At 41.1% G+C, this 72,089-nt stretch overlaps 2 protein-coding genes and 2 non-coding genes across 4 annotated transcripts; 2 read left to right on the top strand and 2 right to left on the bottom strand.

The window, feature by feature from the left end:
- The first annotated feature begins 19,532 nt into the window (after positions 1–19,532).
- On the top strand, positions 19,533–19,955 carry LOC141628166 (putative mitochondrial protein AtMg00860). The gene has a single exon (XM_074441340.1). The coding sequence runs from the start codon at positions 19,533–19,535 to the stop codon at positions 19,953–19,955; it is 423 nt and encodes a 140-aa protein (XP_074297441.1).
- An 18,202-nt stretch (positions 19,956–38,157) lies between these two features.
- LOC141636847 (small nucleolar RNA R71) lies at positions 38,158–38,264 on the bottom strand. The gene has a single exon (XR_012541427.1). It is a non-coding gene; the product is annotated as a small nucleolar RNA R71 (small nucleolar RNA).
- A 20,929-nt stretch (positions 38,265–59,193) lies between these two features.
- Positions 59,194–60,288, bottom strand: LOC141628164 (uncharacterized). Its single transcript, XM_074441339.1, has 2 exons — positions 59,451–60,288; positions 59,194–59,309 (listed from the first exon to the last, which is right to left on the bottom strand). The coding sequence occupies exons 1-2, from the start codon at positions 60,286–60,288 to the stop codon at positions 59,194–59,196; spliced, it is 954 nt and encodes a 317-aa protein (XP_074297440.1).
- A 4,547-nt stretch (positions 60,289–64,835) lies between these two features.
- On the top strand, positions 64,836–64,942 carry LOC141634935 (small nucleolar RNA R71). Its single transcript, XR_012539649.1, has one exon. It is a non-coding gene; the product is annotated as a small nucleolar RNA R71 (small nucleolar RNA).
- Positions 64,943–72,089: the final 7,147 nt, after the last annotated feature.

The raw sequence follows: 72,089 nt of genomic DNA, 5'->3' as shown, positions 1-72,089 counted from the left end.
TTGATAGAGAAGGGATACATTAGACCAAGTGTATCGCCGTGGGGAGCACCAGTTCTTTTCGTGAAGAAGATAGATGGGAGTCTGAGGTTGTGCATAGATTACAGGGAGCTGAACCGAGTGACGGTGTAGAACAAGTATCCTTTGCCAAGGATAGATGACCTGTTTGATCAGTTGAGTGGTGCATCAGTCTTTTCTAAGATTAATTTGAGGTCGGGGTACCATCAGGTGAAGATTAGAGAGGTGGACATACCAAAGACAGCTTTCACGTCGAGGTATGGCCATTATGAGTATGTGGTAATGCCGTTTGGGTTGTCTAATGCACCGGTAGTGTTTATGGATTTGATGAATAGAATCTTCAGACAGTTCTTGGACCAGTTTGTAGTGGTATTTATCGATGATATCTTAGTCTATTCTAAGACTAAGGAGGAGCATGAGGAGCATCTAAGGATCGTGTTGTAAACGTTGAGGGAGCATGAGTTGTATACTAAGCTGTCCAAGTGTGAGTTCTGGTTAGAGAAAGTTGCTTTTCTGGGGCATGTGATCTCTAAGGAGGGAGTGGCCGTGGATCCGGTGAAGATTGAGGCAGTGACAAAGTGGGAAGCACCAAAGAATGTTGCTGAGATCATGAGTTTTCTGGGTTTAGCTGGATACTACAGACGGTTCGTGAAAGATTTCTCCAAGATAGCTAGACCTATGACAGCGTTGATGATAAAAGAGAACAGGTTTCGTTGGGATGAGAGTTGTGAGACGGCGTTCCAAACATTAAAGGAGCGTTTGACCACAGCTCCTGTCTTAGCATAGCCTGAAGGGAGCGAGAACTTTGAGGTTTATACAGATGCCTCAAAGAATGGGTTGGGATGTGTGTTGATGCAGAATGGTAAAGTGATTGCCTATGCTTCTAGGCAACTGAAGCCTTATGAGGAGAACTACCCTACTCATGATCTGGAGTTGGGTGCAGTGGTGTTTGCTCTCAAGATTTGGAGACATTACCTTTATGGAGCAATCTTTAAGGTATTTTCTGATCACAAGAGTCTCAAGTACATCTTCACTCAAAAGGAGTTGAACATGAGAAAGAGGAGGTGGATGGAGCTGATTGGCGATTATGACATGGAAATCATCTACCATGAAGGGAAGGCCAATGTTGTTGCTGATGCTTTGAGTAGGAAGAGTGTAATTCTCTGTGTACAACTCTATCTTTGATGAGGCTGAGAGATGAGGTAGCGAGGTTTGGGATACATATGATGCAGAAAGGAGATGCCATGGGTGATATGACAAAGATGACTTGAGTTTTATGATGACATTCGAGGTAAGCGGGCGTTGGATCCTAAGATAGTGGAGTGGAGAGCTGGAGTAGAGAAAGGGACAGTGTCCCGATTTTCTATTCATACAGATGGTAGTTTGAGGTTTGATGGTAGGTGGTGTGTTCCTAATGATGAGGAGTTGAAAAAGACAATCATGACAGAGGTGCATTGTACACCATACTCAGTACATCCGGGTGGTGACAAACTATACAAGGATTTGAAGAAAACGTTTTGGTGGCCTGGGATGAAGAAAGAGACAGCTGAGTTTGTGTCCCGTTGTTTGACATGCCAGAGAGTTAAAGGGGAACAACGACGACCACAGGGTAAGATTCAGTCTTTAGAGGTACCTGAGTGGTAGTGGGAATCCATTTCCATGGATTTTATCGTGGGTTTGCCAAAGAGTCAACAAGGTAACAACATGATTTGGGTAATAGTGGATCGACTGACCAAGTCAGCTCACTTTGTTCCAATGAAAGATACATGGACTAAAGCACAATTGGCTATGGCTTATCGAAAGAACGTGCTTAAGTTACATGGAGTCCCTAAGGACATAGTGTCTGACAGAGATGCGAGATTTATATCAAGGTTTTGGAAGGAGTTGCAGGAATCGTTGGAAACAACTTTAAAGATGAGTACAAAGACATTTCATCCCTGCGATGACGGACAGATCGAGAGAACAATCAAGACTCTTGAGGATATGTTGTGAGCTTGTGTGATGGACTTTGGTGGTAGCTGGGAACAGAGGTTGGACTTGATAGAATTTTCTTATAATAACAGCTACCACACTAGTATTGGTATGGCATCGTTTGAGGCTTTGTATGGGAGGAGATGTAGGATTCCAATTTGTTGGGACGATAGTGCTGAGGCAGTGGTTTTAGGACCAGAGATGGTGCATGAGATGGTGGAACAGATTAAGATGATCAGGGAACGGATGAGAGCAGTTCAAGATAGGCAAAAGAGTTATGCAGATCTACATCGCAGGGACATAGAGTTTCAAGTGGGGGACAAGGTTCTTTTGAAAGTGTCTCCTATGCGTGGGGTTATGAGATTTGGGAAGAAAGGCAAGTTAAGTCAGAAGTTTATCGGGCCTTATGAGATCTTAGAGCGAGTTGGGGAAGTTGCATATCGTCTGGCTTTACCAGCTGCGTTAGAGAGAGTGCATAATGTGTTTCATGTATCGCAGCTGCGGAAGTTGAAGGAAAGTAGATCTATATACTCAACATATTCATATATGCTTTAATTTAATTTGTCACAAAATTAACAAGTGATCTTATGCATGCAAACAATATAAAATATAGAGAAGAAACCATCATCTTACATTGTGATTTTCGGATTTATGGGCACAAGTGAGTTCACCTACTCACTTGTTCTTGAGCTCTCCAAATGGAAGAACAAGGATTCAAGTATAGAATCCCTCCCAAAAGCATATACCCAAGGAAATCTCTTAATAACTAATATTATTTAGATCTAGTAATAATATTAGTTTTACTATAAAATTGACACAAATAAATTGCATTTTACTCTTGAAAATCTCGGTCAAGAGGGAGTATATGGGAGTTTATTTCTCTAGAATTATCATAAATTGTAGAGAGTTTTTATTGCATTTTCTTACTCTAGAAAATTAGATGGGAAGAATGAATAATAATGTAAAAGAGAAAAGCTCTTCTCTCTTTCTTGTGGGTGGCCGAAAAAGAGCATTGGGTAGTATGCCCAATGCCTTTTGTTTTTGCTCTTCTCAAAAGCTTAGGCTTGCAAGGCTAGTAGGTAGTCTTTAATAATTATGTTTTCCACTAATATGAAAACGCAATATTAACCCAACACTCCCCTCTAATTTCTAAGACTTTCATAATAAAATGGATGGTCCATTTTATTTTGTCATTTGTCAATTTTGTCACATGTAACATGTTACATGACATGTCACAATGTAATGTATTTTTAATATATTAAAAATCAACATACTCATAAAATATGTCATCTACAAAATTGACTAGTAATTCGTAATTACTCGTGCCAAAATGTTTCCAAATTATAAATTACAACATTCTGTATTTATAATAATTTATTCATTCCGTTTCAATTGTTTCTGTAAACAATGATTTCATCTAAGTAATAAAACAATTCGATTACTTAGACCGTGTCTCATTTAATCATATTTACAATAAGATACGTAAATTATACTCACAAAATCATCCGTCAATTTTAAGCAATTTAATTAACTCGTATCGGTATACGATTAATTAAATAATCAATTAAGAGTATTTCCCTATAGGTATGACCTAAGGGGATCAACTGATCACCACCGTCGCACGACAGTAATGTCAAACTCTAGTCAGCCAATCATTACCGATATGTGTGGACCAGTTGACTGTAAAATATTACATCCCACATGTATTCTTAAAATGAGATTTAATAATGATATTTAAATCATGTAATGGCACTATTGTTGAGGACACATTTCCCAACAATCTCCCACTTGTCCTCGACAAGTGTGCGTCACCAATTCTCTTGTCCTATTACTATCTCCCACTCAATGCAAGGTGTCTTTCAGGTCGTACTTGCAAGTGATCATATCGAGAGTGGTTTCCTCGATCTGGAGAATAACTGATTGACCGGATTTATCTATCATAGATACCTTCCGAGCGTGGCCACGCATTTCCAGTTCATTACTCCTCGAGTGGCCCTGAGATATTGTTATAACCCTGACAAGGGGGTGGACAATTCCTATCGCACTTATTCCCTTCGACTAGCCACAACCATCATAATCCAAAATATGCCCATTTGACCCCATTTACGAAGGTCGTAGTAACACAAATCAAAGTTAATCAAATCGTGCCATCTTAGGCGAACAGTCTTTAGTCAAAAGAATCGACTCATTAGAATACTATAGCAGCTCTCGCCACGACCAGGCTATATAAATTTGCCAGAACTCTATAAGCGGTCATAAGGCCCGACAAAGTGTTCCTACGATGCCTATGTGATCGACTAGTCATCTCACATGACTGTATGGCACTTGAACTTGCCATCAATCGCATCACACTCTAGTCACTTCGAGACGTCACCTCATACAAGTGACTATGGGCGAATACAATGCTAATCCGTGTTCACTTTAACGGGGTTCAATTGTCTTTACAACCCGTTTGGATGTAACAAAGTATAATAAAAGAGTTTTAAAGTAAAACTCGAACGACAAATGCGATTATCACATATGAATAGTCAATGCCTGATTACTATTTCATGTTCTATAATCTAATTTGATCTTGTACGTAGTTGTTCATTTCAATTCAATTGAAATGACATGACTCATCATGTTTAGCCTTTGAGAAGGCTTTGGTTAGTAGGTTTTATCAATTTCTTGTACCTTACTCAACCTTACTACATACTCGTTTTCCTTTGTAATGTATACATTTGCATCACAAAACTTTCTGAGTACGTGTCGAGATCCAATCAAGACATAGGTCCTCTAGCCTAAGAATAGCTCCCACTGTTTTCACAGTGTGCGGGACCCATCCCTCTTGCACATCTCATGATCGCAAGTGTGCTCAATTTCCGTTATAAATATCTCTCATTGTTCTTTATTTCCTAGAACGATTCTAGAAAATCTACTTCTTAATTAACATAGCCACAATGGTATCTTAACCATCTTAATGTGTTTTTATTATGGTTTTGTCGGAAACTATGCGCAATCTCAATTGTCAATTGTCACTTGTGTAACACCCTTACACAATATTGCATCATAAACACTTTGCTTTATAGCCTTAATGCTTCTGTAAGCACTTAAGGGTAATCTTTATGGCTTACTTGGTAAAGATTACTTAAATTCGATTTTGAAAACAATTCATCATACTCAAAGTATATGAAGTGTTATACATCTTTACTCATTTAATTGATCCGGAAGCAAATGGAATCAATCAAATATGTTCAATTAATTGAACTAGTCATGAATCTTATCAACGTAAGACTTCTTATTGATGCTAATATCATGTGGATTTATCTTCATAAAATCGGATATTCAAGATGTATTATAATACTCCAAAAGTCTTAAATCATTCTCAATGATCAATATGTCATCCACATATCGGACTAATTAAAATTTCGTAACTCCCACTAAACTCTATGTATAAACACAACTTCTCGACTTATCGAGAAATATTTTACCACATGATCAAAATGTTGATTCTATCTCATTGATGTCCTACTTAAGACCCTCTCTTAAGTTGCACATTATCTTAGGATTGCAAGAATCTATAAAACTCAAGACATGTATTGAATACATTCCTTCTAATTGAAGAAGTGGGTTTTAGATTCACTCGCTATGTATTTCATAATAATGAAACACAATCCCTAAGAAGATCCAAATAGACTTAAGCATTTCAACTGGTGCAAAACCCTTTGCAACCAATCTTGCTTTGAAATATCTCTTTATTAGTGCAAAACCCTTTGTCACTAATCAAGCCCTTTTGTTTCGGATTTTCATGGCTCTAAGCCTTGTATTGAGTTGTGACTTAAACACTCTTATGTAAGTCATATGTTCATTACTTTCTAGAAGTAATCAACTTGAATCAAACAATTTCTTTTGTAAGTTATAAGCTCTTTACTTTCGTAAAAGTAGCATGAATTCATCATTTTTAACAAGTGACGAATTTAACCTCCTAGGTTTTGAAGAAACAATGTCTTACACAAAACGTCTCATGTAGCCAAGAAAGACCAGTTTCTTGTGACATAACATTCTCTGTGGCTCTTGAATAATTTCTCCCACTCTGTCTTCTAGAAATAAACTTGTATTTTAGAAAGACAACTTCATGAGCCGCAAACCCGTCGTGCTCGTGATAATTGAAAAGGGAAAAATGAGCATTTGTTTCTTGTGAAAACTTACAAACATGGTACCCTTACCATTTCATATCTCATATGATTTGATTTAGTGAAAAAATAATTTAGACAAAAATAATAAATTCCCCAAAAGGATCAAGTAACTCAAAGTAACTTGATTGAAGTCCAAACCATATCGAATAGCGTTTGAATTCTTATCCAACCATACATTATTCCATAATGCGTGCTAAGAGAGATTAATTTGTGATACTATATCACAATTCATTTGGCTTATATCAAAGTCTTCACTTTGATAATCCCATAACGACTAAATCGTAATTCCTTGAACTCTTTGAAATTCTTCAAAGATTTCTCTATTTACCTTATTAAGTGAACATTTAGTGTCAACTTAAATCGTTGGTAAAAGATAATGATCAACCTATTTTGGATCGATGATTTACAACCTCGATCTCCTTTTCAACCAAAAAGGCACGAGACATCTTGCTTTGAATACAAGATACGCATATACCATTAACAATCTAATGATTTCAAGAGTACTCGATAACTCTTTGCGTTCATCATTCCAAAATTTAAAGTTTAATCTTGGGTTACCAATTTAAGTCTTACATCATCTACATGATATATCTTTCTAGATTGGTTTAGATTATAATCACCTTGATAATGGGCTAACCATACATCAAATCGTGGTGTATAGGGTCACAAAAGTGAAACCTCTTTTGTATCTTAACAAGTTTATATTCTTATTTAGAGTTTATGCACTTAATAGTCACAATTAAGTACAACTTTAAATCCAAAAACTAGATTGAGTACACAATTACTCTATCTCTCGACATTATCATTGCTAATCGTCATATTCTAATCATCCTATGTATCAAGTACAATGATGAAAACCTCCACTGGTTTCTAATATTGACGAAGTGGTACTAGCAAAAATTATGTTTAATCAAATAAACATTTAAAGAAGAAGGTCCCATTAGATGTCCCACAACTAACTTGTTGATTCTTCAATAATTTGGGGTAGTTTCCTTTCTTGTGTCCAACATTTAAGACAATGGAAACTTTATCGGTCGGGATTAGACCTGTCAAACGGGTCATACGGGCGGGTTACGGGTTCGGTCATTTCGGGTTCGGGTAAAATACGGGTCGGGTCTATTTCGGGTTTGGAAAATACGGGTTTATACGGGTCGGGTTTATACGGGTTTTGGGTCGGATTTAGGGTCAAAACGGGTCAGATTAACGCCTTTTTTAAAAAAAATTATTTTCTTTAATTATACTTATAAACACATAATTATTCTTAATTTTTTTTATTATTATCTAGTTTAATATATGATATTAGTAAGATTAAACATTTTTTGCATAATATTTTCAATATCACACCGTTATACGAACGGGTCGATATGGGTTTCGGGTCGGGTTAGGGTAAAAAAAACGGGTCAGAGGTGATGAGGTGGCAGTGCTGACGTGGAGTGCGATTCCACGTAATACGATGAAAGTGACGGTGTGACACATACTTCGAAGTGATGACGTGGCATGTGATCGAGGTGATGACGTGGCAGTGCCGACATGGAATGCGGTTAGATGTAACACGGTGAAAGTAATGCGTGGCACACACTTCAAGGTGATGACGTGGCATGTCGCCTGAAATGATGACATGACAGTGCTCACGTAGAATATGGATTGACGTAATATGGTGAAAGTGACGGTGTGGCACACACTTTGATGTGATAACGTGGCATATGGTTCAAGATGATGACGTGACATCCGTATATATACATATCTTTCCTTAAAATTCTATAAGTCAATACCTATTTGACATTATCAATTTTAAGGAAGATATATTGCCTTGACCCAACGGTCAACCCGTTACGGGTCGGGTTTCGACCCGCTATTTACGGGTTAAAACGGGTTCGGGTATTTTTCGGGTTCGGGTTGAAAACACCGGGTTATTTGCGGGTTATTTACGGGTCGGGTTACGGTCGGTTTTCGGGTCGGGTCAGGTTTTGACAGGTCTAGTCGGGATTGATAGGTTTAGTATCGTTATTTCTCAATAACTTTATTTTTAACATTACCTTGTATCAATTACATTATAATTTTTACTTCTCGAACCTCGTCCTCATCTTAACGGTTTAAGAGAATGCTCCCACTCATTTCAATGAGTCTTTGCTTTGAGAAGCAAAATTGAATTCATGAAGATTACTCTTCATTTGTTCGTTTTAGTCTTAAAACTTTCATTGAAGTGGTTGCGTTATTTTGGTCAATTACGAATTCTGAAAATCTAATCACCAAAACAATTTATCGCTTCAAGGTACTTAATTCAATTAAGTATATGAAGCATAATCCATTGTAAGTAGAAGTGTTAGTCAAGAATCAAAAACCTGTTTGATAATGAATAACTTTAATCTATACTCTTTACAAGATATCCTTAGCAATGGTTCGTTTGAGGTTTTAGAAGCAAATTCAAATTTTGTCTTTAGTTACGATGTTTTAATGGAGATTTGTATCAAAATCGAAATGATATCGTATATGAATTGTGGTAAAGAAATAGAACAATATAAAAACGGAATAGTGGAAAACATAACATTTATCGTTTTATTAATACTTGTAAATAACAAGTAAAGCATTTACATAGTGACCTCTACCCAACTATGATAAATGATTCCAAGACCCAAATTCATATCAACTTAGGCACGGGGTAGCCGATGAAACCTTTATCAATATAACTCGGTGGATTAACCTTTTAATCGATTATACTTTTAGAACTTTTGGTTGATAAAATTACTCTAATGTTTATCTATAGCCCAAAACACATCAACAAGGGCACGGGGTAGCCGATGAAACCCTTATCAATTACTTTTGTTGAGTTCAATCCAAATTTCGAATAAATGTGTCCATTATCCAAACCCATATTAACTTAGGTACGGGGTAGCCGATGAAACCCTCATCAACATGAATTCGGTGGATTAGACATTTATCACCCACTTCCCCTACGTAACAAGGTTTGTACCCCGGGGTAGCCGAGTGCACTCCCTCGCGAAATAGGTTTTCATGGTTTCTACTATTTGGTAAGGCTATGTCTCAATTAATTGTTTTAGCGAGAGGTCATGTCAATTTATTATCTATCACGTTTTAAGTGAACTAAAGCGGTGAACTACGATAATTTTAATTGACACGGTCGATAAACTCGATAAAAGAAGATGCATGTTTTAGTTATGGCGATTTAGCGATGCATGTGACATAAAATAAAATGCAAGCATAAAAATAAATAAATAAATCCTAGTATGGCCTTTCCTAAAATAGAAAAACTATTTAACTATTACATATTCGGAAACCAACTCCATTGGTCCCTTGAACTTCGGTTGTGGCACGCATCTCGAGGTAACACCGTCTTTATGTATCGCCATTCTTGAAGAAATTCGTCTTTGGGAACTCCGGAATGAATAAAATTACATAATAAATTACATAATTTCCTATTATACATTTGTAACTAAAATAAAATAAATCTATTAAATTACAAAACGGTGATACGAGATCACAATAAAATTACAACTGAATCGATATTCCCATACATATCGGGAAATACCAATTAAATCTAAGGCCATACTAAGTAAAATTACATAATTCAAAAATTATATAAATTAAAATTATGACAATCATAAAGAAAATGCATCATTATAATATGTATGAACATGCTCAATTTTATGCTTAATTGCCTTTAATAAGCCAATATCGTATATTACTCGGTTTTTACGGATTTGTGTGATTCCAACATTTTATAATCACAAAATTACATAAATTCATATTTATGCATAAGTTAATTAACCTAACCTCTTAGGACTCAAAATTTAGTCTTCACTTATAATTTGACCATAATTAACTGATATTTATAAAATTGTTCATTAATGGACTAAAATTACAAAAATAAGCTATAAACTTCAAATAAATCACAAAATTTCAAATAAATTTGAAATTTGAAATTTAAACTCATGAACATTCTGAAAAAATACCATGACTCTCATAATGTTCAAAAACTTAGGTTAAAAATTTCGAAATTTTTCCGGAAAAACAATGTTGCGGTTTATCGGTTTTGACTAAAATAATCATAAAAATATGGGAAAAATTATATTCATTAACTTTTCAATTTTAGATCTGAAAAAGACAATAAAAAGCAACATTAGACGTTTTTCCTAAGTCATAGATTATGTTTTATTAATTTTTCACAAATAATGTCACTATTTATGCTATTTTTCTTCAAAAATCCATAAATCATGCAAAAAGACTTCTTTATAGCCATTTATTTTACACACATCTTGTAAAATTCCATGTGACAACATATTAAATTTCTATGACCAGATTCAAAATTTAACTCATATTAACCTATTTTTCACTTAAATCCGAATTTAATAATGAAAAATCCATTTTTCGAGCATAACAAGTCCAAAAATTATGAAAATTTACAGGTTATCTCAAAATAATATATGTGACAACATATCCAAAAATCACTGGAAAATTCTAAGTATAGCTAATTTTAGACCGAAAATGACATTTTTACTCATAAAATCATATTTAAATGCCATTCTTGTATAATATGAACAATAAAAATCCGTAAATTTAACCAAAATATCCTAAAACATTTTAGGACCAGAAATTTTAACATGCATGAATTAATTTCGTGATATATCATAATAACACAAATTTTACAAGTTTTATATGTTAATCTTTATAACTCGGAAAAACTTTTAACCGATTTGCATGCAAACAACCATTGCTCTTGATATCGATTGAAGGAAAGTAGATCTATGTACTCAACATATTCATATATGCTTTAATTTAAGGGATATTCTACCATGTACCCTCGAGTTTTTTGGTTTTCTACGGTGTACCCCTACAATTTTGAAATTCTATGGTGTACCCTTAAATTTCTTATTTATTTCTCTATTATGGCCTTATTTAACCCTCGTTAACTTTATCACTATCAAACAACCGTATTTTGACCTTTATAATAACTCGTGAATGTTGTATCACCATCCTATGTGAAAAGTATCACAAATAACTTTTAATAAGCACAAACTACTCTTAAGAACCTTAGTTATGATTCATGAAATGATAATGGAGATTTGAAGAATTTCAGTTAGATTCGTATACTGTTGGGTGTGTTAATGGGTAACCGACGAATTAATAAGTAAATGGTTAGGTTATCGAGTAATGAGAATGCTGAATAAACGATTTAATAAGCCAATTAACAAACTTGCATATTAAAGACAAAAACTAAGGTCATGGTATAGACTATTGTGTAGAGTTCAGGGGTACATCATAGAATTTTAAAATTGTAGGGGTACATCGTAGAAAGTTGAAAAACTCGAGGGTACATCGTAGAATTTCCCTTAATTTAATTTGTCACAAAATTAACAAGTGATCTTATGCATGCAAACAATATAAAATATAGAGAAGAAACCATCATCTTACATTGTGATTTTCGGATTTATGGGCACAAGTGAGTTCACCTACTCACTTGTTCTTGAGCTCTCCAAATGGAAGAACAAGGATTCAAGTATAGAATCCCTCCCAAAAGCATATACCCAAGGAAATCTCTTAATAACTAATATTATTTAGATCTAGTAATAATATTAGTTTTACTATAAAATTGACACAAATAAATTGCATTTTACTCTTGAAAATCTCGGTCAAGAGGGAGTATATGTGAGTTTATTTCTCTAGAATTATCATAAATTGTAGAGAGTTTTTATTGCATTTTCTTACTCTAGAAAATTAGATGGGAAGAATGAATAATAATGTAAAAGAGAAAAGCTCTTCTCTCTTTCTTGTGGGTGGCCGAAAAAGAGCATTGGGTAGTATGCCCAATGCCTTTTGTTTTTGCTCTTCTCAAAAGCTTAGGCTTGCAAGGCTAGTAGGTAGTCTTTAATAATTATGTTTTCCACTAATATGAAAACACAATATTAACCCAACACTCCCTCTAATTTCGGCACTTTCATAATAAAATGGATGGTCCATTTTATTTTGTCATTTGTCAATTTTGTCACATGTAACATGTTACATGACATGTCACAATGTAATGTATTTTTAACATATTAAAAATCAACATACTCATAAAATATGTCATCTACAAAATTGACTAGTAATTCGTAATTACTCGTGCCAAAATGTTTCCAAATTATAAATTACAACATTCTGTATTTATAATAATTTATTCATTCCGTTTCAATTGTTTTCGTAAACAATAATTTCATCTAAGTAATAAAACAATTCGATTACTTAGACCGTGTCTCATTTAATCATATTTACAATAAGATACGTAAATTATACTCACAAAATCATCCGTCAATTTTAAGCAATTTAATTAACTCGTATCGGTATACGATTAATTAAATAATCAATTAAGAGTATTTCCCTATAGGTATGACCTAAGGGGATCAACTGATCACCACCGTCGAACGACAGTAATGTCAAACTCTAGTCAGCCAATCATTACCGATATGTGTGGACCAGTTGACTGTAAAATATTACATCCCACATGTATTCTTAAAATGAGATTTAATAATGATATTTAAATCATGTAATCGCACTATTGTTGAGGACACATTTCCCAACAGAAGTATGTGAGTGATCCGTCACATGTGTTAGAGGCAGAGAACTTAGAGCTAGATGAGTCCTTATCATATCTTGAGGTGCCTAAGCAGATTCTTCATCGAAAGGTTAGGAAGACTAGGAGTGGTGAGACAGTTTTGCTTAAGATCCTTTGGTCTAACCACGAGACTGAGGAAGCTACATGGGAACCAGAGGAAGCTATGAAAGAGCGATACCCATTTCTGTTTGATTAGGTATGTATGGTTACGGGGACGTAACCTTGTTTCTTTTAGGGGGGAAGGAGATGATCGCAAAGAGTTTCAAACCGTTTTTATACCCTTTTTGTATGTTGTGTCGGTATGTTTGTCGGGATGAGTTGGGTTGGTACCATGTTTTATGTTGGGTTTTGTTTTGTTAGTGAGTCGGAAGCGTTGGGGGAGTACCTCTGTTTAGTAGTTGTTTGAACTTCGGGGACGAAGTTCTTTTCAAGGAGGGAAGACTGTAATACTCCGTATTTATGAGTCTTCGGGTACTCTATCGAGTAGGCCTTACTCTGTCGAGTAAGGGTAAGTTGCGTTTTAGAAAAGTTTCTGACCTATTGGGTACTCGATCGAGTAACTACGATACTCGATCGAGTAAGGAGGTACTCGATCGAGTACCTTGGGTACTCGATCGAGTAGCCGGTTTTACGGGGAGTTTTCTCGGGTTTTGTTAATTATGCGATTAAGATATATAACCTTCCGTCATTGTTTCTAAATCACTTTTGCAAAACCTAATTTACTGTTTAAGAGAGAAAGCAAGGAAGTTCACCATCTTAATCGCATTGTTAGCAATTCCCGGAGTTTGGAAGGTCAGTTCTCATCGTTGATTATACCGTTGAGTTCCTTGCGTCGAGGGTAAGATCTATGTACCCTTTTTATTGTCTTTCCTTTGTTTTGGTTAAACCCTAATTTAGGGATTTGGGGGTTTATGTATAGTATGTGATTTGGTAGCGTTTGTATGTTGTATGATAGGAGGAGGTTTCATAGAGGAAGCTTTTTGATACAGCAGTAGAGATCGTCTGATAGTGTGCTTTCCAGGTAGGATTTCCTACTCAGTATTAGTCCCATAATGGGATGATTGTGGATGTGTTGAGATTGATTGTTTGATATAGTAATTGTATTGTGATTGTGATTGTGATTGTGATCGTTGTCTATGGTTCTCGAGGCGTGTCCTCGGCTGAGTGGGGTCACTTGCGGGAGTGGCTTCACGCCCTAGTTTCGCCTTCTGTGGAACCCGCCAAAGAAGGGATGTGCACATTAATGGACAGGGTTATCGCTCACTATGTGGAGCGGGGATTTGGTGGGTACGGCTGCGGTCCCCCACTGGCAGGGCTGGTCCAGTGGACAGTCAGTGATTGAGATGATTGGAATTGGCGTGACTGTGTGTGTGTGTGTGAGTTAAGTCATGTCTGTTTATCTTATTGTTAATATATATTGAGTTGTGTGATTAGTACTGACCCCGGTGTTGTTTTGTAAACCTGCGGTGATCCATTCGGGGATGGTGAGCAGATATTGAGCAGGTATGAGATGAGTACTGGGATAGCTGGGATTGCCACGACATGATGATAGGAGTCTTCCGCTGTAGCTTATTAGTCTATTTACATTTCAGTTAGAATAGTTAGTTTGAGAACATGTATTACACTTTTGGTTTGGTTTTGAGAATTGTAACTCTTCGCTAAGTATTTATATTTAAACGTTGTTTCTTCATTGTTTATTTGATTATCATTGCCTCGGGTAACCGAGATGGTAATGTCTTCATACCTGAGAGGTCCTGGTAAGGCACTTGGAGTATGGGGGTGTTACAGAATGGGTCATATAGTCGTCTTTCGTTAGGTATGACTCCCTGGTTACGAAATTCAACTTGGACCAATCCAAGCTCTTATCAAGTTCATTAGCAATGCGGGTGATGAGGCCACCCATACAAATACCCACTCTTTGACTCGGAGCATTGGAAAGCTTTTGTAAGTGGAGGGCCATATGATGTGCAACATTAATTTGGTAAGGTTTGGGTTTTGTGAAGATGTAGGATCCTAAAATCTCCAATTCGTCGGTTCTAAAATTCCAAGGTTCATCTCGCCCAAAGACCGTCCAACCCATAAACCTCTGCGAAACCCGTATTTCAGCATTGTGACAAGAATAATGGAAACCTGAAATGGCTTTTCATACCTTGGAATAATGGAAGCCCTTCGGTACCTTATGTGAATGCGCATCTTCCAACCAAAAAATTCTAGCAAACTAGGATAAGGAGATGGAGTAATCTTTCCTCATTAATCGGAAATTAAGAATTGCAACCACTCCCGAATGCCGGTGTTGTTCGATTCTCAAAGAACTTAGAATTTCCAAGTGAGGCAGGGATAAGTTCTTTCGTGTAAATTGTACATACCTTTTATCCCAACACCCTTAAACAAAACATCGGTTTCTTTGTCCAACCCTAGGTTTCTCATTAAGGGGCAAAAGATAAAGCGAGTACATTGAAGGGGCCATTTTTTAAAGAGCATGAATTTACCTTTTTGAGTCGTAGGCACGAACTCAAGGCCTGAAAAATCTGGATCGGAAAACATATCCGAGCTCGCCGCCGCAACCATTTTCGCTTGAGCCCTTGCTAGATCCTCACGAGTTCTCTTCGATGCCATTGAGGAGGTTGATGGAAGGGTTAGTGTTAATAGGGATGAGGGAGGTTGATGAAGTGAAGGATTTGATTGAGAGTGAGGGAGTTTCGTTGAGTTTTGAGAGAGGAATGTAAGTTTAGAGAGAAAGAAAATTTGGAATTATGAATAAAATAAAGGGGATCTCATGTGTTTAACTGAGGTTTCAGGGCCTCCCAGCCGGTGTCACCCGGCTGGGGGTTCTTCCCTTTTTCAAAATTTTTCGAATTGTTTTTCAAAGAACAAATCTCTCGGTGCCGGTGGGGGCATCGGCTGCCGGTCCACCAGCAGAGAGTTCCTTCATCTCTCAAATCCTTCGTTTGTTCAGTTATATGTTGTCCCAGTCGGTTGTCGGCCTACCGACAGGGGACTAATCTCTCCTCAATATTTGACTTGTGTTTGCAGCAGGAGCTGACACACAGGGCTCTGCTAATCATAGCCCCAGCCAGGGTTCATGCCAACAGTCCACACAACCACCTCAAACCCACCCAATGCCTAGGCCACCAGAAGATTTACAAGATCAAGTTATCAGTTGCCAATCTGGCCAACTGATAATGTCCTTAATTAAGCTTCAAGAAGACCTTAAAATCCAGGGTTAATGTTCAGGTTAAGTTCAGTTGCAAATAATAAAGCAAAAACAAATGGTAGATGGAATGTCACTGTTAGAAAAATCTAGTTTCCTCATTTGATCAGGCAAAGACTAAGCCAAGAATTCGAGGCCTTTTGGGAACATACTACAAAGCATCTTCTGCTTAAGACAAGAGGTGGTTGCAGCTTTGAACTTATGAGAAAAGCAAACAACCTGCACCAGAACAAAACAAAGAGGACTGACAGTCTGAAATCTTCTGGTTTTACCTATGCTTTCACTTTTACCTTAGATGACCTTATTTGTAAAATATTATCGTATGTTGTATGTTTCCTAGCTTAATTTTTAGCCCTTTGATGAGACTGTACTCGAATTGTATTAAAGGCTGGCCTATATAAGGACCATTGCCTACAACTGTGAGGACAGGCTATTTTGAATTAATTTAAAAGCTGATATTTCTTCTCAACCAAATCAAACTTGTGTTAACCTGTAGTTTGATCCCAGGACTAATAATTAACTTGTGCTAGTCTGTAGTTAATGGATCAAAGTCTTTTGGCATTGCTAAATTAATTTTGTGCTCAGCCGTGAATCAGTTTAACTATGTTGTTCAGCTTTGAGTCTTGAATCCCGTGTTCATCTGTAGATTTTAGGCTTAGATGTGTCAAGTTAACTTCTTAGATTTCTTGTGAACATTTCTGTGGAGATATAAAGATTTAACTATATTAGTTCATCATTTTTTTATTACAGAAATCAGTCCTGCAATTAGGCTTATCAGAATTCATCTGTCAGAATAGTTTGTTGGATTTATTAAAAAAAATTAGAGGGTCTTAAAAATTCGGAAATTTGACTCAGAGTTGGTTTATATATCAAATTTAATTGTCACAAATTTTCATGAATTTTATGGGCCATTTGATATTTTAATTTAATTTCTGAAGTTCATGGCTTGTAGAATTGTCAGGTAAAGTTTCTGTCATATTTCCCCTTTTCTGGGACAATCCTGGGGTTTTATACTGCAAATTGGTACCTAGACCCAGGTTATAACACAATTCCAACTTTGTGTTAGTCTTGGGCTGAGAGTCTTGTGAGTTCATCATCCCTAACTACATTAAAAATACAAAAACAACCATGAGTGAAGATAGACTTCCTGGAATAGAATAAAAAGTGGACCTGTTAGCTGGAACTGTCAATGTTATGGTGAATGCCTTGAATGTAGTCGTGGTTAACATTCCAAATCCACCTGGAAGAAGACCACCACCAGGCAGAGGCAGGGGAAGAGGTCGTGGATTCTTTGTGGGGGAAAGAAGAGGTCAACAGTTACAAGATGAAGGAGAGCTGTCAGATTCAGATGAAAGCAATAGGACTCATGATGAGTTTCCTGAACACACAGACAAGCATTTAAAGGTAGAAATTTCTGAGTTTTCTGGTAGTGTTAATCCTGATGATTTGTTAGAATGGATTTGGGATATTGAGAAAGTCTTTGAGTATAAAGGTTATACTGATGTTAAAGCCTTTAAAGTTGCTTTCTTGAAACTGAAAGGGTATGCTTCTCTATGTTTGATAACCTGAAACGCCAAAGACTTAGAGAAGGAACGAAACCTCTTAGATCTTGTTCTAAACTTAAAAAGAAAATGATGAGTAAATTTGTCACTAAAGATTATACTCAGGATTTATTTATCAAACTGTCCAAGCTTAGGCAAGATAAGAGACCCGTTGAGACCTATTTGAGGGAGTTTGAGCAACTGACCTTACAATGTGCGATCAATGAAAAACCTGATCAAAGGATTGCTAGGTTTCTTGAGGGTCTGGATAAAAATATTGCTAGCAAGGTTAGGATGCAACCACTATGGTCTTATGATGATGTTGTTAATCTATCACTGAGAGTTGAAAAGATGGGAAAGACCAAAGCCATAGTATCTAAACCTACTGATAGACCTGTGTACAAACCTTTTAGTGGTGTCAGGATTGGTGAGACACCTAAGCCAACAACCCAACCTATATCTGATAAAAGAAAGGGAGTCCTTACCAAGAAAACCAACATAAATCCAAATGATGGGAAGATTAAATGCTTCCAATATTAGGGTTATGGTCATTACAGAAACGATTGCCCTAAAAAAGGGTAATGACAGCAATAAAAGTCGAGGAATGGGAAGAGGAAGGATTGGTTCAATATGAACATGAGGATCCTATGGTGGAGGAGACAATTGCCGAGGAAGGGCCAAGCCAGGATGTGATCATGGGTCACCATGATACAGGTCACAGTCTGGTTTTATGGAGGGTGATGAATTCTCAACAAGCGCCTTTGGAAGAGGACCAAAGGTCCCTCCTTTTCAGAAGCAGATGCACTATTCAGGGGAGAGTTTGCAACTTTATCATTGATGGGGGAAGTTGTACTAATGTGGCATCTTTCACCTTTGTTGAGAAGCTCAATCTCAGCACTCAGGAGCATCTACACCCTTACAAGCTCAGATGGTTGAACAAGGGAGTTGAGGTTAAGGTTGACAAACAATGTCTGGTCCCTTTTTCAATTGAGAGTGTTTACAAAGATAAAATCATGTGTAATGTTGTTTCTCTAGATGCTTTCCACCTACTGTTAGGGAGTCCATGAGAGTTTTATAAGAACTCAGTTCACCAAGAGAGGAGTAATACTTATTCCTTCAAGCAAGGTAGCAGGAAAATCACATTGACTCCTCTACCCCCTAATCAGAAGAGTTATGGACGTCCGAGCGTGAATGGGGGACTTAACGGGGTCTTATTCCTATCTGAGGTAGAAATGATTAAGGAGATGCAGCAAGAACAACCTGTTCTTATCTTGCTGTCAAAGGAAGTTGCAGAGAAGGAGGAGCCTCAGGTTCCCGCAGGAGTTAAGACATAGATAGAGCAGTACCAAGATGTCTTTCCTGCTGAATTATCAAGTGGATTACTACCACTGAGAGGCATTGAACATCATATTGACCTTGTGCCAGGATCTGTACTCCCTAATAGACCTACATACAGGTGTGATCCTAATGCTAAAAAAGAACTGCAACAACAATAGATAAGCTGATGGATAAAGGATTTGTGAGGGAATCCTTGAGTCCTTGTGCTGTGCCAGCTATGTTGGTTCCTAAGAAGGATGGATCTTGGAGGATATGTATTGATAGCGGAGCCATCAACAACATCACAGTCAAATACAGGTTTCCCATACCTAGGCTGGATGACATGTTAGATGATCTGAGTGGTGTTATGATCTTTTCTAAGATTGATCTCAGGCAAGGCTATCACCAAGTGAGAATCATGGAAGGTGATGAGTGGAAGACTGCTTTCAAAACAAAGCATGGGTTGTATGAATGGATTGTGATGCCATTTGGATTATCAAATGCTCCTAGCACATTTATGAGATTAATGACAGAAGTGCTGAGGCCATGTTTGGGAAGGTTTGTTGTTTATTTTGATGATATACTGATCTACAACAAAACTGAAGATGAGCACCTGAGCCATCTATAGTTTGTGTTTAAAATTCTGAGAGACAACAAACTATTTGGTAAATTGGAGAAGTTTACATTCCTGACTGATGAGTTGGAAGTTCTTGGGATATATTATCTCTGGGAGGGGAATTTCTGTGGACCAAGATAAAATTGAGGCAGTTAAGTCTTGGCCAATTCCTAAGAACATCACTGAAGTGAGAGGCTTTCATGGCCTAGCATCATTTTACAGAAGGTTCATTAAGAACTTCAGTGCTGTTGCTAGCCCAATTACAGAATGTATGAAGAAGGGTGAATTCAAATGGACTGAGAATGCTCAACAAGCATTCAAAATGATTAAGAAACTGCTGTGTGAGGCACCTATTCTCAGGTTGCCTAATTTTAATTGTCTGTTTAAAGTGGAATGTGATGCCAATGGTATTGGCGTAAGAGCTATGCTGATAAAAGAAAAGAAACCCGTGGCTTACTTCAGTGAAAAGCTGAGTGGAGCCAAGCTGAGCTACTCCACCTAAGATAAAGAGTTCTATGCAATTATCAGGGCTCTTATGCATTGGGGCCACTACCTGAAGCCCAAACCTTTTGTATTGCATTCAGATCATGAGGCTTTGAAATATATCAGTGGCCAACACAAGCTTAACCATAGACATGCTAAGTGGCTTGAGTTCCTTCACTCATTTACATTTTCAAGAAAGTATAAGGAAGGCAAGCAAAATTTTTTTGCTGATGCCCTATCAAGAAGGTACTCAATGCTAACAGTCATACATTAGAAGGTTTAAGAGTTTGAATTTATGAAGGAGCTATACAAGGATGACCCCGAATTCTATAAGGACTGGTTAGCTTAGCCAGAAGAAGCTAGGATTCATGGATCCAAATCTCAGCTGCAGAAAGGATTTTTATTTCAGGGAAATAAACTCTGTGTTCCAAGAGGTTCATACATAGACTTGCTGATCAAATAAGTCCGTTCTAGTGGTTTAGGATGACACTTTGGAGTGTAGAAAACACTTGAAATATTGCAGGACTAATTCTATTGGCCCAAGATGATGGGATATGTCCAAATTGCCCTAAGGAGGAGTTCTGTTTGTGAACGAGCTAATAGTTTATTTCAATCTGGCCCTGATACTCCATTTCCAGCGCCAAGCAATCCTTGGGAGAATGTCAGTATGGATTTCATGGTAGCATTGCCAAGAAGTCAGAAAGGCAATGATTTTATAATGGCGGTTGTTGACAGATTCAGCAAGATGGCTCATTTTATAGCTTGTAAGAAAACTGAGAATGCTGCAAGCATTGCTGAGCTTTACTTAAAAGGAGATTATTAGATTATATAGAGTCCCTAAAACCATTGTATCTGACAGGGATGTCAAGTTTATGAGCTACTTCTGGAAGACCTTATGGAGGCTGCTAAACACAAGATTGTTGTTTAGTACATCTCATCATCCAGAAACAGATGGCCAAACTCAGGTCACTAACAAGACATTGGGGATTATTTTGAGGTGCATTTTTAGCAAGTCATTGAAAGGCTGGGATTTGAAGCTATCTCACGCTGAATTTGCCTTCAATAAAGCTCCAGCATCTATAACAGGCCACAGTCCATTTGAGGTGGTCTATGACATCAATCCTCAAATGCCCTTAGATCTGTCAAGTATGCCTAAGGAAGAAATGAATTATGATGCTAAGAAACGAGCAGACCATATGCTAAAATTATATGCTGCAGTCAAGAGACAGATTGAGAAAGCTAATGAATCTTATCAGAAGCAGGCCAGGGTTCTAAAGAAGAAGAAATTATTTGTTCAAGGGGACCTGGTATGGATTCATCTCAGAAAAGAGAGGTTCCCAACTAAAAGGAAGAACCAGTTAATGTCAAGAGCTGAAGGTTCATTTGAGGTCATTGAAAAGGTTGGTCCAAATGCTTACAAGATTGACCTTCCTGGTGATTATGGGGTGCATGAAACATTTAATATTGGAGATGTGCATCCATACTATAGCGAGTCTGAGGATGAAGAGGAATCAGACTTGAGGTCAAGCCCTTTTCAACCTGGGGATGCTCCAGTGGGAGCTGACACACAGGGCTCTATTGATCATAGCCCCAGCCAGGGTTCAGGCCAACCATCCACACCAACCAACTCAAACCCACCCAATTCTCATGCCACCAGAAGATTTACAAGATCAAGTTATCAGTTGCCAATCTGGACAACTGATAATGTCCTTAATTAAGCTTCAGGAAGACCTTAACATCCAGGGTTAAAGTTCAGGTTAATTTCAGTTGCAAGTAATAAAGAAAAAGCAAATGGTAGATGAAATGTCACTGTCAGAGAAAGATAGTTTCCTCATTTGATCAGGCAAACACTAAGCCAAGAATTCGAGGCCCTTTGGGAGCATACTACAAAGAACACAAAGCATCTTCTACTTAAGACAAGAGGCAGTTAGAGCTTTGAACTTATGAGGAAAGCAAACAACCTGCACCAGAACAAACCAAAGTGTACTAACAGTCTGAAATCTTTTGTTTTTACCTATGCTTTCACTTTTACCTTAGTTGACCTTATTTATAAAATATTATCTTACATTGCACGTTTTCTATATGAATTTTTAGCCCTTGTATGAGACTGTACTCGAATTGTATCAAAGCCTGACCTATATAAGGACCATTGCCTCCAAGTGTGAAGGACAGACTATTTTGAATGAATGTAAAACCCGAGATTTCTTCTCGACCAAATCAAACTTGTGTTAACCTGTAGTTGGATCCCAGGTCTGATAATTAACTTGTGTTAGTCTGTACTTAATTGATCAAAGTATGTTGGCATTGCTAAATTAATTCTGTTGTAGATACCCAGTATCTGCTGAGACTCCAACAAACACCCGATGATTATCGGACTACAACATGTTTTGGAATCGCGGCGTTTGATCGACAGTTTGTGTACAACTTTACGCCGGAAAACTTAAAACGATTTCAAAAATAAAACATTTCAAAACATTTCAAAAATACCTAGAGTATTTAATGCACGGAGACGGGGTCGCAATGACACTAACTAGAGTCAAAACCGACACCGGATCAAAAACCGACTCAAAAATTCAAATCCCGAGTCCAACAACGAGTCAAACCGAGTCAACCACAAAAACAAAATATCTCAAAGCCTTCTATGCTAAGTTTTCCCGGATTCATATTGGTCAAGTACAAAACATGTGACTACAAAACCTAGGATAGAACAAATCATGATTGCGTTTGTTGTGAAAGCGACAACACAGCTCGAAGACCGCGACGTGGCTCGCGCCTCTTTGAGCAGCCCAGATGGCCACGTCGCTCAAAACTCACACAACCACTCATTCTCCTATAAATACCCCTCAAATGCCACCCATTTGAGAGTTACGCGAGTGTCCGCCCCCTCTTTTCTCCCTTAAAATTCTCGACTCGAATTCTAAAGTCACAATCCGACGCGTATTTACGACCTACCGATCCTAAACACGAGCCTTACACATTTTTTGGTACCGTCATCGTGCATTAAACCACTTGACCTACCACTTCGACCACAACACCATCACTAAACTTTTAAAACACTCTTTTACTTACCAAAACGGTTTTAAACCGAGTTTTTTCCGATCAAACGAGTTGTTACACTTACGTCGGTAACTCGCCATAACCAAACATGTAAGTATGAAGGTGTAAAAATCGTCTTTTATTATGTTTCCATTTGTTTCATGACTCTAACATGCTAAAACATGCATAACATGAACCAAAATATGGAATAAACGAGCCAAAACTGATTTTTGGTCTGAGGTAGAAACCCCTTAGGTCGCCAACTGGCTCGCACCTAATTGGGGTATTCAGACCAGAAATCAACCGTGTTTGTTCTCGTCATTTCCCTTAATCCATTTTTCATATTTGTAATTGGTTTTTACCATTTCAAGTATTTTCGAAACCTTTTTGTTTCGTTTCACATGTTTTAACCATAAAGCATTTTTCACCCTTGGTTCTTCATACCGTGACGGTTAAATCCGTGTTTGGGTGATAATATTTGGTTAATGACATTTAGAAGGTATTTTGAAGCCTTTTATTTCATTTATTTACATTTCCAAATAAACATATTAGTCACCAACACAAAATCATTCTTGGTTCTACATACCATGCCGATTTTAACCCGGGTACGATGACGAGTATCTACTAATTACATTCAAAATGGACTTAAAACAATTAGTCCATAATTATTTTCCAAAACTATTCATGTCAAGTTTGTCAAATCGAACCCGACACCGAATATTATCAAATAATGATGATTATTCGTGTCTAGTTCTTCAAATCAACAAATGCGGTCTAAACGACCCTTTCAAAATCAAACCGGGTTCAAATACCCATTTTCAACACGTTTTATCACGTTTTCTAAAAGGTCAAAACACGGCATACAACCGTTGGCTAACCCGCGCCTCAAGCAGGCCTTTTCTTTCTCATTTTCAAAACCAGAGGGAGGCTCCTTACACCGCCGGCTGGCTCGCGCCTCTTATAGCCGTCTGGTACAGGGCCTGTTCCCTTCCAGCATAAGTCTAGGACGATCCCAACTCCGGCTAACCCGGATATAAGACGGATCAGATGACTATTCATTTATTCAAAACCATATTTGCAAAATGCCTTACTAAGACAAATGGATCATGTTATACACCCTAAACCTGATACGGTAAATGGATGTTTAATTTCCGTCTTGCATGCAAATCAACCATTAATCCAACTCGACATATTATACTTGATACTTAGATTAAATCAACCGACTTAGAAAGCTCTCACATGTTAGGTTTAAATCATTGGATGTGCATTCATGCATTTAAACCGTTTTATCAACTTTTGCATTCAACCAACCAAGATCGATCAAGTAGAGGCGCTAAACGGGCGGGATTGGGTGTCTGATTAAAGGGCTTCCCAATACGTACCTTCACCTCTTACTCAGATACTTTGGATAGTGGACGACCATATCCAGGGCGTACGAGAGTCATTCTAGAGATAAGATGCTAAAGAGGGACGATTTCCTTATCTTTAGTACCTATGTCAAACGCTGCTTTGTGCAGGTATAAAGTGGAATTCGAACGGGTTCCAGGCATCCCACAAATGCTTGGTGGTGACTCCGAACATCTCTAATCGTTTCGAGACCCTTACCGAGACGAAACCAGCCGATCTAAAACGATCCGATCGAAAGCATCTTTACGCCGCCGAGCGTGGCTTTCAAAAGACCGCTACATGTCCACCGATTGGCCTGGCGTGCAGGTGGCCCGCGACCGCGGACCTGTAGGTGGCCCCAAATCCACAGACCGAGACGTGGCCCGTGACCACAGATTGGCGACTCCGCTGGGGAGGACTAGGACACTTACGTCTTTGTGATCCCTAGATGGTGAGACTCGAACGAGGTCTTGGTTGGAATGCATTAATTGATATTACGGTCACGGTCGAGTTTCCTCGTCCGGGCCCACAACCTAACCCTTTTTGACCAATTGGCTCGTTTCGTCGGCGTGAGTTTTCTCATCCCCGCGTTTCGAATCCTGATTGAGTCAAGCATACCATTGACGTTATACATTTTGTTTCGTCAAAGAGCTTTCATCACTTTCGAGCACGAGGCTAGGGCACCCTCCTTACACATTTTGTTTGGATTGGTATCCCTCTCGCAAATCGGGGTTTGATTGCTTGGTGTGTAACCCACCCTTCTAAGCCAAAACCCGTGTCAGCATGATGCATAATATAATGAAGTGTGAGTGCTTATGTGCTATCTGATCATAAGTCCTTCCGTGTCATTTTAAAACTTTCAAAAACACCCTTTTCGCGCCGTTATAATGGCCATTTCAAAACTCGGTCTTTCGCTGACCGATGCACGCCTTTCTAGGCCGTCGTAATGACGAATTTCAAACCCGGTTTTGTATAACCATTTCAACATGCCTTTCTAGGCCGTCGTAATGACAAATTTAAAACCCGGTTTTGTATAACCATTTCAACACGCCTTTCTAGGCCGTCGTAATAACGATTTTCAAACCCGGTTTTGTATAACCATTTCAAATAACCTTTTTACGCCGTTGTAATCGCCGCGTCTAGACACGGATTTTAACCTGTTTCGCGCCGACAATGGCTCTCTTTCAAAACCCGAGAAAAGCACACACCCCTTTTCTAGAGACACTTTCGGATCCCGAGGACCACGCACCATCCCCGAGACCTTTTCAAACATTTCAAACTCGATTTCCAAAACATACAATTTTGAATTTCAAAACCGTCTTGGGAAACATTACAATGTTTTCCGAGCCGACTCGAACTTAAACCATCTTTTTCAAATAAACTTAAGACAACCCTTTTCAACTGATCGACTTGCGGAGATTTCTATCTTCGGAAGCCGTCAATAAAAGCGACAAATGAATCTTTTTGAAAATTTCTATTTTCGAAAACTTCAGTCCACCGTTCTAATTCCGCCTCGTGTCTATCGAGTCGAAGCAAACGTACTTATGGGTCTTTACTTATGAGTCGTCTCATCACGAGACCCGTCCAATGGCGTCACGCCGTCATGTTGGACTCGTGTCAAAGGTTCGGTCAAACACCGTCACGTCATAAATTGAGTCAGCACCGAGGGACCACACACGGTCACCCCGTCTTGTTGAGTCGATCTTTGTCTCGTCCTCTGTGTTGTCTGCGTTCAGTCTTGGAACCGTGTCGGATTGAGTTGTAATGTGAGCCGTTTTTTCGCCTCGAGCCATGGCCCCGTCTTCAACTTCGTCTCATCAACCACAACAACAATGATAACAACAGAGATGTCTCGATCATCTAGCTTGACCGCTTACCACTCTTAAGGTCACTCTGGATCGCGTCGAGACCCGTATCGACGCCCTGAAGAACAAGGAAATTGGGGAACATTGTACCCCACCTCTGACTGAAACCGAGAAGAGGCTGAAACTCTTGGAAGAATAGATCCTAGCCCGGGGTAACAATATCCACCTTGAAAATAACCGAAGGTTCGAACCTGTTGGGGATCAGTTACCTGACAACTTCACCCTGACTGATGTGCCCAAGTTCAAGGGAGTGGAGGACCCACTCAACCACATCCGTGCTTTCAACGATTACATGGCCATTAAAGGGGTCAAACAGGAGCTCTTTACCCGGATCTTCGCATCCTCTCTGGAACCGATTCCTCGCCAATGGTACCACTCCTTGGATCCGAAAAACCTTACTACTTGGGATGAGATCGCAGTTGAGTTTGCCAAACAGTATGCCGACAATGTCGAGATCCAGGCCAACACCCATACTCTCGAAGTGCTAACCCAAAACAACAAGGAATGGTTCACTGAGTTCCTAACCCGTTGGAGGAGGGTGAGCACTTAGTTGGTCAGTAAGCCAAGTGAATCAACTCTGGTCGAGAAGTTTGTCAACAACCTCCGCCCGGTTTATGCCAGCCTACTAAGGTATCAGAATATCAAAACTTTTCAAGATCTGCAGATTCTGGGGACACGTATCGAGGACGACCTCCGAAAGGGTGTCTTAGCAAAGACCACTGGCAGGGGTTATCAAGGATCCACCTCAACCGGATCCCGCCCTTATGGTCAGACAAACAAGATTGATGAGGTTAACCTTGTCGAACCATCTGCCAAGAAAACTAAACGCCCCAAGAGAGTGTTCACCAACATAGGGTCGACTTATGCAAGTACCTTGAAAAGGCTCATGGACCAAGGGAAGTTAGAACCGATCGGGCCCGCGCCGAACCCGGCCGACGCCAAGAAATCCCGATTTTGGAACCCCAACGCCTACTGCCAGTATCATCGACGGAAAGGGCATGATACCGAAAATTGCTTCAAACTCAAACACCTCATTCAAGACATGATTGAGAAGGCAGATTTGCCTATACCCCCACCAACTAAACCGAACAACATGACGAATCCCCTGGGAATTCACGCCATCTCTGACGATGAGTCGACCCTAGACTGCTCTCATCTCATCTTGCCGATTGACGACGAGGTGAATGTTCTGGAAAAGGATCCTTCAGACGGAGTGTTCGTGTTCAGTGCTGCCACCATGCTCACGATATTTCAGCAAGTGGAAGAGGCTATAGCCAGCCTCTCTGAGAGGATCACCCGACTCGACGACGCCTACCGTCGACTCATATTCAATCCCCCAACACCGCGTCCGAGGGATAATTCCCCAAGCATTCAAAACTACCCACCCCAGGATGGATTGCTCCGGCGACCATTCTGGCATAGACCTCACGAAAATCACCCTCAAAATAACTACCCTCAAAATAACAACCCCCACAAAAATCGCCCTCACAAAAATATCCCCCACAAGAACTACCCACCGAGGAATACCCCTCCAAGGTATCCTCGAGACCCTGAAATTAACGGCATATGGCGGGATGATGTTGAGGATGTCTATATCCTCCCGGGGAAGGAAAAGCGGACGAAGGAAATCGGACATCTCGGCCCGGTCCAGGACGTCCCTATCGAATCCGAGCAACTCAACGGTCGTTCCAACAACGAATGACCAAATCGTCCCAGAGGTGGACACTCAACCAAAGGCCCCGAGAACTCAATCCCGAAAAGCTCCGTAAAGCAAAAGCCGAAATCTCAATTTGGCAGCTGATCGCAACGTCTTTTGAGCATCGACAGGCCTTGCTGCAGGCCTTGGGAAAATTAACCGTGCCCTCCACCTCTTCCCCAGAAGAAATAGTGGTGCACATGACGAAAGACGCCCCTGATCTGAGCAACCCGGTCGTCTTCTCCGACGAGGATATTCCCCTGTTCGGAGCCAACCATAACCTGGCCCTGTACATCACCGTACAATGCCTCCAAAAGAATATACCAATGGTCCTCGTGGATGACTGTTCCGTCGTGAGTGTCATTCCTCTCAAAACAACCCACAGGCTGGGTATCAAGGAATCTGATCTAATCCCAACGAATCAAGGAGTACGCGCCTACGACGGCACTCGTCGCAAGGTCGCTGGGCTAGTCACTTTGACCGTCGCAACCGGACCCTTAGAAATACAAACCAGTTTTCAAGTGGTCGACATCGACGCATCCTTCAACATGCTCCTGGGACGTCCCTGGATTCACATCGTCAAGGCGGTCACATCACCACTCCACTAAAAAATCAGTGTCCCCTTCAACGGGAAAACGATCACGATCCCTGCTTCCCCAATCAAAGCAGTTATGAGAAGAGGGTAGCCTCCCAAGCCATTGAGGAGGACGACAATGAAATGTGGGGTTTCCAAGCCGTAAACGCCATAACTGACGAATTGGCAACCTCTGAGTGTGACTCGTTCACCAACCTCATCATCAACCGTATCATGATGCGTCAAGGTTATTTCCCGGGTTTGCGGCTCAATCAACTGAAGGACCCATTGCCTCCGTTGAAATAGGCTAAGGTCCCCAACATTCCCTTTGGGCTGGGATACGAACCTGCCAATGAAGACATCCAGGAGATGAACCTCCTAATCCGAAAATGCAAGAAGCACGGAGTCATCCTCCGTCCATACCACCTGACTCTGAACGGATACTTTGTCCCCGAGGGAGAGTCTGAACTCTACCACGGCTTTCCGGAGCCGGTCTATGACTCTGTGGCAAAGGCTAGATACCCGGTAGTGGAAGTCTTCCAGGACTACTACTTTATTCCCGACAACATCGAAGCTGCATCAACTGAGTCCGAACCGTCACCATGCCTTGACGGATAAGCTGTCACACTCCTCTTCGGGGAAGATAACATCAAACACCTCGACTATGAGGACATCATCAACATCGCCCTGAAAGACAACTAGTTTGATCCAACCGCCTTGATCTCCGATACTGACCCGGAGAAAGCTACCCAGGGCTGGAGGAAAACCATCAAATGGACCGATCGCCAAGGCCGCATTCTCAAGATAACAACTGGAGAAGGCCCTATGTTCAATAAGGGAGGTGAAGAAGGATCTGAGTCTGAGTCTAAGTCGGAGTCAGAGTCTGTCATAGCTCCTAACACTCCTGATGTCCCAGTCAAGGTCCCCTTCCCACTGTTTTATCATAAAGTCGTGGATGATTCAGAGGCTGAGTCTACTAGGGTCACCCCCACTCCCATGAATGGTGACAACCTGGAGCCTGTTCCAGGGGCCACTTCCTCTGTCGTGTCACCTCTGACTGACCACGAAATGTCTGTCCTTTCCGAGCTTTTCGCTCGTGTCAACTTAATGAACGCTAAGTTTGCTTATTACTCGTCTCAATTTAACTGCAATGCAATTCTGAATGATTATGAGGAATTTGACTTGAGTGACTACCCACCTCACTTAGCCAAAAAACTTTACAAACGGGAAACCATAACCCCCATCATTGAGGAAACCGAGCCTATTAACATAGGAACTGACAACACACCTCAAGAACTTAGGATAGGGACAACCCTGGACCCCTCGGAAAGACAACAGTTCATTGACCTCCTCCACGAATACAAGGACGTGTTCGCCTGGTCTTACAGAGATATGCCTGGGATTGACAGAGAAATCGCAGAGCACCGGATAACCATTAAACCCGGGGCTAAACCTGTGAAACAGAAGCTACGCCGGATGCGTCCTGAGTGGGCCCTAAAAATCAAGGAAGAGGTGGACAAACAGTTAAAGGTTGGGTTCATCAAAGTGTCTGAATACTCGGATTGGGTGGCCAACATTGTGCCGGTACCAAAGAAAGACGGAAGAATTCGGGTTTGTGTCGACTTCAGGGATCTGAACAAGGCAAGTCCAAAGGACGACTTCCCTTTGCCATATGTTAACATTCTGGTGGACAACACTGCCGAACATGCTCTCCTATCATTCATGGACGGGTATGCCGGGTACAACCAGATTAAGATGGTTGAGGAAGACATGCACAAAACTGCATTCACCACACAGTGGGGTACATATTGCTACACGGTCATGCCTTTCGGCCTCATCAACGCAGGAGCGACCTATCAAAGAACCGCTACCACTCTCCTACATGATATGATGCACAAGGAGGTAGAGGTATATGTCGATGACATGATCGTCAAATCAAAAGAACGGGACGGCCACATCAATGCCCTCCGGAAATTCTTCGCTCGTCTGCGGAAATATAACATGAGATTAAATCCTCAGAAGTGTGCATTCGGGGTCACCTCCGGAAAACTCTTGGGACATGTCGTTAGCAAAAGAGGCATTGAGATTGATCCAACCAAAATCAAAGCCCTTCAACAAATGCCTCGGCCTAAGAACGAGAAGGAGATTCGGGGATTTCTCGGTCAGGTCCAATACATCAGCCGGTTCATTGCCAAGCTCACTATGATCTGTGAACCGATATTCAAGAAGCTTCGTGCATTCGATCACACCGATTGGGACGACGACTGTCAAAAGGCGTTCGACAGGATAAAGGAAATCCTATCCAAACCTCCTGTCCTCATGCCGCCTAAACCAGGGATTCCTTTATCCCTATACCTGACTGTTACCGACACAGCCATAGGAGCAATGCTCGCACAAACAGTTGGCAATGAGGAGCGAGCCATCTACTACATCAGCAAAAAGTTCATTGAGTACGAGACGAGGTATACCCAACTGGAAAAGACATGCCTTGCCCTAGTATGGTCAACAAAGAAGCTGCGGCATTACATGCTCAGCTACTCGGTCCACATCTACTCCAAGATGGACCCGGTTAAATACATCTTCGAAAAACCCATAGTAAACGGAAGGCTGTCTAGAAGGACACTCATGCTATCCGAATTTGACCTCAAGTTCGTACCCCTCAAGGTTATCAAGGGAAGAGAAGTCGCTGATTTCCTAGCAGAAAATCCCGTCAACGAGGATCCAATGACCGACACATGGTCACTTCCTGACGAAGACATCCTTTGTGCCGACTCCGACGCATGGGACCTATACTTTGATGGTGCATCTTATCTGAGAGGCTTCGGGGTAGGAATCCTTCTAATATCGCCAGAGGGAGAACACGTTCCGATCTTGGTCAAGCTAGACTTCGCCGTCACCAACAACGCCGCTGAATATGAAGCATGTCTCATCGGCCTACAAGTAGCCATCACACTTGGCATCAAGAGACTGAGGGTCCATGGCGATTCCTCACTCATCGTCAATCAGGTATCCGGATCATGGAAAATCCGATCTGACAGCTTAGCTCCCTACCGAGCAAAGATCAATCAAGAGGCCGAATTCTTCGACCAAGTCAACTACTTCCACTTGCCGCAAGAGGAAAATCAATTTGCTGATGCCCTGGCAAAACTTGCCGCGCTCGTCAACATACCTGACGACATGACGTCAATGCCCCTATTTGTCGAAAGGCGGAGCGAGCCAACTCACATTTGTGCCATTATCACGACGAGGAAAGCCATGATGAACCTTGGTACCAAGCCATCCTCAATTACAAAACCAAAAACGAATTTCCTCCCAACTCTGATCGAAGAGGACAAAGAGCCATCCGTTTACTTGCATCACAATTCATGATAAACCAAAATCAACTCTACAAAAGAACACCCCAAGGAATTCTCCTCCTTTGCATTGACCATCACAAAGCCAAGAAAGTCATGGGAGAGGTTCACGACGGAGAATGTGGCCCTCACATGAGTGCAATGATGTTTACACGGAAAATCACGCGGCTAGGTTACTACTGGACCACCATGGAAGCTGATTGCCGTAACTAAGTCAAACATTGCCACAATTGCCAAATCTTCGCCAACATACAACACATACCACCATCCCTTTTGTACACAATGACATCACCCTGTCCTTTCTCAACCTGGGGCATCGACATCATCGGGAAAGTCAACCCGATAAGCACCAAGGGGCATTACTTCGTCCTCGTCGCTATCGACTACTTCACCAAATGGGTGGAAGCGCAGTCGTATGCAGTCTTGACCGCCAAGAAAGTGGCCAAGTTCATTCAAAACAACATCATCTGCCGATATGGGGTACCCCACGAAATCATCAGCGATCAAGGCTCTCACTTCCGGACGGAAACTCAAGCTTTGCTGGACAAATACAAGATCAAACGACATCGATCATCCCCCTACCGTCCCCAAACTAACGGAGCGGTGGAGGCAGCGAACAAAACACTTGTTACCATTATGAAGAAAATGCAAGACAACTACCGCGATTGGCCGAGCAAACTCCATTCGCACTCTGGGGATACCGAACCTCCATTCGAACACCGACAGGCGCCACACCCTTCTACCTAGCATACGGTATGGAGGCGGTTCAACCGGTAGAGTTAGAGGTCCCATCTCTACGCATCCTACTGGAGAGTCAAGTCCCTGAGGCGGAATGGACCCGTCGAAGGTACGAACAACTCACTCTTCTAGACGAACGGTGACTCAACGCCTTGCACAACGTCCAGCTATACCAACGACGTATACAACGGGCATTCAACAAGAAGGTTAAACCCCGAAACATCCGGGAGGGCGACTTGGTCCTCAAGTCAGTTCGAGCACCGTTACCGGTCGATCCGAGGGGAAAATTCAAACCCAACTGGGCCGGGCCATACCTTGTCAAGAAAATACTTTCGGGGGGCGCAGTGAGACTGACTGACCTAGACTGGGAGGACTTTGCAAACCCGACCAACCTAGACCAACTCAAGAAATACTACCCTTGAACCCTATCAACCAACAACCTAGCCTAGTTTTACAACTAGCATCGACCTCAACCCTTTTCAAGTGAAGTTCCTCAATATGTTCTGATTTGAAATTACATGTTTTATCGAGTCTAAGTTGCGGCACCTTGCCCGTTTCGAATGTCCTTTGATCCATCAAAGGCAACATCCATTTTCACTAAAACAAAAACCCCCTGAACTACGAGCATGGTTTGATTTCACCTTTTCAGGTGGATACGTAGGCAGTCCCTCTTATGCCTGAGGGATACAACCACAAAACCCTATCAAATTCACAAAACATTTCGAACTACGATCATGGTTTGATTTCACCTTTTCCCGGTGAATACGTAGGCAGTCCTTTCCTACGCAAGAAGGATACAACCATTCCCACAATCAAATACAATCATTCCCATACAAAAATCCCTATCAAAAAAGAGAAAGGTAAAACCATTCCCTTTCCCACAAAAATACGAAAAATGAGCGTTTCTCCCTTCCCACAAAATACCACTTTCCCAAGTGCAAATGTTTAGGACGATTCAAATTGAATTGCCTTCACCAAACGGATGGAAGAAACACGCGTTCACAATTTTTGACACGAGCAATCCTTTTATTTAATTAATAATGGGAGGGATTATAGTTTCAACAACAAATAAAGCTCGACGAGTCTACAACTTGTCAAAGCTAAGGTGTCCACTAACACACCTCATATAATAAAATTAGCACAAAATGCACAATAACTAGCTAGTACAACATAATAAAAACTCACAACAATACTACAACATAATAATAAAGCGGGTAATGGAGGTCTTCATTCTTCCATTCTACCCTTGCCTTTTACCTCGGGGTACATCTTCCCCTTGTTCTTCTTGTTGGCTCGCCTAGAATGGAATTCCTCCTCGGAACGGATCCTCAACGGGTCTAAGACGGCGGCGGCCTATGGTCTAGCACAAGACCCCATATTCGACCCAAGACGATCCAATGCACGGCCCACCATACTCTTGGGGCCGGAACTCCTCCTCTTCGGTGGTCTCATCAGATCGGGGGTAGCTCCATCAACATACTCCTCGAAGAAGGCACTGTTGGCCTTGCCAACCTCTCAATACTTCAAATCGACAACCTCGTCTTTGCGAAATTTAGATCTCTCTTCCAAGGACGGAGCACGTGACGACTTGACATAAGCGGGAGTCACCCATGTTGTGGCAGTGGGGTTCGGCACCTCCCCAAGCGGCCGAGTGGCCCACCATCTTTCGAAGAACTCCACAAGCTCGGAATTCCGGAAAACAATCTCTTGGACAAGAGTATCTTGAGCGGGCACCTTTTATTGATGCCCCATTTGCCTCATGAGCTTTTCGGGATATATGAAGGAAACAACCTTCAAACCCACCACCATCAAAGAACGAGGACTAGCACCCGAAGCGGGCAACCCCGTGAAAGACCTCAAGTGCCACCACGGCACCACCCAACGGATATGAGGACCACCCTTATCCGCCAACCTTGAGGCCCAATAGGCCTCGATGGAAGCAAAATTATCCGGGTACAACTTCTTCCTCATGGTAAGATGACGGAAGGAATAAGAAGAAGGATTAACCGGAGGCTCTACATACCTTAGCCTCTCCAATAGCCACACTTGGAGGATCCTTGGCGATCCAAAAGAGGGAGTTTCTCCACAAGAGCCTTCCTTGTCCAAAGCTTGGATAATCTCTCCAAGCACCAACCATGATGGATCTCTACCATGCTCCATTTGCTCAATCACATGGATGAGGGTCATGCTACCATGGCATCTTGGCCCTCTTTCTTCAAGACATCAACAAAGAGGTATACATGGACAAGGCAAAATGCAAGAGCCCTTCTCCTAGCCACCTCCGAGACGTCAACATCTAATCGGTTTGAAAAGATGTTGATAAGAGCCAACATATCCACACCATGTCGGGCAAGAAAAATGTTGATTTGGCTTGTTGACAAGCCCAATATGGAACGAAATTTCTCCTTGTAGCACAACCGAGTCGGAGGAAGCACCGTAACACAACCCGGACACCCACCAATGGCTCCAACTTCTTCGGCAAGAGGACAAAGCTCGCCTTTCGGGAAAACAAAAACATGATGTTTCGAATCCCAAAACCGAGAACATGCTTCAAGAAACGAAGGTTGCACCTAGACTTGACGAAGCACCAAAAATTGACCGACTCCCATGCAAATAAATTGATCCTTTTCGGGAGGCGACAAATCCCGGCACCATTGTCGCAATGCGTTCTCAAAAGCATCCATTAAATATTTTTGTGGAAGAAGAAGAGGTTTTGTAGAGATGTTTGTGTGTTTCGGATGATGAAACAATGAAGCGCAAACGTCCCTATTTATACAAAATGATCAGCGCATTTTTCAGAAAAAGGGGAGAGCTGGATTCCATCGCCAAGCTGCTCGCGCCTCTTTGTGGCTCCTCCAGGATTCCCGCTGTTGACTCGTCTCTTTCAACATGTGTCTTCTCCTTACACCTCAAACCTCCCACCGGGAACCTCGCGCCTCTTCGGGATGATTCAGGAAATTTTGTGTTTCCTCACACTCACATTTCCTTGTTTTCGCATTTTTACGAAATCTGACACGGTTTCCATGACGCAGCTTTAAGCATACAGATTTTTTCTTCTTTTTTTTAAAGGGGGAAGGGCTAGTCGCCCCGATCCGCGATGGATCGTTGATGTGACCATAAGTAGCGCACATTTAGTCCCCGAATTAGACTTGTTCCCATGCTTTTTAGTGCATATTTGGGTCATTTATTGTCTTTAGTTCTTTGTTTTGCATATTCTTTGAGGTTTTGTGTCCTTAGTAGGAAAGGAGTGCAAACCTTGCATTCTCATGGCAAAATGAGACTAAATTGATTGAATCCAATGACCAAGCATCAAGGAGAGACAAGATTAGAAGGCCTTTGTACATACTATAGTAGTTGGGCAATGATGAGGAAAGATCCTTGCATCCCCAAGGAAATCCCTAAGGATTTTATGAAGAAAAGGGAAGAAAAGAAGAAACACGGCTGAGCAGCAATCCGCCCGTCTTCCCTTGAAGACGCCCGTCCCTCAGGACCACAATCCGTGCGTCTTCTACCAAAGACACCCAGACAGCAGCACCCAGAAGACGCCCGTCTTCTCCCAAAGACGCCCGGGCAGAGACTCCTGAATCCGGCCGTCCCGTGCCTAAGACGTACGGATTCCAAGACAGCGCAAATCCGTTTCTTCAAGCTTCAAGAAAGATGCCCTTCCTTCAGAAAATACTGGCGTTTCCCTAAGTAGGGACTTAATCGTCATTTAAGCCCTTAGTTAACCCTAATGCATCCACCTAATTTCCACTATAAATACCCCATTAGTCTAATTAGAAGAGCATGTTCTTCTTATCAATTCTTAGAGTAGTTAATATCAATCAAATCTCTCTTTAGTTTTGTAATCAACAATTAATCAAGTTTTAATACAAGTTTTATTTCCTTAATCTCTCTTTTGTTCATCCTTTATTTTGGGTAATTGAAGATTATTTGGGTTATTATTGGGAGATTGACAACCTCTCAATCAAGCATCAAGTACTTCTATTATTCTTTGCTTTAATATTGGAATCATTAGTAGGTATAATTCTCTTAATCCCTTTTTAATTATTGCTAATTACTTTCATTTGTTCATCATGTTTCACTTTGTTGGTATGATTGACAACCTTGCTAGCATGTTCAACATGATAATGAGTGAGTAGTTCCATAGCTAGGGTTAATGGGTAATTAGCGGAAACCAAAATGGGGAATGATTCATGCTTAAATTAATATGCTTTCATGGTTTATTTGCTTGCTTGTTTTGATCTCAACTCATGCACATGTTATGTTTGATGAAATGTGAGCCTATGAATCCTTGCATTTTTTACCCATCACCTATCTTTTCAATGAGACTTGTAAGACATAAACCAACTCGAGTCTCATTAGACCATGCATGTTGTTAAGTAGGGAAGACTAAGTCAACTTGTAGGTGTTGTACAATCTAATCGATTCGGCTCCGGGACCCAAACTTTCCTAGGATTATAAGATATAACCCAACTCAATCCATCACAACAATAATTGCTTGCTTATAATTTGAGAACATGTTTGTATGATCAATTCCCATGAATCCGCTATGACCCCATAACACCCTAGTGCTTTTTATCAATTGTTTACAACCCTTTCAATTCATCTTGCTTATTTACTTTCATTGCTATTTAGTTTAGTGACCTTCTACATCAACCCAAATTGTGACACCCCTAAGACACCACTAGTTTCAATAGAAATCTCATCTCAATTCCCGTCCCTTGGGATCCGACCTTTACTTGACTCTTTACTAATTGTAGAGTTGTTTGTGAAGTTATAAATTGTGTTTTGGTCTAGGTGCTTCCAACGACAATTGTTCCGAAAAATAGAATATAGCATCCGAAAATAAACCCGACAAAAAATGGCGCCGTTGCCGGGGACGGTGTTATCCTGATTTAGATTTTCTTATATTGTTATTAGTTGTGTCTTTCTTTGCCTTGAGGAAGTAAAACTCCTCAAGGTTTGTTCTAATTCTTTTCGAGTTGTTTGATATTTTGCATGTCTAGAAGGTCACAAGGTGATTTTTTACCTTTTGATCGTGAAATTGAAAGAACTTTGACAACCAATAGAAGGCTTGCTAGGAGAAATTTGAGAGGTATTAGTGAGGTTGTAGATATTCAACCAACTATTGAGTTCATAAACCCTTTTGCAAGAGAAGGTGAGGAGAACCCAACACAAAATACAACACAAAATCAACCCACAATGCCTAAGTTTTCATCACATTCCGTACCGAGGAGAACATACCCAATGGTACTCCCACACCACAACATCTAACCGGAAATTTCATTACCAAATCCGCATTTATCCAATTAGTCGAAAGGAGCCAATTTGGGGGGATGCCTAGTGAAGACCCTCATTCTCATATGGAGACCTTTTGTGACTATTGTGATGCGATTTCTCAAACCGGTGTAACTCAAGACCAAATTTGATGGGTCTTATTTCCTTTTTCTCTAATTGGCACCGCGAAACAATGGTTGAAGGGCCTTGATAAGGCCACTCTCGGAATTGGTTCTTGGAAAAAGTTGGCTCTAGCTTTCTACAAAAAATTCTACCCACCGGAAAAGATTAACATGCTAAGAGCTCAAATTACGGGTTTTAAGCAAAGGGATGAAGAATATTTGTATGAAGCTTGGGAGCGGTTCAAGGGAATTTGTCGCTCATGTCCTCACCATGGACTTAGCGAGTGGTTCTTGGTACAACAATTTTGGAACGGTCTATATGAAGATTCAAGGAACATTCTCAACATGGGATCAAATGGAATGTTCACCGAAGTTGATGACAATCAAACTTGGAATAAAATTGAGGAAATGGCGGTCCATAACTCTCAATATAGTAGACCTCGCAAGGCTACTAGAGGAGGAAAGCATGAAGTGGACTCCGTTACTCAATTGGGTGCTCAACTTAGTGCTCACATTGATACCATCAATTTGATGTTTGAAAAAGCTATGGCTAGACTTGAAGAAGCCTCGAAATCACCAAAGCATCATGTTAATGCCATGACGGCATCCTCATCAATCCCAAGTGGGATATGTGAGAATTGTGGAACTTTGGGACATGACTCAAGTGAATGTAGGGGAACAAATGAACAAGTGAATGCTTTCCAAGCATACAAGAGTGGTACCCCTTATTCTAACTATTACAATGAAAACACCAAATTCCCTCCAAATCTCTCATACAAAAGCCAAAATGTTCAAAACTCTCAAACAACATACACCCCACCTCCCATGAGAAACCAAAATCAAATACCCTTTTACAACCAAAACCAAGGTTACCAAAATCAAAATCCATACAATCAACAAAATGACCAAGGTTTTGATGTTCAAAAAGCGGTCCTCCAAATGCAAAAGAATCAACAAGAATTTTTCACTCAAATGCAAAAAGATAGTCAAGCAAAGGAAACCACCATCAACAACATCCTAGCTCACACCAAAATGTTGGAAACCCAATTAACTCAACTAGCATCTTCAAGCTCACAAACACAAAAGGGGCAATTACCACCTCAAATTAATCCCCCAAGACATGAAACGGTTAGTGCCATTCACTTGAGAAGTGGTACAAGGTATGAAGCACCGAAGAAGCAAGTTGAGGATGAAGTTGTGGAAGCTAGTGATAAGGAAGAAATTATGCAAAACTCCAAAGATGGAGAATCATCAAAGGAAGAAATTCCAAAGAAAAATGAAGACAAGGTCAAGGAGAAGGAGCCCATTGTGATTAGACTTCCTTTTCCAAGTCGTCAAGCCAAGCCCAAATTTGATGACCAACTTGGAAAGTTTATGGAAATTGTGAAGAATTTGGAAGTCTCAATTCCTTTCACGGAATTAATCAATCACGTGCCGGCCTATGCGAAATACATGAAAGACATCCTCACAAAGAAGAAGTCGATCCGGAAGCTTGAAACTATCGCCTTCACTAAGGTGAGTTGTGCAATATTTCAAGGGAGTTCACCTCCAAAACTCAAGGATCCGGGAAGCTTCTCAATACCGTGTACCATTGGCGACACCACGATCAACAAAGCCTTATGTGATCTAGGGGCTAGTGTGAGTGTTATGCCGTACTCGGTGAGTAAAAGTTTGGGGATGGGAGAGCTTAAATGCACCAATATCACACTTCAAATGGCCGATAGATCGACGAAGACACCATTAGGGATATGAGAAGATGTTCCCGTACGAATTGGGAAATTTTTCATCCCGGTGGACTTTGTTATTGTTGATATGGAAGAAGATTCCAACATTCCAATCATTCTAGGAAGACATTTCTTACACACCGCGGGTGCGGTGATTGATGTGAAACATGGAGAGCTCACTCTAGAAGTGGGAGATGAGAGTATAACTTTCAATCTTGACAAGACTATGAGAGCTCCCTGTTTACATGAACCATGTTTCATGATCGATCATTATAGCCGGAAGGATGATAGGAAGAAGTCGGAACTCCAATGGAAGAAGAAAATTGAAGATGCTCCATTCAAAGAGAAAGTGAATTATAACAAAGAGAGCTTGCAAAGCTCACCAAAGTCAAGCAATGAAGAAGATGGCCTCATTGGCCAAAACAAGAAATTGGGAGAGTTGTCTCTATCAACTCAAGAGATCTTTAGTGATCAAGTGGATGAAGTTTGTGGTCTTTGGGATGATTAGTTTGAAGGGATTTTCAATCCCTACATTGCTAATGCTATCGATCAAGACCGACAACAAGGGCAAAGATCTATTGAAGAACTTTATCACGACAATGAACAAGCTTTTAATTACTTTTTCAAGGTGTTGAGCAATATCAACAACACCTTGGACATGCCCCGTTGACATCTCATCAAGAATGAGAGTTTGGTGGAGTCCTCCCTAAACCACCATTTGTAAATATTTCTAACTCCCTAACTCGCATTTTAAATTCTTAATTTGCATTTTTGTCATTTTTGGATTTTTTATGCCTTGATCAAGATGATTATCATGTTTGAGAGAAGTGAGGGAGGGACTAATAATTTCAATTAATGTGTAGTGCTTTAGCTTAGTGTGGGGATAGCAATTGCCTAGGCTATTCATGCCTTAGTAGTGCCCCCACAATGAAGAACACGAGATTTTGAAGAATGAAAAATGACAAGGGATATGCAAGATACACGGATGGAACTGAATCCGGGTAAAAGGGGTAGAACCCGAGCGGTTTCAAGAGAATCCGCCCGTCTTCAGACAATCCGGGCATATTGGGCAAAAGACGCCCGTCCTTCTGAGCTGAATTTCTGAAATTTTGTTACTGTTAACGAATCCGGGCGTCCTGCAATAGAATCCGCCCGTCTTCATAAAGACGCCCGTCCTGAAGGGAAGACGCCCGTCTTTTTGGCTGAGGAAAAAAAGAAAAATCCCTGCAAAGGAATCCGCCCGTCTTCTCTGAAAGACGCCCGTCCCGTGTTTTCAAATCCGCCCGTCTTTAGGCGAGAATTCTGAAGCCCATCCAGACAGAATCCGGGCGTCCCGAAGGAAAGCCGCCCGTCTCCCCCCTGCATTTCAAATTTTTTGGGTTTATTCTAAACCTCATCCCACATTCATTTCCTCATTCCTTCATTCAAAACACTACTCAAAAACCCCATAACTCCAAAACCCTCATCCTCTCCATTACAAAAACAAGATTCCTCAACAACATTCACCAAAATCAAATCAAAACATCCTTTTAACAACAAATTAATCACTACTCTTTCAACAAAAATCAAAACCAAGCACAAAATCTTCAACCTTTGAGTCGATTTTTGAATTCATAAAAGCAAAGCCTTTCATCTTTAATCGATTTGGGTGCACTAGAAATTGAAGATTTTTCACTTTTCTTGGTTTATTCTTCAATGGCAAAGACAAAGGGAGAAACAAAAGCAACAAAGGCAAAGGTACCAAAGGCACTCTCATTAAGACAAAAGAGTCTTCAAGCAAAGAAAGCATTGGCTATGGTGGTAGCTAGCCCAAACTTGGAGGTGCAACAACAACAACCTCCCATGGAAGCAACAACATCTACTACTCCGGAAATTGCTCAACTTTCGAATTATCCGGAGGTAATTTTCATTTCCAAATCCCATATGGACACTTTTGCCAAGTTTGCCAGTAAATCATTTCTATCCACCATGTTTATTTGTGAAGATGCCTTAGATAAGTTGGGTGTCCTTGAGCAAACTAGAGCCTTCTTTAAAGCCATGGGGTTGGAGAAATTGTTTACAACAAAAGAATTGACATACCCCTCCCTTACCTTAGAATTTTTGAGTTCTTTGAAAGTTAACAAGGTTGAGACTATGGAAACCATCGAGTTTCGCCTAGCTAATGTTAGTAGGCGCATCTCCTTTGAGGAAATGGGTAAAGTTTTGGGTCTTAGTGATTCACCGAGTTATTTCAAGAATGTTGGCAAATTTAACCCGACCCTCTTTGGGAGGCGATTTCCGGAAGGAAATTTGAGAGCTTTCATGCTAGTCGCGCTCTATTAGTCCACCATCCGGGCATTAGAGTGTGGCACAAGGTTGTAGGAAACACCATCATTGCAAGAAAAGACACCAACCATTTCACCAAACTCGATTTTGTTCTTCTTGAGTCGGCCTTGAACATTGGAAGGGAATTCACCAAGCCTTTCAACTCTCTAAGACTTTTGGGGGATAGATGGCTAAATGTTGATTGTGGGAAGCAAGGCACTACCGTCATTGTGAATGGAGGTCTAGTCACTCTTTTGGCTAAATACTTTGATCCTATCTTCAACAAGGATAACAAGTATGAGGCAAAGAAGGGTGGTCATCTCATTGATATTGATACTATGATAAACAAGTACAAGTGGGTCTCTCATAACCCTCTTGACACCATGTATGGGTGGCTCACTAGTGAGGCTAGATCTTTTATTTTGCCTTCGAAGATTTGTCGTTTAAGTGTCCACCGGACCAACTATCTCCTTCCCCTTTCAAAAGAGGCCGAATACATTATCCAACAACAAAAGGGTGAAATTGAAATGCCCTCCTCTTCCATTGTCACACCACCCTATCCTTTCAAGTACCAAGAGTTCAAGCGCGAAGGTGTTGTAGCAAGCAAAGATTATGTGACTCTTCTTATGCAAGAGATGCACAAGCAAGCCTTCAAGGACCGGGAAGATGCTTACTTAGCCCAATATCCACCCCTCCTTCACTTAGCTAGGCAAGGACTACTTGACTCTTCATGTCCTTTGCCTAGTTGGGCGGATAGGGAAGTCTTCTTTCCGAGTGCATCTAGGGGTACTCCGGGTAATGATGAGGTTGTTGGTGATGCGGTTGATGCGGTTGTTGATGATAACATTGATGAAGAAGCTAGTGAAGAAGGAGAAGAGGATGATGAGCAAGGTGAACTACAAAGTGAAGAGGGAAGTGGTGATAAGTCCACTTCTAGTGAGGAAGACGATGATAGTGATGATATGATGGAAGATTAACAAACTATGGAGGCTCCTACCCTCTTGAGGTTTGTCTACTTCTCTCTTTGTTGTATTTTATTAATCTTGATCATTGTTGGAGTAGTCCTAGCACCATAGAGGACTAACACCTCGGCCCCATTGAGGTGTTCTCATTTTATTGTTCCCACTTTTTAAAATCCAAAATGACAAATTTAGTTTCATGCATTGCATAATGTGTGCATGAACTACACCCAACCTTAGGACATTAGCAATAATGTCTAACTCGGTTTGGGGAAGTACATACATACACAACGAGAGGTAATCTAAATTATCCTCTCCGTCATAAACAAAAACCATGCATCATGTAGTGTAGATTAGTGTAGCTTGCATTTAGTATAGAAATCATGCATCATGTTTGCATAATTTCCCATCATTTTGGCCATTGAGGACAATGCCCATATTAGTGTGGGGATGGGGAATTCTAACCTAACTTTTACTCAAAAAAATCCAATAAAATTGAAAAATTTCGAAAAAAACCATAAAAATTTGAAATTTGAAAAACCAAAAACATGTTATTTTCCTTTGTAGTGTAGTCAAGTATATATTATTATATATATTGTGTTTGTTCTATCCTTTTTCACATTGATCGACTACGCCACATCCGAGACATGAGGATATTGAAGACCGCATGGTATGATCTTTCCAATCTCCTTTTTCCTCTTTATGTTAATGACTATGTGGCTTTATTTTGATTGATGCGGTATAACAATGCGAACTTAGGACTTGCATTTAGTTTATATGTCATATTAGTTGGTAGAATCACTTGTATTAGGATGTATATAATAGTTTCATCATGGCATTTAGTTGCATTTAGATAAAATATTTTGAAAAATGCCTAAGTGAGAACTTTGACAAGAGCAACTAAGCCATTACAAATACTTTTTCAACTTAAGACTTCGCCTACTAGAATGGTTGTAAAACACCCTAGATAGTGTCATACTAGTGTCTTTTGACCCATGACCCAAAGCCTAGTCAAGGGTTTGCATGTGAGTCACCTATCCAACCCCGTGATGCGATGTGGACTTGGTTAACTTGTCTAGGTGACCTTGATTGACCTTGTGGTACGGCAATCAAAAAATACTTTCTATCAATAAGTTTGAAGTGCTCATTTCAAAGATTTTGTATGTGGAAACGTTTTATTGCCAAGGAAACCTCAATTGTTATGAAATGTTGAAATATTGAGAATTTTAGTTGTTTTGATGGAGGTGTACCACTTCGATGTGCTTTGGAGAGGGATCCATTGAATTGGGCGCCCACGCGGTTGTGAATTCAACCGCTCAGAGACAGAGTGACTGTCACCCCGAAAAGCTATTGTCTAGAGGTTAACCGGTTGCCTAATAAGCGATTGGCGAAAGCAAAGGACATTAGCACGGAAGGGACAAACCCCATCTCTAATTTTTGAAATGTGAAAGTTTAATGAGGTCAAATTTTGAATACTAGTCATATCCACCCTTGTTTATAACGATTTGAGCATTTCATTCCTAAAAATCCCTTTTGTCAAGCCACTTTGTCGAGCTTGGGACGATCCATGACCTTTACTTTTGTAGAGAACTCGAGACTTGTCATGTCATATGCTACTAGTATCATGGGGATCATCATTCCATAACCATCCGATCACTCTTGACAAAAGTATTAGGAAATTGAGGACGAAAGTAGTCTAGTTTAACACCATTTGGAGGTGATTTAGTGCCATCCTCTTAGCCTTAGTAATTTGTTGAACTAGTATTTGTGACAGAATATATGCTCTTAAATTTGTTCTCTTTTAGTTGCCTCCGCCACTTGATGAGGGAGTGGCTATTCCTTTTGTAGATGCATCCATTATTTGATTTTGTGTGCTTAATGTTTGGATGTGTCGCCATTTTGGCAAGACCCACCTTGCCTTGCAAGAAGGCATCCTACCTCATGGTTGTCTTGTTTTGAGTTGAAGGGGCGGAGTGAGACCCGCTAATTGTCTCATATCGGCTATGCTATTAGGTTAGTTTAAATAATGGTCCTAGTCTTTGTCACCTCTTTACTCGGGACGAGCAAAGGTTCGGTTTGGGGATATTTGATGTGACCATAAGTAGCGCACATTTACTCCCCGAATTAGCCTTGTTCCCATGCTTTTTAGTGCATATTTGGGTCATTTATTGTCTTTAGTTCTTTGTTTTTCATATTATTTGAGGTTTTGTGTCCTTGGTAGGAAAGGAGTGCAAACCTTAAATTCGCATGGCAAAATGAGACTAAATTGATTGAATCCAATGACCAAACATCAAGGAGAGACAAGATTAGAAGGCCTTTGTACATACTATAATAGTTGGGCAATGATGAGGAAAGATCCTTGCATCCCCAAGGAAATCCCTAAGGATTTTATGAAGAAAAGGGAAGAAAAGAAGAAGAAACACGGCTGAGCAGCAATCCGCCCGTCTTCCCCTGAAGACGCCCGTCCCTCAGGACCACAATCCGTGCGTCTTCTACCAAAGACACCCGGGCAGCAGTACCCAGAAGACGCCCGTCTTCTCCCAAAGACGCCCGGGCAGAAACTCCTGAATCCGGCCGTCCCGTGCCTAAGACGTACGGATTCCAAGACAGCGCAAATCCGTTTCTTCAAGCTTCAAGAAAGATGCCCTTCCTTCAGAAAATACCGGCGTTTCCCTAAGTAGGGACTTAATCGTCATTTAAGCCCTTAGTTAACCCTAATGCATCCACCTAATTTCCACTATAAATACCCCATTAGTCTAATTAGAAGAGCATGTTCTTATTATCAATTCTTAGAGTAGTTAATATCAATCAAATCTCTCTTTAGTTTTATAATCAACAATTAATCAAGTTTTAATACAAGTTTTATTTCCTTAATCTCTCTTTTGTTCATCCTTTATTTTGGGTAATTGAAGATTATTTGGGTTATTATTGGGAGATTGACAACCTCTCAATCAAGCATCAAGTACTTCTATTATTCTTTGCTTTATTATTGGAATCATTAGTAGGTATAATTCTCTTAATCCCTTTTTAATTATTGCTAATTACTTTCATTTGTTCATCATGTTTCACTTTGTTGGTATGATTGACAACCTTGCTAGCATGTTCAACATGATAATGAGTGAGTAGTTCCATAGCTAGGATTAATGGGTAATTAGGGGAAACCAACATGGGGAATGATTCATGCTTAAATTAATATGCTTTCATGGTTTATTTGCTTGCTTGTTTTGATCTCAACTCATGCACATGTTATGTTTGATGAAATGTGAGCCTATGAATCCTTGCATTTTTTACCCATCACCTATCTTTTCAATGAGACTTGTAAGACATAAACCAACCCGAGTCTCATTAGACCATGCTTGTTGTTGAGTAGGGAAGACTAAGTCGACTTGTAAGTGTTGTACAATCTAATCGATTCGGCTCCAGGACCCAAACTTTCCTAGGATTGTAAGATATAACCCAACTCAATCCATCACAACAATAATTGCTTGCTTATAATTTGAGAACATGTTTTTATGATCAATTCCCATGAATCCGCTATGACCCCATGACACCCTAGTGCTTTTTATCAATTGTTTACAACCCTTTCAATTCATCTTGCTTATTTACTTTCATTGCTATTTAGTTTAGTGACCTTCTACATCAACCCAAATTGTGACACCCCTAAGACACCACTAGTTTCAATAGAAATCTCATCTCAATTCCCGTCCCTTGGGATCCGACCTTTACTTGCCTCTTTACTAATTGTAGAGTTGTTTGTGAAGTTATAAATTGTGTTTTGGTCTAGGTGCTTCCAACGACAATTGTTCCGAAAAATAGAATATAGCATCCGAAAATAAACCCGACCAATCGTTTCCATGTCAGTCGAAATGCCGAAAATTTTTCGCTTTTTCGCAATTTTCCGGCAAAAATCAAAATCGAAAATTGATAACACGACATCAATTTTCCTCAAAATTCAAGCACTCACAAATTCGAGTCTTTACATCAAAAGCCAAATATACTCGCAAAAATCCTTTTCTAAAACTTTTTCCTGCCGGTTTGAGTTTAATATTTTTTCGAGTGAATTTTCAAAAAATTTCGGTGCAATTTAATTTACGACACGAGTTAATTGCCCAAATTCTCAAATCAATTCCTTTTGAATTCCAAACGCGACGATTTGTCACGGAATTTTCAAAATTTCAATTTTAACTTCAAGTTATCTTGGTTAATTTTGATTTTCAAGCAAATGCTTTACGTGTTTTCAACCAAATGCTTCTACGTGTTTACGTTTTTGCGTATGTGCTATCTTTGTTCTGTTTTCTACGACTAATGATGCAGAACGGTGCAAAGCAAAAGGAGAATCAACAACACACGACAGTAGCGCTCCTCCGAAACCCAACACAAAAAAGCCAAAAATCACAAAATAAACCACAATCCAAAAACACATATATACAGACCGCCTCACGCAAAATGTAAATATGTACAAACAAGAGTCCAAGACACGGACAAACTACAACAACTACTCGACGTCTCCCGTCGGACCAGTCCTGGTCTCACTAGGAGTCGCCGCCAACGCAGACACCACCACCAGCTCAGACTCCCTCTCAGGGGAACTCTCCAGCGTCTCACGCTCCATCTCGACGTGAAGCTCCTCCGCTGCAGCCAACTGAGCATTCAGAGAGGCAATCTCCGCGTCTCGGCTCCGCAACGCGTCCTCGTGACGCCTCAACTCCTGGTCTCGACGGGTAATCCCCAACCCCTGGGCCTCGATCATCGACCTGGCTGCCTCCAACTCAGCACGGACCCGAGCAAACTCCGCCGGATCCGCAGTGCCCTGCAAAACACAATAAAAGATCCTCAAGATCTAAAAACGTGAAATACAACACCAAATACACAAAAATAACACACAAAACGTACCTGAGAAAGCCGAGCCTCCCTTGTAGCCAGGTCACTAGCAAGCGCCCTCCAGCGGTTGGCCATCCGCCACAAGTCCTGGTGACTAACAGTTTTCACCTGCAAAACAAAAATGTCCTTCAAAACAATGTAAGGCAAGGTATAAATGGAGAGAATGTTCAAGTCAAGAACTCACCCTCAGAACAGTCAACCTCCACTCCATGCCGGCATCGGCCATCTCGGCCACCGCGGGCTCCGGTAAGCGCAACTGAAGCTCCTCTCCACCCGGCCCCTGAAAAGTGGTCTCCGTCAGGAAAGCTGGGGGCTGAGTCCTCATCAACGGGTCGACTCCCTGCCATTTGGATCCACATCAAAAATGACAAACCCTCCTATCAAGAGAGGCAATAAAAACAAAAGAAAAGAGGAAAACATACCTCGATCGGGTACCAAGCAAGCCTCGACAACCGGAAGGTGTCGTAGTCGGCGTCCCGCAGCAACAGCTCCTCACCTCCCCGACCGTGAAGGTGCTCCTCAACCTCGTCAGGAGTTGACTCCTGGAACAACACCCTAGGCGGGTCAACCGGCACGACGAAAGTCTCGGTAAAGCACTGGCGAACTAGACGCTCGCCCAAGTACCAAACCGGCTCAATCGCCGTTTCCAAGTACAGACGCAGGGAGCTGCGAGGCCGCAAACGCTCCCTGATGGAAGCCGGCACACCCGTGTAGTGTTCCCAAGGCCGCCCAACAAACTGCATTCGAGACAAAGCTACTCAGCTAACTGGGGGCTTCACAAGCTACCTAATCATCTTATCTCTGTCTATCTCTATCTAAGGGAGAAGGAGGAAGAGAACAAGAACTTACATCAGCAACCCGAAGCTTGTTCACGCGACGCCTGCAGTCCTCGTAAGTCGACTTGGTCGACTGCTCCTGAGACACCGTCCAACCCCTCACAGCAGGGTAAGCCGAGGGAACACCGTCTGTAGTCCCCGGACTCAGAGGAGTGAAGTAAGCATACAACCAAGCCTGTAATCAAACACAGCAAACACAAATTAGCCAATTTCTCAAAAATTGCCAAAGTCAAAATCAAAATCAAACTAAAAAAAAAACTACCACAAAAAAAAAACTCGTACCTCAAAGATGAGGCTGGGACCATCCAAAGCAGGAGCACTACCCGCTCCCACTGTCTCTGGACGCACCGCCGCGTGCAAGTACCGGGTGAAACTCGCCAAAGCCGGCGTAACCCAGTCAAACCGACCCAAATTGTCAAGGTCGGTAAGGAGAGGAAGCACCTTGGTCGACAAGCGCTCGCCCTTGTCACCAAAGTACGTGGCACCCAAGAAGTACCACAACCACAGCCGCGCCTCCCTCGCGTCGGCCTCAACCTTTGCCTCCGGACTCGCCAACGGCGCCAGAACAACACCTGCCACCCTCTCAGTGAAGTGGTCATTCACGTAAGAACTCGCAATTAGGTACGGAGTGGCGTCGGAAGGATCTGGCAAAGCAGTACCGATCAAGGCGGTGACCGCAGGAGAAGACACTCTCTCCGGTGTCGCGGTAAAATCAATAGGCAGCTCGCCGCAGGGAAGGCCGGATACCATGGCCAAGTCCTCTAAAGTCACACCGACCTCCTCAAACTCCATGTGGAACGATGACGTCGTATCCCAATACCGATCCAACATAGCGCAGATCAAACACAGGTTCGACCTAATCGAGGACCTGTGAATGTCCCGCCAAGCGGCCACCAACGGCCCAAAAGCCGACCTCTCTATCAACGCCCTCGACCCGGCTCGGAGAACGTCGTAAAGACCCAAGCAGGTAGAAAAGGCCGAGAAAGTCCTCATGGTGCCGATCTCCTGAAATCAAAAACAGACAACGTCAGAATGACTATTTAGGCTCGACACTTCAAAAATGACAAAATCAACCAGGAATTGCGACTCACCATGCCCTCGTGAGCACGGTAGGAAAGGTGTCGGTCCAGTCGAAACAACAACAGGCTACCGTCAAAACCCTCGGCCCACTCAGGCGCCGCCCGTAAAAGCAACCCCCGCGAGGCCGTAACTCGCCTGGCTCTCCAGCTCGCGGCGTCAGCATCGTCCTCGGCTGTCTCTGCTCTCCGCTTCTTATGACCGCGAGACTCAACGTGGTGGATAGGGCCCAACTCAACGACCCTGTTGACGTCCCGTAACTTCCGCCTAGTCGCCTGAGGACGTCGCTCCCTCGAAAAAACCCTCCTCTCGGAGGTACTCGCCTCAGCCCCAGTCTGAGCTCTACCGGTGCTAACAGCCCCAACAACGGGCTCCTCACGCTCCTCGACGGCCCCTGAGGCCCCAACAGTCTGCTCAGGAGGTCTCTCCTCCTCAGTAACCTCCTCCACAATAACGGCAGGCGTGCTAACCGGAGTACTAACCGGGCCCGACCCGAACAACTCCTCAAGAGTCGCAGCCATGAACTCGGCTTGCCCCGAACACTCTCCTACAAACAAAAAAGCGTCAGCCGAAATTTCGGAATTACGACGGCAGGAAATGGATAAATCCAAAAAAAAAAAAACAACCTGCAATACAAAAACAAGGGGCAATCCCGCCCCAAACCATTCACAAAAAAACACAAAAATGACTCGCCCCTCTTTTCAAGCAAAAGACGAGTCAAATCACAAAAACGGCATTTCAAGACCTATACAAGGTCCGCCAACAACCCCAAAATACATTCCCGACACAATGGGGATTTTTCTACGGTTCAAAAAGGCAATTCATACGCTAATTTGAGCCCAAACTGGTCAAAAATTCAAAAACGACCGCAAAAAGGCAAACGTGATTTTATCACGCCTCAAGGTGACCTAAAATACCAATAAGGTCCATTTCAAGGCAAACTGACTCAATTCAAGCCCAAACAGGTGCTTATTTTGTCAGACGTAAGACCGTCGCAAAAGGCAAAAATCCAATTTTGCCCACTAACATCCAACGAAGGTCCTTAGATGGCAAACACGGGTTTTCCCAACTACAATGCAACCTAGTGGGACCCACTATCCAAGCAAATAAACTTGGCATTGCGAAGTGAGACGGTGTCTCACCTTACTCGCGTTTTTCAAACACTGGGAGCGGGAACGGGAACCAAAATGCAAACTAAAAGCACCCCTATGCTCCTAAACAGGTTTCTAACCTAATGCAAACATCAATTTCACTCGAAATTGGCTCAATCAAAAACGCCCAATTCGATTTTTAGGGCAAAATTTCGTCCTAACTCAATCAATCTAAAAATCGACAAATTTGAATGGATTCAAGAAGAAATACTTAACTTGAGATGACATTTGTTGACAATGGCACAAGTGAAAGCAAGATAGAAGGTCCTTTAATGGCGTTTTTGCGAGATTTTGAGGTTGAAGATGAATAATCATCCGCAGCTCAACCTCGCGTCTTTTTAACAGAAAATAGGGGAAGCCGGCTTCCATCGCCAGATGGCTCGCGCCTAAAACAGGCCTCTCCCTTGCCTTTTCTGCGAAATTTGGGCTTTGGCCCAATTTCCAATCAACAAATTCGGATTTTCGTTAACGATATTGAATGTCCTCATTTCCTCAAAAACAAACAAAACCAAATAGTGAAAATTCAAATTCGCTATTTTCAAAATTTCAAGCAAACGGCGATCAAAACCCCCAACTTCAAAAATAATAGCGAAAATTCAAAATCGCTATTTCCTCAAAATCCGAACGACGACAATTAAAACCGTATATTTCAAAAATAATAGCGAAAATTCAAAAACTGCTATTTCTCCAAATTTCAAGCAACGACGGCACATAAACCGTCACTTCGATCAATAGTGAAGATTCCAAATTCACTATTTCCATCACATGTCAACGGCGGCACATAAACCGTCACGTCGATCAATAGTTAAGATTCCAAATTCACTATTTCTGTCAAATGTCAACGGCGGCACATAAACCGTCACTTCAAACGCTATAGCAAACTCAAATTCGCTATTTTCCTTCAAAATTAGAACAAACGGCGATCAAAACCGCCACTGCAAATTCAAGCCAACGAATGGTGAAGATTCCAAATTCACTATTCCTTCAAATACCAGCAGGGGGCTTCCTCGTGGAACCCACTCATTCCAAAAATGGTGATAGTGAAAATCCAAATTCACTATTTCCACAGCGGCATCACGAGTTCGCTACTTTCAGAACAAGCCCATTCGACGCGGCTATTCCCATGGTCCATTAACCGACCGCTGGCGAGCCTTTGTCCGCAACACATCAAGTATACATCCCGAAGATGCCTCGGGTACATTTCCTTACCATCGGCTGGCGAGCCTTTGTCCGCAACCTTTCAAGGATACATCCCGAAGATGCCTCGGGTACATTTTCTTGCCAATGGCTGGCGAGCCTTTATCCGCAAACATGTGAAGACATATCCGAAGATGCCTCATGTATGACTCCTTCTTATGGCTGGCGATCCTTTGTACGTAGTCTAACGGACTTTAAACGACCCGCGCGGACAGTCGACAGACTCTAAACTGTTCCCAACGACAGGCCCTTGACTCGTACCCTCGAGTCGCCTTGGCGTCGCCCTTCCCGACGGCAGGTCCTTGGCCCGAATTCTTTTGGAGCCGCCTCGACGTCGCTTGGGTCTCCAGGTTGTAATCTTCGATTGACCTGGGGGCTCTACTTTGACTTTCGCCATGTCCAAGCCTCGGTCAAAGTGGGGGCTCTGTAGATACCCAGTATCTGCTGAGACTCCGACAAACACCCGATGATTATCGGACTACAACATATTTTGGAATCGCGGCGTTTGTTCGACAGTTTGTGTACAACTTTACGTTGGAAAACTTAAAACGATTTCGAAAATAAAACATTTGAAAACATTTTAAAAATACCTGGAGTGTTTAATGCACGGCGACGGGGTCGCAATGACACTAACTAGAGTCAAAACCGACACCGGATCAAAAACCGACTCAAAAATTCAAATCCCGACTCCAACAACGAGTCAAACCGAGTCAACCACAAAAACAAAATATCTCAAAGCCTTCTATGCTAAGTTTTCCCGGATTCATGTTGGTCAAGTACCAAACATGTGACTACAAAACCTAGGATAGAACAAATCATGATTACGTTTGTTGTGAAAGCGACAACACAGCTCGAAGACCCGCGACGTGGCTCGCGCCTCTTTGAGCAGCCCATGTGGCCACGTCGCTCAAAAGTCACACAATCACTCATTCTCCTATAACTACCCCTCAAATGCCACCCATTTGAGAGTTACGCGAGTGTCCGCCCCCTCTTTTCTCCCTTAAAATTCTCGACTCGACTTCTAAAGTCACAATCTGACACGTATTTACGACCTACCGATCGTAAACACGAGCCTTACACATTGTTTGGTACCGTCATCGTGCATTAAACCACTTGACCTACCACTTCGACCACAACACCATCACTAAACTTTTAAAACACTCTTTTACTTGCCAAAACGGTTTTAAACCGAGTTTCTTCCGATCAAACGAGTTGTTTCACTTACGTCGGTCACTCGCCATAACCAAACATGTAAATATGAGGGTGTAAAAATCCTCTTTTATTATGTTTCCATTTGTTTCATGACTCTAACATGCTAAAACATGCATAAAATGAACCAAAATATGGAATAAACGAGCCAAAATCGATTTTTGTCCGAGGCGAAGCCCCTTAGGTCGCCAATCGGCTCACGCCTAAATGGGGTATTCGGACTTAAATCAACCGTGTTTGTTCTCTTCATTTCCCTTAATCCATTTTTCATATTTGTAATCGGTTTTTACCATTTCAAGTATTTTCGAAACCTTTTTGTTTCGTTTCACATGTTTTAACCATAAAGTATTTTTCACCCTTGGTTCTTCATACCATGACGGTTAAATCCGTGTTTCGGTGATAATATTTGGTTAATGACATTTAGAAGGTATTTTAAAGCCTTTTATTTCATTTCTTTACATTTCCAAATAAACATATTAGTCACCAACACAAAATCATTCTTGGTTCTACATACCATGCCGGATTTTAACCCGGGTACGATGACGAGTATCGACTAATTACATTCAAAATGGACTTCAAACAATTAGTCCATAATCATTTTCCAAAACTATTCATGTCAAGTTTGTCAAATCTAACCCTGACACCGAATATTATCAAATAATGATGATTATTCGTGTCTAGTTCTTCAAACAAATGCGGTCTAAACGACCCTTTCAAAATCAAACCGGGTTCAAATACCCATTTTCAACACGTTTTATAACGTTTTCTAAAAGGTCAGAACACGGCATACAACCGTTGGCTAACCCGCGCCTCAAGCAGGCCTTTTGTTTCTCATTTTCAAAACCAGAGGGAGGCTTCTTACACCGCCGGCTGGCTCGCGCCTCTTATAGCCGTCTGGTACAGGGCCTGTTCCCTTCCAGCATTAGTCTAGGACGATCCCTACTCCGGCTAACCCGGATATAGGACGGATCAGATGACTATTCATTTATTCAAAACCATATTTGCAAAATGCCTTACTAAAACAAATGGATCATGTTATGCACCCTAAACCTGATACGGTAAATGGATGTTTAATTTCCGTCTTGCATGCAAATCAACCATTAATCCAACTCGACATCTTATACTTGATACTTGGATTAAATCAACTGACTTAGAAAGCTCTCACATGTTAGGTTTAAATCATTGGATGTGCATTCATGCATTTAAACCGTTTTATCAACTTTTGCATTCAACCAACCAAGATCGATCAGTAGAGGCCGCTAAACGCGGGCGGGATTGGGTGTCTGATTAAAGGGCTTCCCAATACGTACCTTCACCTCTTACTCAAAAACTTTGGATAGTGGACGACCTTATCCAGGGCGTACGAGAGTCATTCTAGAGATAGGATGCTAAAGAGGGACGATTTCCTTATCTTTAGTACCTATGTCAAATGCTGCTTTGTGCTTCGATTTGACCGAGGTATAAAGTGGAATTCGAACGGGTTCCAGGCATCCCACAAATTCTTGGTGGCAACTCCGAACATCTCTAATCGTTTCGAGACCCTTACCGAGACGAAACCGACCGATCTAAAACGATCCGGTCGAAAGCATCTTTACGCCGCCGAGCGTGGCTTTCAAAAGACCGCTGCATGTCCACCGAATGGCCTAGCGTGCAGGTGGCCCGCGACCGAGGACCGGTAGGTGGCCCCAAATCCACAGACCGAGACGTGGCCCATGACCACATCTGTGCTCAGCTGTGAATTAGTTTAAGTGTGTTATTTAGGTTTGAGTGTTGAATCCTTTGTTCATCTGTGCATTTTAGGCTTAGATTTGTCAAGTTAACTTCTTAGATTTCCCGTGAACATTTCTGTGGAGATTTGAGGATTTAATTATATCAGTTCATCATTTGTTCATTACAGAAATAAGTCCTGCTATTAGGCTTGTCAGAATTCATCTGTCAGACTAGTTTGTTGGATTTATTAAAAACAATTAGAGGGTCTTAAAATTTCGGAAATTTCACTCAGAGTTGGTTCATATATCAAAATTAATTGTCACAAAGTTTCATGAATATTAAGGGCCATCGGATATTTTAAATTAATTTCTGAACTTCATTGCATTGTAGAACTGTCAGGTTAAGTTTCTGTCACATTTCCCCTTTTCTGGCAAAACCCTGGGGTTTTATACTACAGTGTTCACCTGGGGGTGGTCTTAGCCTGTGGTTCAGCTGCCAGCTTACCGGCTCGCACCCCCCCCTCACTTGGTTTCATCAAAATTTCTTCAAAATGGGAAACTCTCGGTGCCGGTGGGGGCGTCGGCTGCCGGTCCACCGGCAGAGAGTTCATATACACTTGTTTTCCTCATTTTTTTCACTTTTAAATTTGTAGTGCCTCGGCGCCGGTGGCCTAACCGGCTGCTGGTCCACCGACAAAGGCCTATTTGTGCTTGATTTCCTCCTTGTTTTCAAGTAATAAAACCCGACTTCCTCATTTGGCCCGTCTTCTCGTGTTTTCCTATGTCATGCCGACTCACGATGTTGGGAAATGGGCTAAGTGAGGGTAATGCTTGTATTCCTCATTCTACCACCAAACGAATTCAATGTGACATCGCATCACCCAATCCAAATTAACACAAAGTACAAAAGAATCCAAATGTACTCATGGTATAACAACATGCATGCCAAGTTTAGAGAAAGGATATTTATAAATAGTGGTTCTTGAGGAACTCCACCAAACTATTGCTTGATTATTGAATCGATTAGCTTTCGCCTCCAAGAAGGGGCTCCCCTAACTCAATGATGCTTATAATTTCTCTAGGGTGACATTCATAGTAGACTTTCATCCTTTGACGGTTCACCGTAAATGACCCGGTTGCTTCACTAGTCACCTCTATTGCCCCATAAGGCATCACTTTTGTTACTTGAAATGGGCCGGACCGCCGCGATCGAAGCTTTCTGGGAAATATTTTCAATCCCGAGTTGAACAAGAGGACCAAGTCACCAACTTTGAACTCTTTTATCAATATCCTTGAGTCATGCCTTTTATTTGGCTTTTCTTTGTAAATACTTGATCTCTCGTAGGCATCAATCCATAACTCATCAAGTTCGGCTAATTGAATTAGTCGGTGTTTGGATGTCTTGTCCATGTCGAAGTTTAGCTCTTTAATAGCCCACCGAACCCGATGGTCCAACTCAACCGAAAGGTGGCAGGCCTTACCATAGACTAGCCTATAGGGAGTAGTCCCTAAAGGAGTCTTGTAAGCCGTCCTTAAGGCCCATAACGTGTCGCTTAACTTGGTAGACCAATCTTTTAGGTTCTTATTCACAACCTTCTCTAAGATAGCTTTGATGTGTCTATTTGACACCTCGACTTGCCCACTTGTTTGAGGGTGGTAGGCAAGTTTGGTGTTGTGCCTTACTCCATACTTCTTTAAAAGAGCGTTGAAAGTGTCTTTCTTGAAGTGTGATCCTCCATCGCTTATCACCACTCTAGGCATTCCGAACCTTGGTAATATGACATCTTTAAAGTGCTTCATCACAGCCTTGGAATCATTGGTTGGGCAAGCCACCGCTTCTACCCATTTAGAGACATAGTCTACCGCTACAAGTATATAATCATTTCCATATGAAGATGTAAAAGGGCTCATGAAGTTGATGCCCCACCAATCGAATAATTCTATCTCTAGAATGTTTGTCAACGGCATCTCGTCTTTCTTTCGTAGGTCGCCACTCCTTCGGCAAGGATCACAAGAAGTTACATAAGAATGAATGTCCTTCAACATACTAGGCCTATAGAACCCGCATTGAAGTACCCTAGCAATGGTTCTTGAAGTGGCCAAGTGACCTCCAAATGTTGTTGAGTGGAGATCATGCACTATATCCAACCCTTCTTAATTTGAAACGCATTTCCGAAAAATTCCATTCCCACATCTCCGGAAAAGATTGGGGTCATCCCAATAGTGTCTCTTGGCTTCATGCCTCAATTTCCTCCTTTCTTGTTTGTTGAATTCGGTAGGTATAAACCCGCTAGCAAGATAGTTCGCCACATCCGTGAACCACGACACTCTTTCACTTACCTCTATTAGTTTATCTTCACTCAACCACTCATTTATCGGCCCGCTTTCATACTTCACACCATGCTTTTCAATCGTTAGCCTCGACAAATGATTGGCCACCACATTTTTGGCCCCCACCTTATCCTTGATTTCAAGGTAAAACTCTTGAAGCAACAACACCCACCTCAAGAGCCTTGGCTTTGCATCCTTTTTAACCATTAATTGTCGCAATGCGATGTGATCGGTATAAAATACCACCTTAGACCCAACAAGATAGGGCCTAAATTTCTCAATTGCGTGAATAATCGCTAGCATTTCTTTTTTGGTGGTAGAATAGTTGCATTAGGCTTGGTTGAGGGTTTTACTAGAGTAGTAGATTACATGGTGCTTCTTGTCAATCACTTGGCCAAGCACCGCCCCCCACGGTGTAGTCCGACACGTCAGACATGACTTCAAAGGGAAGGCTCAAATCCGGTGCCTGGATGATGGGAGCCGTCACAAGTGCTTGCTTCAATCTCTTAAAAGACTCAAGGCAATGTTTATCAATTACGAATGGGGTATCCTTGAGGACAAGTGAAGTCTACGGTTTTGAAATTTTGAAAAAAAATCTTTGATGAACCATATATAGAAACCGGCATGGCCAAGAAAGCTTCTCACCCCCTTCAAGTTTGTCGTGGGTGACAAGTTCTCTATTACCGCAACTTTAGCTCCATCAACTTCTATTCCCCTCTTGGATATGATATGACAAAGAAAAATTCCTTCCTCTACCATAAAATGGCATTTTTCCTAATTAAGGACTAAGTTGTAGCCCTCACATCGTCTCAAGACGTTAGACAAATTAACTAGACCATGATCGAATGAAACTCCATGGAAGCTAAAGTCGTCCATGAAGACTTCCATGATCTTTTCTAGGAAGTCGGCAAAGATAGCCATCATGCACCTTTGAAAGGTGCCGGGTGCGTTACACAACCCGAATGGCATTCTCCAATATGAATACACTCCTATGGGATATGTAAACGTTGTTTTCTCTTGGTCCTCCAGGTGAATTGGGATTTGGAAGAACCCGGAGTAATTATCAAGAAAACAATAGTAAGCATGTCCTGCCAACCTCTAAAAAATTTGGTCTATAAAAGGTATAGGAAATGGTCCTTGATGGTGGAGGCATTCAATTTACGATAGTCTATACACATCCTCCACCCGATCACCGGACGAGAAGATACATAAGTCCCGTCATCTTGTCCCACCATGGTCACACCTCCCTTCTTCGGGACCACATGGACGGGACTTACTCATCTAGTATCCGTGATTTGGTAGATTATACCCGCCTCAAGCAATTTCAAAACCTCATTTTTGACAACATCCGCCATTTTCAGGTTTAATCTCCTTTGACCTTCGACCGTAGGTCGGCTTTCCTCTTCAAGAGTGATTCTATGCAAGCATAAGTTTGGATTCAATCCTTTAATGTCATCAATGCTATACCCCAATGAGCGTTTTTGGGCTTTGAGAACGCTCAAAAGCTTTTGTTCTTGAATCTCATCAAGTTTAGCATTAATGATCACCTGAATAAGTCTCTCCCTCACCTAAAAAAGCATACTTAAGTGAGGGAGGTAAAGGTTTGAGTTGTACCTTAGGAGGGAGTAATCGCTCAAACTTCTTGATCACTTCATCATCAATATCAAGCTTCTCATCCATATCCTCATAACGGATGGCAATTTGGAAGGCTTCTTCCATCTCGGATTTTTATCTAGCCACTTCTTGAACAACCTCGTCAATTATCTCAATTGTGCATTTTTACTAACCTCAACAACATCGCCTTCTATTCTAAAGCTTAGCCTCCCATTTCATACATCAATAAACACTCCACCAGTATCCAAGAATGGACTACCAAGAATGATGGGTGTAAAGCTATCCTCCGGAATATCAAGGACAACGAAGTCGGAAGGGATGAAGAATTTACCTACATTAACGGGTACATCTTCAAGCACCCCCAAGGAGTGTTTGATAGATCTATGCGCCAATTGAAGAGTCGTGTTGGTTGGTAGCAATTCATTCATTCAAATTTTCTTTGCAATAGTTCGGGGCGACACACTAACACTACCTCCTAGATCGCACAATGCCCTTGATATTGGAACATTACCAATCACACATGGAATACAAAAGCTACCCGTGTCACCAAGTTTGGTGGCCATTTTGTTCAACAAGACCGCACTACAATCCTCGGTCAGTGCCACCAATTCTTGGCTTCCTAAGGTTCTTTTCTTTGCCAAAATATCTTTCAAAAATTTTGCATAAGTTGGCATGTTCAAAATCACCTCAGTAAAAGGAAGACTAATTTCAAGTTTATCCAACATTTCATGAAACTTTGTATAATTGAAGTTCTCCCTAGACCTTATGGCTCTAGAAGGATAAGGGATATTAGTGATAAGTTGGGAGTTAGAGGATACCTTTGAAGATGATGCAATATTTTTTACCTTTTTGGGAGGTTGCACAAGAATTTCCTGACTAGCTTCATCACCCATTTCCTCTTCATAAGGGAGGTCTTGAACAAACCCATCAACATATTTTACCAAGGGATCTTCCCAACTTTGTGTTGCTTTACTTGTTACCCTTCCCTTTTTTGTATCACTCATTCTTATCGAGGGAATCATTGGCGGACTCTCTCTCCCATCATTCATCACCATTATCTTCCTTTTTAGATCAACTTCAACCTCTAGATCCTTGTAAGGGTCTTCAAGCTCCAACCCACTTCTCAAAAGTACCGCATGTGCTTGGAGACTAGTTGAGGCATCTCTTGAGTTTTGCCCTTGGGCTAGCATGCTACCCGGTGGTCTTTGGGGTTTAGCTAGAGCTTGGGAGGACACTTGGGCCTCGATATTCTTATGGAAGACAGAAAGATTCCTCAACTCTTTTTGTGTTGAGGTGGCCAAGTTTTTCATGTCTTGTTGGTGTTAAATCGACATGTTTGCTCACATCTTGACCAAATTGATAAAATTCACATCTCCCATGAAACCTCCTTGTTGTGGTGGTGGTTCTTGAAAGGATTAGTTAGATATGGTGAGAGGAAAATCGTAATCACTTCGGTTGTTGGAGCTTGATTGTTATTGTTTTGATTTTGGTTCCCTTCGTTGCTTCCCCTATACCCTTGATTTTGAAAATTTGAACCTTGGCCTCGGTTAAAGCATTGGTTGAACCCTTGGTTGTGTTGGTTAAAACCTTGATCTTGGTACCCTTGATTGTTGTATCCTTGATTAAACCCTTGGTTTCCTTTATTAAACCCTTGATTCCCTTAATTGTACCAGAATCTTGATATCCTTGGTTGTTAGTGCCATAATTGTTCCTTGAGTTAAATCCACCACCTCTTGGTTGATTGAATCCTGGGGGATTCATGTTTTGTGCTTGTGGTTGTGTTGGTGGATTTTTGACATTTGTGCTCTTATAGGTCATGTTTGGATGTTTACTCAAACCCGCATGGTAATAGTTTGAATTCGGGTTATAAGTGCTTTTATTGTTGTTGTAGGGTGGTCTAGGAGGTCTAGTGGAGTTGTTGAAGGCTGGGAAGGCATTAACATCTTGCACCTCATCTTCACCGTTTATGTTGTTGTAAAGATTGTTGGCACAAATATCATGTGTGTGGCCTACTTCTCCACAAAATTCACAAGTAGAAGCTTGCACATTCTCCTCCAATGGTGGCCCATGATAAGTAATTGCTTGACGCACTTGCTTCCTGGACATTTCCTCAAACTTCTTGGTAAGAACATCGATCTTTGCATTTGTCTCCACATTAGAGGTAGAAATCGTTTTCGGAGGATATCGACTACTCCTTCTCAACACATTCCCTCTAGACCCATAATTTGACTCGGAGTCTACCATCTTCTTTATAAGAGCCGACCCATCGGCATCCCCAAGGTGGTCAAAACCTCCTCCCGCCGATGCGTTGACCATCTCTTTGGTCCTTGGCAATAACTACAGTGTAAATTATGGGGTTTCTGATATTTTCAATGATTATAAGTTGAAACAATCAACCTAAGGGCCTGTTTAGAATCAAAGTAACAACACTTCAAAATAGTAAAAATTTTCTGACAAACAATGTAACTTGAGGCTATTTTTGTGAAGATTTTCTTTGATTTTGACAAGATGCAAATAAGTAAAATAAATGGATAAGTAAAGTAATCTAACAAATAACCACAACCTAGCACATGTATATTTGAAAGACAACTAGGAGTAGGAAGCTTAACTCGACTACAGCCTAGCACAAGGAGAGTTAAGATCACTAAACAACAGGTTTTAATTTAATCACATCCTAGCACATATTAAATTACATTTACTAACAGACCTTGGACATTTTGTTACAGCTTAGCACAAGCTAAATTCCAGGTCTGACACAAACTACAGCTCGTAGCACAAGTTTTTAATTTTTGAGAAAAATCTCAGTTTTTTCATATTCATCAAATTTGCCTTCTTACAATGGAGAATGACCCTTTATATAGAGCTTACAAGTGCTGCAACATAAAACCCTAAGAGACTTAAATAATAATCTGACCATTGATTCCTAACTACTCCAATCTAAGGGTTGATTTTGAATAAAGTAAAAGGACAAAAATGATAGGATCTGAAATTCAACTATTAAGGACAGATAAAAGTTGTTGTATTGTCTTCTTATATGTCCCATAGCTGGTCCTTACAGTAGAGAACAGAAAAGAGGAGACAAGGGGGAACATAAGGACAAACTGTCACTTTCATTGTGTCTCCTCAAAAGTAAACTACTTTTGATCACATGTAAAGGGCTCATTTTCTTGATTTCTGGTGCTCACATACTTGGGATCATTTAGAGATCATTTAGCATCCCTGGACGGGCCACTCAAGCTAGGAAAAATGGACATGAATGGCCGTGCTTCACACAAATGCAAAACAAACGTTTTCATAGCATTCTGGAATCAGGCCACTTTTGCAGTATTGATAAATCTTTGCTCAGGATGAAATAAAATGCCCCAAAGGGCTTTAGCTTTAATGTCCAAAAATAATCACATGAAAATATGACCTAAAACTCGAGATATTGAGGTTTGAGTGCTATCAAGTCACTGGCAACCCGCTGCTGTAACAGGTCAGCATCCATGAGTTTCTTGTAGGGGCCTTAACTTTCTGATCAGGGGGAACTAGGAGACCCATGAGTAGCAAAAACGAAGCTAAGTGAGTTGGATTCCATATCCAATTGTAGTTATGCAAGAACATGGCTTGGATTGAGAGATACAGAGCTTTGAGTAAGTTTAGGTCAGGAATGGATGTTCAGTAGTTTTCATGTGCATCAGCAGGAACTTTGGAAAATCATATCTCCTAGCTGAGGTTGACTAAAATTTCCCATGATAGCTCAAATGAAATATAATGAAGTTGGATTTCACCTCCAAAAAGAATCAACCTTAAACATTGAGTGAATATTGAGCTATTCAATTTTGAACACAGACATGTCAATTAAGAAAACAACATTGCATTCTTCCGTGACAGTCATTAAAGCCTTCTTGTGAAAAATATACTCAATGAATCTTGTTAATTTCAAAGTCATAGGAAAGTAGAATTCTTCAAAATTTTATAAATGTAAAGAACACAAATTTATACCATCTGAAACTCAAGATATGTGACACGGCTGTCGCAAGCCTTTCAAAAATAAACCAACCGGCTCAACTAATATAGTAGAGGTAAGTCGGGTATCGTACTCCACATGGAGGCTATTATATCTATTTGTTATTCTAGTCCGTCACGGTAATAATTGGGGTGTTTGAATTTGTTTTCTAAACTACTAAATGAGATTAAGGCAGAGAGAAAGATAGCAATAAAAGTAGTAAAATAAAACAGGTTGTGATCAAATAAAGAGAAGAATGCTAGGATGTCGGTTCACCATTTTAATTAACCAATTCAGTCATAAAGAGATCAGTCGGTCTATTGTGAGAAGGGTAAAGGAAAGTTCCTCTCGGTCCGATATCTGCCCTAAAATACTACTAACTTAGCTCTCGCCCTCATTAATGTAGTCTATTGTTCATAAGGGATATATTAATTCCAATCTCTCGATCTAGGTCTGAAATTAACCGGATTAACTACTTTAGAAGCGTGCACTCAACTAAACGATTACAATTAAATTGTTATGAATCAATTCTCGCATGTAAACCTCCTAATCCGTTTACAACATTATTGTTTCATTACCATGGCTCCCCTAATCCTAACAACAAAGAATTTGCTACTCATGGCGATGATTAACACAATAACAATGATTAATGAATTAAGGGAAGACATGAAATAGGGTAAATGATTAATAAGAAATAACATAAACTAATAATAATTCTAATTAAGACAGAAATAAAGATCAAGAATTAAAGGGATACAAAGAGAGAATTAAATTAAATCAAAGAGTAAAGAGAGATTACAAAGTTTCGAGATCTGGTAATGGAAGAACAAAGCAACGTCCAAAAGAGAGAGAAATTATCTACTGAATGAATAGGAGCAAAAGTATCAGATTAAGGAGTCTCATTAAACCTAATGACGTCTTCTCTTTATATAGAGAAGATATTTTATTAACCTAAAACATAATTAAGATACTAAATCTTACGTCTAAAAACTAAAGCTCTCGATCGAGTACAATGGAACTACTCGATCGAACACTTTCTCCATCCAAACCTCTCGATCGAGGACATCACCTCTCGATCGAGAGCCTTCAAAATACCATCTTTCGATCGAGTACAGCAGGGACTCGATCGAGCATTTGTTGACCACCAAATTTCACTCGATCGAACAGAAAGGGCTTCGATCGAGTACTTGGCCACTGAACCAACTTCCTTTCTTCGTTAGTTAGCTTCCGAGACCACTTCACGCTTCCCGAGGTATATTAATTCCGCTCCAATTCTTCCATATCCATAAATGCATGCTAAGGGGACTGAAGAAGGCGTGATTCCGCTACTTTCGGGTCCAATCCTGCCAATAAGAGAAAGCAACCCAAATTATACGATTCGGGGGACATTTGTAGCATAACACTACATAAATTACATAGAAATACGTATAATAAAGGCTCTAAAAGACTATATGAAATGCACGTATCAATATGATCAGTTGAAATCAGACCTGAGATTCTGAAACTATTGAAGTATTTCAGATTAGCCCATCTCTTTTAAAAATTGCATTTATCTCAAACAAAAATAGCTTTTAGCCTTAATACAAAGGTCATAGTTAGTTAAAATATTAAGCTTCCCAATGACATAAGAATCAAAGGATTTTCATGAGTAGAACTTAAGATACGAGGCTTCAAACTCAGGCATGTTGTATTGATGTTCATAATGCAATGTAGAAACTCGTTTTTCTTCCTCTGAATTACTTTCAGTTGTGGCATTTCTTTGTGCAGTCCAATGGACTGTTCTTTTGGCATGGAAATTGAAGGACCCTTGCCCCTAGCTCTTCCTCCAACAAAGTTTGGAAAAATATTTGCGTTACATACAACACCGAGATACCATGGTGCGGGCATCTAGCAATCAAGTCTTGGAATTGATCCCATGCTTCCCCAAGGGATTCCCCATCTTCTTGTTGGAATTTTGTAATCTCATTGCGGATCATGGCCGTCTTTGAAGAAGGATAATAATTGGATAGAAATGCCTTGGCCAAGTCATCCCAATTTGTGAAAGTGTTTGGTGGGTGGACATTCAACCATCTGTCCGCCTTATCCTTTAGAGTAAATGTAAACAACACAAGCCTTAAAGTAGTTTTGGTGACCCCATTTCTGTTCATCATGGCTACCTTACTCTTGAATTTGCAGAGATGCGCATGGTCATCTATGTCGACATTTCCATGGAAACTATCCCTCTCAATCAATCCAAATTGAGCGGGATGTATCTCAAAGTTGTTTGGAGCTACGGTGCCAAAATTTATGGGTGAAAAATAGTCATCCGGGTTTGGTACGTTGTGGTCCCTTAAAGCGGCCATTTGTGGTGTTGCGATTGGTATGTTTGGTGGTGTTTGTGGTAGTGTATTTGTAGGAAGTTGAAAGTTATGAAAGAGATATTCTATAAAAGGATCAATTGTGTCGTTTGTAGGTGGTTGACTTAATGTTTCAAGTTGAGGTTGGGTAGGTGTGTTTGTATGGTCTATAGTTGTCAGAAAGGAGGTTCGAACCTTTGCTAATTTCCTATTCCGTAGAGCTCGAAAAAGTCTTTCCGGGTCAGAGTCGTAGAGCAAGGAGTGGTTGTCCCCCCTAGGCATACAACTTGGCAAACCATGAGACTTCTAGTGTTTTTTAGGCACTAGCATTAAGCAAAAACGCACACACTCTACAAAAATCAAGTAAGTACCCAAACAAACAAACAACTAATAAAGAAAAAAGCTAAGACTTTAACTAACTAAGAATAACCAAACGCCATACCCGACAACAGTGCCATTTTGACATCATGTTTAGTCGTCATTCCCTTATCAAAAACAATTTATAAAAATACCCAATTTAAGTAGTCTAAATAGGGATCGTTCTCAAAGATGGCGGGGGTTTCTACTTAGCTCGTTTAAGTCTCAATTTAGTCAAGTAATAGAAATTTGTTGAATACTAAGCTAAGACGTAACTAAGACAAGTAAGCATGCAAAATTAAGCTAAGACGAGGATTTGTAAACAATTTATAAAAAGCTAGGGTCTTTAGGTTCACCCAAGTAAGACGGACAAGAACAAGGGGTTAACAAGTAATGGGTAACAAATTGGTCTAGGTTAAAACACTAATTGCTTTGGTTTCCATAAGTAATTCACAAAATCTTCACTTTGTGTCTAACTCTTCATAAACATACTATCAAGCATTCCTTTTAATTCTCATTTAAGGAGATACTAAGCATTCATCAATGGAAGACTCGAACTTTCATACAAGCATTTCAGCAAACACCTTATATGCATGTGTATGAAGACCTAATATTTTACCCAAAACTCATATGTTAACACCCCAAATTCATCATCCAAGTCTTACTCAAGATCCCCCTAAACCCTAGAGGGGGCTACTCACACATACTAGCAAGAGACATGACAATATGTGAAGAAACAAGCATAAACAAATCAATAGACATTATACTAATTCAAACAACAAATGAGATGAACTTGAAATGTAAACAAACAAAAAGAAAATGAAATTAGGAAGAAAATTGTACCAAACAATAAGGAAAGATTGAAACTTTGGATTGATGAAGGAAGAAATTCTTCAATATCTTTAATTATAGCCCAACAACTAAATGTAAACAAGCCAACTAATATAAATCTAACTAATTTATGGAGTGATTAAGGCTTAATTCAGGAAAGTTTGACAATTTAATTAAGGAAAGCTTAAGCACGAACGTAGTAAATTCTAGATGTAGGGTAATATGTCCAATAAAATTAGAGGGGGTATATATAGTTTCTCTCGAAATTAGGTCATAAGGAAAGGGATGGTTGAAATGCAGAGTGGGATCCTTTGTCGGTCAACCGGCTCCCAGGTTGGCAACCGGCATCGAGCTCTTTCAACTCTGGAGCTTCAATCTTCAAAACTTGGCATATGAGTGTTCCCTGTCGGCTGCCGGCCTACCGGCAGAGGACACCTATTCACTTTCCATAGCTCTTATTGCATCCCCGGCCAGGTGGCCTACTGCCGGTGTGCAAACCGACACCGAGCCTTTTGCTTCTCCTTCAAAACTGTTCTAAGGTATTAGGGGGGGTTCCCAGCCGGTGAGCCGGTTGTCGGCCGACCGGTTGAGGGCTTTCCTTAGCTTTTCTTCCCCTTCTTTCTCCATGCAACCGCTTATTGTAACACCCTCATAAGTCAAGATCCTTCCTCAATACAACCCCGACACATGAGAGTGTCACAAGACTTGGTTTCCTAAGTTTGTAGTGCGAGCAAACGAATGTAAAGCAATTTAACACAACAATTTAAAATAGATAAATTGTAGTTAGATAATTAGTTACAAGTTAAGAGATGAAAATACCATCCCACTTAATTACAACCATATAGAAATAAAAGGTGGAGTCTAATAGAATTAAAAACTAGACAACAAAAGTAATGACAACAAATAAAGAACTTTCCCAAGCCTCCGTATATATGAAAAGCTAACCTGTCAATTCACTGCTTCCCATATGGGCGGAAATCATCATATGGTTCACCACAGACATTTTGAAAACACTTTGGTTAGCCCCAATAATATAGATGTTCATGAATGGTATGCTACTATGATAATCTACATGAGTATGCAAATAAGGATTAGTATAATGATGCATGACAACTCAAGTATCCACCTCCAACACACCAATGTCAGGGACACCCTCATGACACCGCATCACACCACTGGGTACTCGGAACACGTCCGTGGTACCGGGCCTAAGAGCGACTCAGATCCGCTGCCAGATGTCGTGTCTCAACCACACGAGTCCCTCCAAACTCAAGTCCTTAATGTGCATATCCCTCTTAGAGTAGGAAGCTCCAAGAGGCGACTCAAGCGCAAGACGATCTCCCAACCATCTTACGTGTCCTCAAAAACAATGTATCACAACCAATGACAAATCTCACATATTCTCCAACAACCAACACCACATAGAATGACAATCACAACAAGTAATATGCTTCTCAATTAACACAACTCATAACATGTAATAAATGCCCAATTCATCAATAACTCACCCATTTGTACCAATGTCCCATAAACATGTTATAATGAAATTTACCTAACAATGTGAAACTAACAATGCTTACGCAACTTCCACATGTATGAACATTCCAACCAACGACATACCATCACACCCTTATTGTCATTACTCATGTTATAATGCAACTACAATGTCATTAATGCTAATAAATGCACAAATAAACATCTATATCATTAAAGCTAAGTAGGGAAACCCTACCTCTTACTAGTCTTCAATCAATCAATCAATCAATCAACCAAGCTAGAAGGACTCCTCAATGAAGTCTCCTCCTACACAAATTAGTACTACTATTACTACTAATTACTAAAATAACAATACTAATAAACTCTCTTAATTACCCTAATTAATTAGTCATTACCATAATTAATTAGAAGACCACACACTAGAGAAATTATGGTCCACTAAATAGGAATAAGGGAGAAAGGTTAGAGCTAAACTTACAAATGCTAACAAGTGAGCAAGAACAAGAAAAGGAAGATAAATCTTCAAATGTGTGAGTAGGTCTTGAAGAGTAAGATGTGTAATGTTTTTAGGGGTTTTTAGAGAGTGGCAGGATAAGGTGGGGATGATTTTAGTGAAGGTGGGGATGATTTTAGTGGCAGGATAATGTGTTAGAGAGTGATAGGCCACCTACCAAAGCCTCGTGTAAAAAGCTGGACAACGACAGGTCACTCGATCGAGTGACTAGTTCTCTCGGCCGAGTGGCTCTGCACTCCATCGAGTGAACACTTCACTCGGCCGAGTGACGCTCTCCTGTAGCCTGCATAAAAACTTGAAGACCTACTCGGTCGAGTAGACCCCCTACTCGGTCGAGTTGACTCCCTACTCGGTCGAGTGAGACACTACTCGGTCGAGTAAACTGACCGAGTGAGGCTCTAAAAGCATGGGTGTTACAATCCCCCTGAAAGGAATTTCGTCTCCGAAGTTCACACGCGCCTCGAAACAAGGTGTCTCTAATACCATACTCTATATCCCGTGACATCCCGAAGGTACATGGTGAAAAATACAAGTGTGACCAACACTACCGACTCAAAGGTGAGGTAAGGATGACTAAGTGCTACTAAAGGTTGGAGAAACGAAAGAACTTGCACTTGCGTAATACGCCCCACCCCTCTAGTAACAAGGTTACGACCTCGTAACCAAACTCTTACCTGCGAAAAAAGGTGAGGATACCGGTCTTTCATGGTCTCCTCGGCCTCCCACGTAGCCTCCTCTAATAGATGGTTAGACCACAAAACCTTTACCAACACCGTCTCACCATGTCTTATTTTCCTTATCTTCCGGTCTAAGATCTCCTTGGGTGTTTCCACATAAGTTAAGGCATCATCTAACTCAATCATTTTCGCCTCAAGCACATGTGAAGGATCACTTATGTACTTACGTAATTGGGACACATGAAAAACATTATGAACTCGCTCCAATGCCGGGGGAAGTACTAAATGGTAGGCCACTTCCCCGACTCTATCTAATATCTCATAAGGCCTTATGAACTTTTAGCTTAACTTGCCTCTCTTCCCAAATCTCATCACTCCTCTCATAAGAGAAACTTTAAGTAGAAACTTATCTCCTACCGCAAATTCAATGTCACTTCTCCTCAAGTGAGCATAAATCTATGCCTATCTTGTGCTGCCCGCATTTTCTCTCATATTATATGCACTTGGTCTATCATGTCTTAGATCATTTGAGGTCCCAACAAGACGGCCTCAGTGCTATCATCCCAACATATTGGACTTCGACACTTCTTCCTATACAAGGCTTCATATGGTGCCATGCCAATGCTAGCATGGTAGATATTATTATAAGAAACCTTGATCAAATGTAACCTATCTTCCCAAGAGCCCCCAAATTCCAAGACGCAAGCTCTCAACATATCTTCCAAGGTTTGAATGGTCCTCTCTGTTTGTCCATCCATTGCCGGGTGGAAAGTCGTACTCATTTTAATCAGAGTACTCACAAAACTTTGAAGCTCTTGCCATAACCTTGAAAATAAAAACTTGAATCCCGGTCCGACACAGTATCTTTGGGAAACCCATAAAGCTTGACCACATACTTGCAATAGGCGTTTGCTAATTCTACATTGCTCCAAGTGTCTTTTATTGTAATGAAATGAGCTGATTTGGTTAGTCTATCCATAATGACCCAAATCATATTGTTCCCCTTTGACTTCTTGGTAATACCACGATGGAACCCACAGATATGGACTCCCACTTCCATTCCAGCACATCTAGCGGTTGGAATTTCCCTTATAGTCTCTTGTGCTCTTCTTTTACCCTTTGGAACATTAAGCATCTTGCCACAAATTCCGCCACTTCTCTCTTCATGTTTGACCACCAAAAAGGCTTCTTAAGGTCCTTGTACAACTTATCACCACCCGGATGTACCGAGTAAGGTGTGTTATGTGCGTCATTCATGATCTTCTTCTTAAGCTCTTCATCCTTTGGTATGCAGCACCTCCCTTTGAATCTAGGGCTTCTGTCTCCATGCAACTCAAACCTTGAGGTTTCACCTCTTTCTAACGCTCTTTTCCACTCTTGGATCTCGGCATCACTTATGTGCTTCTTCCGTATTTCATCGTATAACTCGGGTTCTAAAGGTAAGTCTCCAATTGACTCCCATTTTCGTATCATATGAATACCCATCTTCTTTACTTCTTCCTTTGGCCTTAGCATGGACAAAGCGGTACACAAAGAGTGCACCGACTTCCTACTCAAGGCATCGGCCACCACGTTAGCTCAATCCATCTTCCGTGCCTTATGTTCAACTCCTTTTGGGTATAGATGTATTTCAAACTCTTATGATCGGAAAACACCGTAAAGGTCGCTTCATATAAGTAGTGTCTCCAAATCTTCAAGACAAACACAACGGCTCCCAACTTTAAGTCATATATTGGATAATTCTCCTCATATGGCTTTAATTGTCATGATGCATACGCAATAACCTTCCCATTTTGCTTAGAACACATCCCAAACCATTGTTTGAAGTATCGGTATACACTTTAAAATTTTCACTCCTTTCCGGTTAGGCTAACACCTTTAGAGTCAAGAAGGCCGTCTCATAAATCCCGTCCCACTTTAAACGGTTTTCTTTCTTCATCAAAGATGTTAAAGGCCTAGCGATCTTAGAGAAATCTTTCACAAATCGTCGATAATACCCAGCTAGACCTAAGAAACTTCGTATCTCCGCTACATTTTTGGGTGCCACCTACCATGATGCGGCATTGATCTTTGTAGGATCCACAGCTACTCCTTCCTTTGATATCACATGTCCTAAGAAAGCCACCTGCTCCAACCAAAACTCACACTTACTAAGCTTTGCATAAAGTTGATGCTCCCTTAAGGTTTGCAATACAATTCTCTAGTGCTCTTCATGCTCCTCTTTGGTCTTGGAGTAGACCAAGATGTCGTTTATGAACACCACTACGAACATATCCAAGTACGGGCTAAACACCCTATTCATGAGGTCAATGAACACGGACGGAGCATTTATCAACCCAAACGGCATCAGTACGAACTCATAATGCCCATATCTTGACCGGAACGCGGTTTTCGGAATATCCTCATTCTTGATCTTCGATTTCAAGTAAATCTTGGAGAATACGCCGGCCACACTAAGTTGATCAAAAAGGTAGTCAATCCTCGGTAAAGGGTACTTGTTCTTGACGGTAATGCTATTCAACTCGCGGTAGTTAATACACAATATCATAGTTCCATCTTTCTTCTTCACAAATAGTAGTGGTGCTCCCCACGGCAATACACTAGGTCTAATGTACCCCTTATCCACTAATTCACAAACTGCTTCTTTAACTCTTCTAACTCCTTAGGACTCATCCGGTACGGGGCCTTAGAGATTGTCCCCGCTCCCGGTTTTAAGTCCACATCGAACTCTACTTCCCTTGGTGGAGATAATCCGGGCAATTCCTCCGGAAATACATACTCAAATTCTCCTACTACCGGTATATCTTGACCTTTTGGTCTTTCCATACTAGTTTCCCATACATGACACAAGAGCATAGGGCAACCCTTCTTAAAACATGTCTTGAAGCTCATTACCGAAATGAGCTTCACC

This window comes from Silene latifolia, chromosome Y, assembly GCF_048544455.1.
Source record: "Silene latifolia isolate original U9 population chromosome Y, ASM4854445v1, whole genome shotgun sequence".
In the NCBI taxonomy this organism is placed as follows: Eukaryota; Viridiplantae; Streptophyta; class Magnoliopsida; order Caryophyllales; family Caryophyllaceae; genus Silene; species Silene latifolia.
The sequence above is the reverse complement of the archived record's forward strand: the minus strand, read 5'-3'. Positions and strand labels throughout refer to the sequence as shown.

Coding starts and splice junctions, on each gene's coding strand:
- LOC141628166 (XM_074441340.1), top strand. CDS start 19,533: ATGAGTTGGAAGTTCTTGGGATATATTATCTCTGGGAGGGGAATTTCT.
- LOC141628164 (XM_074441339.1), bottom strand. CDS start 60,288: ATGAAAAACTTGGCCACCTCAACACAAAAAGAGTTGAGGAATCTTTCT. Junction 59,310..59,450: donor GGCATTGTGCGATCTAGGAG/GTAGTGTTAGTG, acceptor CCGTTAATGTAG/GTAAATTCTTCATCCCTTCC.